Source organism: Cimex lectularius, unplaced genomic scaffold, assembly GCF_000648675.2.
Source record: "Cimex lectularius strain Harlan isolate CLEC.00 unplaced genomic scaffold, Clec_2.1 scaffold497, whole genome shotgun sequence".
In the NCBI taxonomy this organism is placed as follows: Eukaryota; Metazoa; Arthropoda; class Insecta; order Hemiptera; family Cimicidae; genus Cimex; species Cimex lectularius.
Window position 1 is genome coordinate 13828 of NW_019393007.1, and position 65978 is coordinate 79805.

General features: G+C 33.9%; 1 protein-coding gene across 5 annotated transcripts; it reads right to left on the bottom strand.

Annotated features, from left to right (window-relative positions):
- Positions 1–31533: 31533 nt before the first annotated feature.
- On the bottom strand, positions 31534–60704 carry LOC106673651. Of its 5 annotated transcripts, XM_014405832.2 has the most exons (8): positions 60418–60704; positions 55173–55323; positions 47938–48108; positions 44162–44214; positions 43827–44100; positions 31895–31958; positions 31712–31796; positions 31534–31609 (listed from the first exon to the last, which is right to left on the bottom strand). In XM_014405832.2, the coding sequence occupies exons 1-8, from the start codon at positions 60513–60515 to the stop codon at positions 31606–31608; spliced, it is 900 nt and encodes a 299-aa protein (XP_014261318.1). In that variant the 5' UTR covers positions 60516–60704; the 3' UTR covers positions 31534–31605. The 5 variants fall into 5 exon arrangements, with proteins under 5 accessions (XP_014261318.1, XP_014261319.1, XP_024085518.1 ...); XM_024229750.1 differs by lacking the exon at positions 31534–31609 and having other exon boundaries at positions 31714–31796; positions 31900–31958; XM_014405833.2 differs by lacking the exons at positions 31534–31609; positions 43827–44100; positions 44162–44214 and adding an exon at positions 47564–47816 and having other exon boundaries at positions 31663–31796; positions 47936–48108.
- Between the last annotated feature and the right edge of the window lie 5274 nt (positions 60705–65978).

The window sequence follows — 65978 nt, forward strand, 5'->3', positions numbered from 1 at the left end:
TTGACCAAATTATTTCTTTCAATTAATTAATCTTTTTATGGAAGGTTTTGGTTGAAATGAAAAACCTAGTGCCACGAGCGGGATTCGAATAAAATAGAACATACAAAACAAAAACAAAGAAATGTTAATCCTCATTTTTAATACCGCATTTACTTAAATATAGTAAGCATGAGCGCATTTTGATAGTGGCAAACAGGCAAGCAAATATGACTAAATCGTACATTAAATAGATTTAAAAAAACAAATATTTTGGTTGCACCAAAAAAATACCTTTTCTCCATTTTAATATAATTATTGTGAGAATGAGCCATCAAGGTCTCCTGCAAGTGGATATCGCAGGGGCAGTTGGCGTATCTCAAAGCGTCGTCTTCTTGGCATTAAGCCGATTCATACAGACGGAAGTGCAAAGGAAGTTGGTAGTGGATCTCTGCGAATTACGACTCTAAGTGAGGACCAGAAATATTGTCATTACTGCAAGACGGAACCCTTTCCATAGTGCCCGCCAGATCCTAAATAAGTACAAGATGTTTTGTCATCTTGCGCAATTGGGGGAAGTTGGCCAGACATCTTATGCTCCTTTGAGGCGACCTGCGGCAACTTTGTGGCCACAGGAGAATGTGGTGTAGCGAGCTGCTTGAATCGAACACCAATGCTGTTATGTTTACTGATGAGTCGCGTTTGAGTGTATAGTAATACAAGGCGCCGAAGGTCTACCGAGAACAAGGGATGCGTACAATACCTTTGTTCATGCCCCCTTCAGTGCAGTTTGGAGGAGGCGGTGTAATGGTCTGGGCCGGGATTTACACTGAAGGACGAACGATTACATATTTTTGAGGAGAACTTCATCGCAGTCGTTATGTCACTTAAATACATACCTCAAAGCTTGGATCTCATTGGGAGGGATTTTCGATTTCTGGATGTCAATGCTCGACCTACTAGAGGCAGGATTGTTCGTTAATGTTTAGAAAACCTGGGAATTTCCCATCTGCTCTACGCCCATTGTCTTCAGACCTTTACATGCAGGATGCGTTGTAGAGACGGTTTTTCGATCATCATCCGCAGCCAGTTGACCTGCAACAACTCAGTGCTGCGTTGCAGCATCTGTGGGAGTGAAATTCCTTTTGAAATTAGTGACAACCTTATTAACAGCATGCCTAACAGGTGCACAGAAGTTTTAGTTAACAGAGGGCATTATAAACTGTATTAATTTAAAAAAAATATTGTGTCCATAAACAAAATTATGGAATAAAAACCTTTTATTTTGTTAATTTTCAAAATCCCTTAGTAAAATTTTCCTTCAGTAAAAAACGTAGCATTTTCAAATAAATTTTAATGCAATTTATAATAAAAATAAAATAAAAAAGCTAGGGAAAGTAAATATTTCAAAATTGGCAATATCTCTATTCATTTTTGAGCAATTAACAAGCAATTAGCAACAAATTATTTAGATGGTCTACAGATGAGAAAAAATATTTAAATAGGTTATATATGAATGATGAATATGTTTTATATATGAAATACATAAATCTTTTCTAACATATATTCAGCAGATAAACATGTAATTTTTGTGAGAAAAAAAAACAAAAAAATACTACAATACATTCTAATTCATTTTAAATCAAAAAATTAATTACTATCAAACAATAAATTTAATTGAATTATTTATTTATTTCTAGAATAAGTAGGAAATCTTTTTATATAATGTATTTTTATAAGGATAAATAAAAATATTTTAACCTACATTCCTATGTTGCTCTGTATTATTGTATATTACAATATCTACGATACCCATGCAATTTTGCAATTTTGAAGTAGTGATCATTCAATGTAGCAATGTAGACTACCATACAAAGGTCGATATTCGTTTTTCAACCATTTAAAACCCCTGAATACCAATTTTGCGAAAATTAGATGAAATATTTTTTGGTGTTCAAAATTTTTGCCTCCGATTTCATTTTAAAAAATTAAAAAATAGTTGATAATTTGGAATCTACTGGCGACTTTACAGAGCTTAGAACCCTTGATACCACACGTAATGGAATAAATGTTGTTTTTGTATAATATCAGAAGTAGAGAAATTAATTAAAAAGTTTGAGACGTTTCTCATAGTTGTCCTTATTTTTTCTTACTTTTAATTATTTAAAATCTAAATGATGTAGACTGAAAGAAGAAACATTTTGCTTTCCAATGTATGCAATAACGTTGAATATGGAAATAATTCAGAGGAGTTATGCAGCTTTAAGTGGAACACAGGCAGATAAAAATTGCTGAGAATTCAGCCCAAACATGTACGCTTTTTATTACTATGAAAATAAGTTTTAATTGTGTTAAATGTTGCTTATAACCTAATTGATTTTTTTTTAAAGTTTCATCACTTACTCTACTTGAAATGAGTTTTAGTTTTAGAAACTTTTTATATATCCAATTTCATTTAATTTTATTATGCATATTAAATTCTCATACTAGGAAACAAAAATTAGTTGCTTAAAATAGCTAAATAACTTTGCCTTACATACACAACAAAGGCAAAAATAAATATGTCAGAAATGATTTAAATTAGCTAAAAAAAATCTTGTATCCGAAGGGACTTACTGGCAAGAATTCAGATTTTTATTATACTAAAAATGCGCTATCATCGTTTTTATTGAGCGTAATAACGCACGTCCTTTCGTGCTACAAGAAAATATTTTTTAGGCTTTAAAGGGTGTTTACAACAAATCCGATTCGTTTTTTCAAAATATTTTTTGTATAATTTATTGAAAGCGCCTTTTGATTTTCGTAATATGTTCTATACCAATAAATAAAATTAAATAAAAAAAAATATCCGATAAATTATTATTTATTCGTGAATACAATTATCATATTTTTCCATGCTTCTACACCCGGGCAGGTGACTATCTTTTTTGACAAAGTATCTCCCAAAAAAGTTACATTAAAATCGGTGATTCTCATAATTTTTCATATGTAAAATATAGAACCGACGCAATGCACCAATATCATCACGAACATCAAACCGATCACTTACAGAAAAAATATATCACTGTAATACATTTTTTGTGATTTTATTACAAGTTTATGTATAAAACATTGCATAAAAATGCATAAATTATAAAATAAATATTAGTTTTTATATTTTTCTACCTTAAAATTCGGCTAAGATCTTTTTAGGTAAGGACTCAGGTTGTTTACGAAATAGAAAAGATTGTCATTCCTCGGCCTAACATTCCAAATTCCCAGTCTCGTTTTTGAAGTCTATTTAATGCATTGGATGATTTTCTCTGAAGGAATTTCTGGAAAGGCCGAATGATATCTGCACAATAACTCCGGCAAAGAATAGTCTAGGGGAGTTTGATTTTTTTCAATTACCTTGTCTTAATTAAACATATTTTCAAATCGGCCTGACACGTTTAAATTCCAATACACAATCGACCCTAATAAAAACAAGAAAGCCCGGAAACAATCAACGAAAGTGTTATCTCTTTGTACATCAATAACAAAAACGAGACAGAAACAAGGCCGATAACTACAAAAATATATTAGGTCGAGATAAATGCAAAATGATGCCTTTGTTACAATTGTTTTTGCTTCCTCTTAAAGGACTCCGGACGGCCCGAAGGGCGAAGAGAATTCCCTAATTTAAGCCGTAAAATTCCGGAGTTATGAGCCTATATTTCACACGTAAGCCATCGCCTCTAAAGCCCCTTTTTTATTACGCAGTTAGTTGTCATTTGATAATAGCTAAGCTTTTGTTTTAAAATAAAATTACACGGCTTCTTCCGTACCTTTATTTTACCACAGAAGGAAAATGTTTATTCAACCGAATGAATTCACATATTTATGTATTTTTTCCTGGAATTGATATAATCCCAATATCTGATATATGCATTCACATGTAAAGAAAAGGAAAAATACTATATAAAAAACAAAAATGAATAAGAGAAATATTGAATTAAAAAACAGCCTTCTCTTCTTTTCTAAATTAGTAAATTATTAATTAATTATTAAAATCAAATTATTAATTCATAATTATTACAATCTAATCAAAATTTCTTATATCTCTTAAAGAAATTAATTACTTGGTTCTAGTTTTACAAAAAAATCCAGTGTATTTTGTTCTTCACTTTTGTACAATCGTCTGAATAGATTCAGAAAAAAACACTTCACATATTTATATCTTTTTCCTTACTAAAATATTATCTAAACAATTGTTACATTTTTCCTTCGCAAAATAAATAATGTAATACCTAAACAATTAATTAAGGTTTTCAGTTGAGATAAAAAAGTCAATGGCACGAGGGGATTCGAACCCACGATCTTCTGCTTGATACGCCGCTGCTCTACCACTTGAGCTATCGTGACCTCGATCCACTCGGACACCAACCTCCCATCTCAACCACACCTTTTGAATTTCCCCTCCTTTTTGCCATTTTTCAATGGCTTTCAATTTTATCTCAACTGAAAACCTTAATTAATTGTAAGATATCAATTGGTTAAGGACCACTTAACCACCACTTGGACCACGAAACTAGTGAATTTAATAAGTTTAAAATGAAGTATACTTCACTAAAGCTCTCCGTGGCCATTTCATTTGTCGCCGAGAATCAAATTGATTACACGACATTTGAAAAATTACGAGCTTTTTGTACGTTTTCTCTATATTACCAATGTTAAATTATAATTATCGTTTTTGACAATCCAAATTTTTCCAAATCCATCTATACTTCGATTATGCAGAAATAAAAATAAATGTATTCTATAAATAAAATTAGTTTCTTACTTACTCTACTTTACATTTTCCTCCTTAGAAGAACTTAACTCATTGCGACAGCTACTCGTGCAGTGAAATTTAATCATTTGAAAATTTAATAATTTACTTATTAACTTTGCGTTCAATTTAGCAAAAATAACGAGCTCTGAAGAGGGACCAGGGACGTGGCCCGAAATACATTAGCAACCGAAAACTAAATTAGTGCGTTTAGTTCAAAAAAGCAAACAACATTCAACATATAAAACAATTATATAATTCAAGAAATAAAACAACAAAGATCAGTGATGTGTATATCTTATTTCACAAATGAGTTCATAAAAAATGTTTATATGTATTTATTGTAATGTAAAAATTAATGATAGAAGTTTCTCATCATCGAGGTTTACTCATAAAAATTAAGTTTATGCTTAGGTTTTATTTCGCGACCCTGCAATCGAAGAGTTTATTCTACATGTTCCTAAATATATAGTTATGTAGAATATAATCAAATTAAAGGTTGAAAACTAGAATTACATTTTTTTATCGTCAAGGCTTAAAGAATGATATGATTATAAATAATATTTAATAATTAATATTTATCTCAACCAAAACCTTAATTAATTGAAAATAATTTATTTGGTCAAGCGGACCACGAAACCTAATAAAATGTAATAAGCAAAAGTATACTTCACTAAAGCTCTCCTTGGCCATTTCGTTTGTCGCCGAGAATCAAATAGATTACACGACATTTGAAAAATGGCAAAAAGGAGGGAAAATTCAAAGGGTTGAGGTGGGAAGTTAGTGTCCGAGTGGATCGAAGTCACGATCGCTCAAGTGGTAGAGGAGCGGCGTATCTAGCCGAAGGTTGTGAGTTCGAATCCCGCTTGTGACAATGACTTTTTAATCTCAACCAAAACCTTAATTAATTGAAAAGAATTTTTTGGTCAAGCGGACCACGAAACCTAATAAAATTATAAATAATGTAAAAATTGGCAACTAAAGGCAGAGTTATTGTTCAAGAAACTGTTGCTTTAATTAAAAAAAAAAGAAATGAAATTCTCTTTGATAATGGATTACAATAGTTTATGTTGTCAAACTGTTGGTCTATTTTATTTGTTCAAAAGGAAAAAAATGTATGCCCGATGGTGATCGGTGCAGATGGGGAGTGTGTTAAAGTTAGAGGCTTTCATCTGAAAAAAGAAAGAACGTTCTGAGTCTCTTTCGTACGAAAGTGGGCGAAATACTTAAAGCTTTTAAGGAAAATAATCTAACGTATCCACACGAAAAGGATAAGGTAGAGGCGATGTAATTTTTGTCCATTTGTTTTTTGGTCACGCTGCTAAAATTGTCGCACTTGAGCTGATACCTGCTATTTTATTCTTCCGGAAGAATCCTTTCCAATCCACCACATACGTTCATTGTCAAATTATTTAATCGAAATATTTTTAAAATTATTCACATATATTACAACAACCTTCAACTGGGTAATAATTAACGATGAGTGTATAAAATAAAATAAACGAACAAGATTGGATAAACTACCCATCAGCAGTACTCCAACAGTCCTAGGTGTTCTCCACTTAATTAAAGTTAGTTTCACTATCACTGGAAAGGAGACCCCGCGGCCATCGACTCTTTAGTCGGCAAAAAGGATTTGAAGGAATTCGGTTGGGATTAGAGCCTTTTGTATTTGAGGATTTATGGTGGTTGGGAGGCATAAAATTGTCGATAAGGGAGCGGATAACATTAGGAACCAAGGATTATGGATTGGGCTCTGGATACGGAGGATACGGAATGTTTGGCCGAATACGACACTGTACGTCCTATCGGCTTAACTCTAGTGTTTTAAAGAAGCCTTTTGTTTAAGAGAGGTAACTTAGATCGTTTATCAAGAAGTCGTGTCATAAATTCTTGTTCTTTAAGTCGTGTGTGAGGTTGTACGTCAGAATAGGCCTATATCCGCAGTTGGGAGGAGTATTTGATTGAAGTAAACTGGATGAGGGATCTTTTTGAGGAGATTGAAGGTGATGTGACTGGATTGTTCTGGAATAATTTTTTTTCGCACCAAGACTCCGGTAGCTGGAAGTGTTCCTGAAGGTTTCGAACGTAAATTTTCCCTCAGAGATAATTGAGAGGCTTCCCGTATTTACTCAGAGCCCTTAAAAGAACATGAAGATATTTAACGTCCGTACCTAGCCTTTTCGGCCATACCGGACGTTTTGATTCTCACGATGAGAGAAGAAGCACCTCCGCTCGCGATTGGATGGGTGTTACAACCGCAAGCGTTGGTGTAGAAGCCGCCCCGGTCTCTCGTGGCGACGGACCTCACTCTCCGCTTGTACATTCCGAGTGGATGGGGCTGTATTAAGCATCAGACCGTGTGCCGCACGGCAACGGGTAGTCTCAGGTGGCTGAAATGCATCAGCCCGAATCATCCCGCCGGCTCCCTAGATGGCGACTTTATCTCTCAGAGTATTGGGGCTCCTCCAGCGTAAGAACTTCCGGATCCGCTCCGGCCACTGTTTTGTTTACAGTGGAATTCCTAACCACGCCCCTAGAGGAACACTGCTCTCGGAAGGAAACCGCGAATTGTACACCCGAGCAACAGGTTCACACTCAATTCTCGCCAGGAGCATCGTCACTAAGCCACTACGAATCCATTCCCATGTAGCAGGGTTGGACTTGGAACATTTTTTGCTACCCAGTCTTTACTCATGAGACCGATGAGTATCTTTAACGTCCGGACTTCCCCTTCGGGGACATCTCAAACGCCCAATGTTCTCCAAGATAACACCAGGAGGATTTTACATGCATGGACTTGTCACAACCCTTGGCAAGCGAGGCAGTGCAATGCTAACCAAGTTCAGAAATGCCCTACAAAAGTGCACATCCATATATGTGCCTTGAAAAAGGCAGTTTTGTGGTTTCCGGCACGGCCTTTCAGCCATGCCTTTCACCACCTCCGGTGAGATAGAGAAGGCACTAAATCTCCGGCTCCGATTGGCCGGTACTCTCCAGCTAAGGTACAATTTGTTTGCAAACCACGACCACCACGAGTCCAACCTGAATTAGTAGAGCCGCTTGGATGCTCTACTCCCGTGGTTCAGTATTATTTTTAAGGTGGGACAGATCGCCCACCCGGGAGTTCATACAAACCCCCTACTGATGCACCCTGCCTTGCCAAGTTGCCAATTTGCCTGAGGGGTGCGGGTTCAGTAACCCATAAAGCCTCTGCCAAAGCAGTGAGGGGTAAGGAAAGAAAAGGAAAATTAGGAAAGGAAGGGTAATGGGGGAAATTTGCCTCCATCATTGGTTACCCCCAGGGTTGATGGTCGGACTTTGCCTGAGCCCAAAAATAAGGTGTCCCTGTGGGTAGGAAGTTTAGTTAGTTTCTGCTACCCCTTAGTTCAGATGGTTATGCACCCCCTCCGTCTATGCAGACTGGATCTGGTAACCTCACCGTATGAAACTTGAGAGGATGTCTTTATCATCTGCAAAGGTTAGGTGGTAGTTTGGGGATAGTCAGCTGTGTACCTGATACAGTGTGGTGGCCAGAACAGAGTTCGCAGGTACACTAGGAAGGATTAGGTATTTTGGGAAAAACGCAGCCCCTTCAATGTCTCCGAAAACCTAAAGATAAAAACAATATTTGGGTCGGGAAAAAATAAATTCAGTATTGATCTGAAATAAATAATTTGACAAAATAAATATGTAATAAATGTCTATTTGATGAGCGTTTTTATTTTTTTTTTTAAATTGTGGATAAACATAACCCGGAAGTTTTTTAATATCCCAACTGTTTAAGCGGGAGACGCTACCCTGAAAGTGATTTAGTGTTAAAAACGAGTTCCAACGAGACTATTGGCAACTGAATGTTTCCACCTGCACAAAATCCATGGGGTTGTGAAAAGATAAGATTTTATGGGCCCTATTATTTTCTTTTATTCCGAGCCTAATATTATAGCCGCGGAAAAGGGGGAAAATGTGGGTCAGCGGAATTATACCGTTGATAGTACGGATGATCCCAATAGAACACGAAAGGGCCCTTTGATCTCGACAAGAAAGCTCGTTATGGTTAAATTTGAGTAAATCGGTTTATCGAAGAGATTAATATCATCAACAATTACACGAACCGGAAAATATCCCGTTTTCAGTATTATTTGGAAGAGATCATTTTTAAAATGACAAAGTTGACAGTTCGAGAATAAAGTTTTATTTTGCCTATTTGATTTACGCATTTTAATTAAGAGGGAGATGTCAGGAAAAAAAGGTTTTCCATTTTGCAAAAAGAGAATCTCTGAAAAATCGTTTTCGAGGAAACCAACGATCTACTAGAGATTAGAGAAACTTGGGAGAGAAAGAGTGAGAGGCGGCGAGAGAAAAAAAATTGCAGCCCTTTGGCCATTTCGCCCTCGTCAACCCCCGACTCAATCCAAGGGCCTCACCACAGCCCAAGTGTTTTCTTGAATAGTGTCTGAAAGTTGGGTAGAGTATATACACTTTACAAGAGTTGAAGCCCGGGATGGAATTGAAATGTACTCTTAGCGTTTGTTGAATGGCCCTTGCGAAGTGCCAGGGGTAAAACGAAGGGGTTGAGGGCCGCAAAATCAATATCGGATCCCACCCCCCCGTCTCCGTACACCATTTCCAACGTCGACCAGGGGGAATTTATCTCGTGTGCTCCCGTGTTGGCAGCCCTTCTTCCCTATTCAGTCCCTGTCATACGATACTGTAACATCCCAACCTCTTCCCTTTATAATATTTCCCCGTCCGTATAGGTGAAGCCGGCCGAGTGCCAACGTTACCCTTCCCACCGAGGAAAGATGATCTTCCTCTCAGAACCCCTTACGACCGAACTTTTATTCAAATATAAATGATCCGGGGAGGAAAAAACAGTGGTGTTCAATGCAAATGTTACAAAATTGTTGCCATCCTTCTTCGAGTATCGGTTAGAAACACAACTGGAATATTTTAGTTCAAAAGGCTTCACTAAAGTAAAATTATATTTCAAGGGCAAATTCTCTATCTTATTTACACTAAGTATTGACGATCTAAACCAAAAAGTATTGACGAAGGTCATCATTTATTTATTTTTTATTTTAAAGGTACAAATAGGGTTTTAAGCCCCCTTACGTACATATTTTAGAAATAAATTTAGCTTTATAAACTAATAAAATAATAATGTTAGCAATGATAGTAATAATAATAAAATAAACAAAACAATAATGACAATAATATATTAGGGGCGTCGGTGGCCGCAACGGTTTAGGCGTTGACATGGCGCTCATCATTGTAAGGTAAAGGTCCGGGGTTCGAATGCAGGGCCGCTGGATTGGAACCCGACATTCTAACCAATGGGCTTTTTTTTAAAAAAAACCGATACCCTGAGGGTTTATATGACCTCTGCTGTTGCGAACCCCCGTTAAATATANTATATATATATACATTCTTTAAAATTTTAATAATTTATAATCGAATGATAAAACAACATTACGAAATAAAAGCAGAAAGAGACAAAAGTTAAAAGGAAACGGGGAAAAGAAAAGGAAGAGGAGGGAAAAGGAGATGATTATGTCGTTTTTAAAAACACAGATGCCGAGGACGTGAAACAAGCCAGCGTGGAAGTATAACGTGCTTACCGGAAAAGCAAATTCCATAGTCTTAACGCTGCAATTCTGAAGTATAAGACTAAAGTTTTAGAGCAATTTTGTAGGCTTGGGATATGATTGGTGCGTTTGGATAAGGATTGCGTGGAAAAATGTTGATAGATATTGAGCACATTTATTTGATTTTAATATGTACATTAAAATTATATGTGTGTCACTCTAATAACTACTTAGGATGTTAAGGTTGCTAAAGACGTTAATATAGGAAGAAATAAGATCCCTTGGTTTAAGACCATACCTGTATCTAATGCTGAAATGATAAGCAATGAACAAGCAAATGAGCAGTGATGGTGAAAGAAGAGGGAAAAACATAGTTCTACATTAAGAGAATAAATGAAGTATTAGGGATTTAATAAGGAAAACTCTAGTTTTGAAGAGAAAGGAGCCTTGACAATTAATTACTTGACATGGGGCAGGGTATTAGCTCCAGAGATGTTGCATGTAGGGAATTACATGTAGAGTTGAGTGTCATCAGCATATAGATGAAATTGGAAGAAATTAAGAACTAATTGAAGTTCATTTAGAAACATGGAAAAGAGTAAGGGCCCAAGGATAAAGCCTTAGGTACACCATCTGAAATTTAGAGAAAAGAGGAGATAGAATTTGAAGCTTTAACTCCCTGAGTTCTGTCAGACAGATAGGAGGAGATAACATTATTAGCAGTAGAAGAGAAACCAAAAAGATGCGTCAGTTTTCACGTATTGGAAAAATCAAAAAGAAAAATAATAGTACACTTATAGGCGAACGCCATCTGGGATTTTGAGAAGGGCTGTCTCACAGCTATGAAATTTTCGGATACTAGATTGAAAATGGGATAGAAGGCCACGGGAGGCAATATATAAGGATATTTGTTTAAATAAAATTTTCACAAATGATAGTGATAGTAATTAGTAAGGGTGGGGTAAAGCAGCTATTTGGTTTTCTAGGATCTTCAGGCTGAAGGAAAACAGGTGAGAGAAGTTCAACATGTGGATTATGTATTTTAAAATAGGCGAAAGGGAAAAATTATGAGTTTAATGGGAATAACTTCGGAACCTGTAGCATTAGATTTAATTGAAAGGATGGCTTCTAAAACTTTTTCATGAGTAATTTGAAAAACTAAACGACAATTTTCTTTGATCTAGATGAGCAGGAAATGGAGTTTTAGTTTGGAGGGAGGAGGACACGGAAGAAAAAAAACGCGTTTAAGTCCTTATCATTGCGGAATTAGTGAGAATTGTCTTCTTTTTATTCAAGACAAAGTTTAATATAATATAGGCTGTGTTTGATATAGAATATGCATAAATAGAACTCAGATATTTCTTCAATCTTTTGTAGGTTGGAATTTATTCTTCGAATTACTTATTGTGCAAACAAATTAGGATAATTAATTATTATTTTAACTACAACTGCTACTACAACAAACGCCTGACGTGGAATCCTCATACAAAACGTCATGAGGTTAAATTATAGCGATCTTGCACGACTTCTTGACAAACGTTCTAATTTACCTCTCAAAAATAAAAGGCTGCTTTACAACACCATAGTTAAGCCGGTATGGACTTGAGGACTGGAAGTGTGGGGTTCAGCCAAACATTCCAACATCCAGCGCATTCAAACTGCCCGTCCTTTATACTACGAAAAATGCTAGATGGTCCATTTTATGCATCGAACTACACATACAGGCATACACACATCTTTCGTTCAAGATGAAATCCGTTCCCGTTACCGTAAATTTCACAAAATCCTCCCAAAATCAGCACATTAGAAACCTGGCATACCGACAAATCCTCTCAAACCCTACCCGCCGACTGAAGAGACAGTGGCCGCGAGATCTCGGAAGTGAAGGTGATGATAGTGAAAGTGATAATGACACAAGTTTCAATTAAACAGACAATATTTTAGTAACATTGGAGTAATACCATTGGGTCTCCACTCTCGTTTTTAATTTTCTACATATTACCTTGCTCATTGTTACTTTTTACCTACTTGGAGGTAGTTGTAATGTACAACAAATTAAAAAAAACTGTAATAATTTTTATTAAGCATTATGGCATTCAATCACAGAAGATTGTCATGTGAAGTCATATTTAGCCAATGAATAAAAACAATGTTTCAATTAAAAAAAAAATGTTTACGTAGTGAATATTGTACGTGTCGGACAAAAGCGTTTATCTGTTTTCCTGGCTGGCCGAGGCTAGGGAGAGGTCATTGCGCCTCGTGTGAGAATTCAATCGAACATGTGAGATTTGGGCCCGGACAACCCCTCGAAAATCTAATAAACACCTAGAGAGAAGTTTATTACAATAGAATACTACCTAATTCTAGGCCAATTCCCATTTCCAGTGGATTCCTCTGGAAGCCGACGGTTTAATCGTTCCACTGTGCGAATGAAAGATAAATTTTTTTCCAAACGGTCAGATTGTATTTATGAGATCTTTATCAACCAGGCCCTACAAAGTACAATATCTATAATATAAAAACATTCGAAATCTTCTGTACTTGTACAGTGACATAACATGGGCAACACCCGATAGAATTTTAATAATATAAAATTGATAACTTGTTACTTTTCTCCATTCAATACATCTGTACAGACCTTTAAAGATATCTAAGAGAAAAATAACAAGATAAACAGAATACAACGTTGCAAAACCCTTCGGCATGAAAGCATAATTAAATGTTTTTATTACATCCATTATATTTAGTGGTCTATTGACCAAATTACTTCTTTCAATTAATTAATCTTTTTATGCAAGTTTTTGGTCGAAAGGTAAAAGTTAGTGTCATGAGCGGGATTCGAACCCACGACCTTCGGCTAAATACGCCGCTGCTCTACCACTTGAGCTATCGTGACTTCGATCCATTCGGACACCAACTCCCCATCTCAACCTACAACCTTTTTGAATTTTCATTCTTTTTTGCCATTTTTCAAATGTCGTGTAATCAGGAGTCGATTCTCGGCGATATATGGAGGTGCCACGGAGAGCTTTAGTGAAGATAAACTGCATTTTCCTTATTAAATCCATTATATTTGGTGGTCCGATTGACCAAATAACCTCTTTCAATTAATTAATCTTTATGTAAGGCATTGTTGAAATGAATTGAAATCTGAACATTGGTTCGAAAAGATTAATTGGACTTTTCGATATGTTAAAAACAGACAAAATAGGAACAATTAAGCAAGTAAAAATATAAAAATTTGTTAGTGAAATTATACTTCGTTTTACTTATTAAATCCATTATATTTAGTGGTCTATTGACCAATTACTTCTTTCCATTAATTAACCTTTTTATGAAAGGTTTTGATTGAATGATATCATGATGTTTTTATTGCATTATCTATCAATGCCACAACAGACTACAAGGGCTTAAAAAAACGTAGGTGGAAGAAATCATTTGTGCAAGACAGTGTACCTGTAACATTGTACGCGTTGTCACGTCTTGCCCCGCTCGGCTTATACCTTTGACTTTTGTTTCCAAATAGCTTTACACTGTAATAATATCATTAAAAAACTATTTCAATATAAAATTATAAGATCTGTTTCTCTCTTTATCTTTTACACTCCTACAACTCACACCCTCAAACACTATTGAAGGAGGGGTGAGTGAGAGAGGAGAATAATATATTATTTTATCAGTTCTACCTCCGGCTGACGTAATGGAATGATTCCAAGCTGTAAATATTGATTTTTATTTTTTTATTGCATCTATATTTAGAAAATGAAGTATTATTATTATTTAAATTTATAGTACATATCTTGTGTGTGTTAAGAGCCTAAATAGTGTCAAATGGATCAATTGCCGTTACCTGCTTATATCCTCGATGTATCTGTCCAAGATTTTTTCCGTTCACTCGTTCGTATTTTGAAAGGATGGCTGTTATTGTACCATTGTTTATTATATTTACATACATTTTCAAAGAATGTTTTTCTTTCTCATACGTAAGAATGTTCATTTTTTAATTTGATAAGATCAACTGATGCGTTTCGACTTCCCACCCTCGTCAGTGAGAATCGTTTGTTGTGTACATATTTACAATACCCTTACACCAAACCTTGTCATTGTATTTTTTTTTTAAATTCATCCTTGACTATGGTCGTTTCCGGTCAGCGGTATACTGTTCATGTTGAAAGCTAAGCTCGAAGATATCTTGTCCAGTCAATGGCTTACGGTTTTAAATAAGCACACTGAAAATTAAAAGAATTATGATAGGCGATAACTGAAATTAATCCTCACTGACGATTGAGTGGAGTTGTAATCACGAGTGTCGTCAGATTCTTTCAGACAGGAGCGCTTAACGTTTAACTATTTATTCTCAATTTAAATTCCTTGGCCATTTGGACCTAGACTGCTTGCGTGGCAAATACGACTCCAGAGCCGTAATATCAGTTTTTCAATGAGTGGTGTTTATTGATTTGCAAAGGGATGAACGATGTCGAGTTCACTTTATTGGGTCCGTCTATGCTCGCTGGTTTCGGTTTCACGCATAAGCGTTTCGACTTCATGCTATCATCACTGAGATATTTTTGTCAATTTTGTTCTGTACATATTGATAAAACGGTAACATTAAACAACCCGAGTGACTTTTCCTCTGAGTTTCTAATTTTTATTTTGTTAAATTTCTTTATTTTTTTAAATGAACATTCGTTGAGTTTTTTTTTTTAAACCTAAATAGTGTTGATTGGACCAGTGTCTTTGCCTCTCCCAGCTTATAACCTAGACTATCATATTATCCGATCAGTGGCACGTTGAAAACTAAGAAATGAGAAACTTATGATTTGAATTGAGGACGTCTGTTGTCTTGAAACTCGCCCTGCGTATAACCCTAGTCGCAGAACCAGTCTTAATTATTTTCTCACAAAAACCTTGAACGAAATTCAAATTGAATGCTGATTAGTACGATTCTAGGCCACTTTTAAATGGACATAAAATTATAGTCTCACTACCGAGAATTTTTTAATTTATATAGATTTTTAAATGAAACCTCTAGGCTGTAAGCAATTATTTTTAAAGCATTTTAAACGATAATTTAATATAAATTTTAAACGTGTTATATTGTCCATTTTTGGTTATTCCCTTCCGAATGGAAGTTTTGCACATGTTATATTAATTATGATATTTTATACTTTCAACACACATTGTACATATTATGTAATCTTAAGAAAATAATTCTCCGCGTTACAAGACAGCCAGAATGTTATACAATAGGAGATAAACAGTATTTATGAGTATATCGTGTTACATCGAGTCGCGTCTTGTTGTTTACGTTCGTTATTAATATCGTAATAAATAAAAGAAAAAGTAAAAGTATTGTTTAAATGTTTAAGTTAATTGACATTGAATAAAGTTTTAATCGAATGCAGTGAAGTTAAATTGTGCAATATGCGTACTGTCGGTTGATAGTGGTGATTGTACCCTACAGGGTATCCATTTTAAGCGGGATCAAACGGCCATTATTTGCAAACGGTGTACGTTAAACTGCACGACAAATTAAATAAAACCTCTAATGATTTAATTTTAAGCGATGTAAATTTCCTAATGTTTTTGTTATTGAGTTAAATTTTCCACTAAAAATCTCAATTATAGTGCGTCTTTTCTAAGTACTAAAAAGAAAATCATAAAACATCCATTCTAAAAGAGTAAGATATAATCTCCTCCCAAGAAACTAGGATATAATCCTTGACCAAAGGCTCAGGGAAAGATGTCATGCCACTAAGCATTCGCCAGAGATGATGCAGCAAAAACTGGGGAATAAGCACCAGGGTGGAATATAGGTTACACCACAACTGTCAGAGACACCTGGTCACGTATGGAGAGTCAGTATGGTGGCCAAAAACACAGCACATGGAGAAGAACACCAAACAAAACAAACTGCAAAGTATACAAAAAATAGGCTATCTTAACATAACATGAGCAATGCATACTTCTCCCGCAACAGGATGAAAACCGCACTCGACCTCCCCACCCTTACCATGTACTAAAGGTAACTTTTGATAGTGCCAACAGACTCCTGAGATACAAAAAATAAAAATCAGATCTAAGGAGAAGAAAATCTTTCTACCAGATCCCCTTCGCCGTTTTTGCGAAATAAAAGAAGAAACGGCAAGGCATTACCTCGCTGAGTGTGATAGGTACGCTAGGTCTAGATTTGAAACTTTTGAAGGAGAAGACATCACCAAATCACTCCCCGAGATTAAATGGTCCAAAATCTTGGGGTTTCTGAACAGGTCCAAGAGGTTTATGAGGACACTTGAGCCGACCAAGTCCCGGACCTTTTAGGGATGGGGTACGAGTCTACCCAGGCATTTAACCCCTCGGGTCTTGGTCGCCCACCCTGCATAATATATAAGGAGAAGCTATCACAAAATTTCAGAATTAAAATAAATGTGTTGGCTGTAACGGTAAAATGAGAGGAAAACTCAACTTTGACTGACCTTTACACGTGGTCATAGCTAATACAGAATTTTGGAAGGAGGCAACCGCAAGTAAAACTAATATGGGCACTGATAGATAAAAGATGAAATAGGGGCTAGATTTGTGGGTAACGGGCCCGAATTACACGCTAGCAAAACCCTTTGGACTGCTTCCAATTATCTTCCAAGCTGAGGCCCATGCAATCCAACTCTATGGATTTGATGAAAAGAAAAATGAAGATTGGACGGATCTACATACTTGCGAACATATATTCTTTCAGGCCCAAACCAGTTTGATTTTGCTAAAATTGCCAATGGCACAAGGAAAACACAATAAAAATAGTTTTCCAGTTCGATGCATAAAAGTATAGGAGGAAACGAACAGGTTGACCAACTAGCCAAAGAGAGAGTAGCCCTCTCATTCATGGGACCGTCGTAAAAAGTGAGGAAGGGATTCCATAGTTTGGAGATCTGTAAGAAAAGACTGAAAGCAATTCTGTTTATAGGGGGAAAGAGATCAGATGGACGAGCGAATTTGACAGGAATGTATAGTCTAAAAATACCACCCCATAGAGAGTGAAGCCAAGAAAGTCAAGAAAGAATCAAGGAAGATTAAGACAACACACCCGTAATTAAAATGTGGTAAAAACCTACCTGTTAGCTTTCTTACTCATAATAAAAATAATAAAAGAGAAAAAAGTGACACGACATGATGTTGGGTGAAAAAACAGCAGTCAGAAATCTCGGACATGGTCAGGTCAAGGACGATCTCCAGGTTCTTGATGGTCAGACAGGAGGAAATAAGGTGATTGATAATTATAAACAAAGGGATGAGCTAAGTAACTGCATCTTAACACAAGAGGCTGAATATTGTCTACGTTCGAGTTAAACCTATACTCCAGGAGCTAATTCTTACTGAATTTTTACAATTACAGCTTGCAGGAGATTGGGCGGAACGGACAAATTTGGAAGTCATACGCACACTTAAAAGAGGTCAACTGAAAACTGGTCTGAAAGCCTTAATGCCACAAAAAACTGTGATATACTAGTAGTGTAATTCTAAAGTGGGTTATGAAGACCAGAGGGAGTTACAGATGCTGGAAACATTCTAGCGTAAAAGAGAGTTTCTGAAAAGCACATAAACCCAAAACCGTATTTGTGGCATAAATAATAACATGTAATTCATTGAAATCTTGGGTTACTTAAGAAGACAAAAACAGGGAACGTTTTCCAGGCATGAGGCAAGCAAAAAGACTACTCTATAAAAAAACCAATAGTAGAAAAGAAACTAATTTTCAACAGAAATGGATTCAAAATCCTAACAGGTGTAATTACAAAATCCAGTAAATGACTAATTGAAAAAAGAGACTCTCAACAGATCACCAATGTCGATTATTGTTAGAAGAGACAGAAACCACAGATCATATCCTAAGCAACTGCTCTGCAAAAACTAGGAAAAGGATATCGGTACCTAGGAAAGACATTCTCGTCCAATGAGACCTTGATACCACACCATAGAAGAATTATGTACTTTGTAACAAAACCGAAAATCCATCGACACAATTTAAGTACTATAGAGACAAATCTTACGACTCCAAATGGGAAGAAACAAACTAAACAAAAATTTATGGCGGAGTCTCTTTTATACATCGAATGGAAAAGTCAATTATCAAATGCAAACGGAATTTGTGGAATAAGGCAACATTATTTGCACATTTATCTGCCGAAAACTTCTCTCTAAGTCCTGAGAATAATTATATACCTTATTAAAATAGGGAAATCTTTCTGGAAAATCAGCAGTAGATTTTGAACACAAGAGACAAAAGTTTAAGTGTTAAAGGTAAACCCATCTACTCGATTACAAATCTTTCTTCGCAACTCACAACTGTACTTTTATTAATGTGTAAAGGAAAAAAGCCATTAAAATTATTAGAATCGATTTGGCGAATAATACATTAAGGGGAATAATTTTATAGCCAGCTGTTGTCAAATGCGAATGGTGCAAATTGAACTAATGGTTGAACGATTAGTCCCAGTGTTCTCCATCATTGTAAAATAATGGGCAAATAATAAAAGTTGAACAAATCAACACCATTTCAAATGTTGTGATGTAATATCTGTCAATTAACTAAGTTTGAAGATTAATGATTATTCAACTCAAACGTACATACATTTGTAGAGAGACCATGAACAGAGCTGAGTATGTCACTTCTCGCAGTCCACTGGAAATTCCGGCTTTTGTCATTTACAATAAATTACCGTCAGGCCTCGAGAATCACCCACCTCGTCCAGTCACTGAGGTTGTGCTCCGGCGCTACCAACAGCTAGATCATTTAAGCCCCCTACGTAATCAGCTCCTAAAACCAACCACATTCACTCCCTAAGTAACTCTTAATATCATTCTTTCTTATTTAAATGCCATTCAATCTGGGAAGTACTCAATATTCCTCCATTATTCTTTTCATCTATTATACAGCTAACCTAATTGAGGGTTGATGGAGTTCTCAATATATCGCATCAACTCTCTCACACTACACATTCACGCTGATAAATAAATTCACTCTCAACACACACTAGAGAACACAATAATTCTCTAAGTTTAAAGAATTTTTATCTTTTGTATTGCTTGCCGGGGACCGCGGTAGCCGAGTGGTTAGCATGAGAGACTCTCACGCCGCGGTCGTGGGTTCGATTCCCACCGTCGCCTCTGGCCCTTTTTTCCCGATAACCCCCAATTTGAACACACAAGAATTCGTACCATGGCTAATATGCAAGATCATAAGGCCAATAAAAAAAAAAAAAATGTATTGCTTGCTTTATTATGCCCATTCTTGAGATTATAAAGTTGGTATATAAACGCAATTTTGATACAAGTAGTACTATAATTTATTGTTGATGATTTTTATAGCATGAAAATAATTAAATACATCAACAAGATCATGAAGAAAAAAGAATTTGTTGAGTGAGATATTGTTATCCGAATAGGAAAGTGTGAAAATTTTTAAGTTTTGCTATGGCAGGATTTTGTACTTGACACGTGGTGGTCAATGCAATAATCAGCGAAGTATTGGCGACTCAGCAATAGGTCATGATTTACTGCTATGTACCAAGGTAGGTGCTATGCTAGGTACCGAATACAGCCCGAAGGCGATAATATGGCTTAGGTATAAGCAAAACCCCGTGTAAACCGGGCGTCTAAATAAAAGCTATATTCCAATATCGCATTGGGGTGTAGTTTATGCAAAAGCAATACTGGCCGAATAACGGTCCTGGAAAATACAATTTTGACCCTCTGACCCGGCAGAACTTTTCGAAATGGCTATTGACCTAATGAACCATTAACCTAACCCGAATGAATTATATTGTCGTTAAACAGTTGAAAAACTCACAAATAGTTTACATTTATATTTAATTGACATAAATATACATAAAAATAAAATAGTAATAAAATATATTTACCGAAAAAACCTGAATAGCGAGAAAATAATCAACAACAATAGAAACAATGACGGGAGGAAAACTAACGCAATAAACAGTAAGATAAAAACAAAATACAAAAGGCTCAGAGTTTATCTCATTTTCTAAAACCAACAAAGACCCATTCAAATTTACAGTTTAAATTTAAACCTACTTAACTGCAACTGTGCTACGCTGTAAACATGTATCACGATAACGGCCAAGATAAATATTTATAAATATCAGTATGCTTGACAATTGGTAATTTATCTTCGTAATATATTAATATGCATTTGTTTTATCAAATAATATTTTAAAAATAAAATTGCACTATGCGTAGAATGTTTTGTGTACAAATGACATTTTTGGTTAACACATTATGTTGTACCATTTTGAATTGTCACTGTTGTTATTCTGTGTTCTGCCGCAAAGAAATTTAGAAAAGGTTTCCAATAGCGAGGTTAAAATTAAAATAATCGACCTAAGCCTCGAATTCGAGTCGATTTTCGTTTAAGTTGATCACCAATGATCAGCCGAACTTTATTTAGCTGGATTTAAGAGGCTTCATAGTCCATAAATTTCCCTTTATGGTCAACAGCAAAAAGGTTTTCCTTCGTCGTGACTTCGCAGGGCCACACGTGTTCCGTCAGAAGATATCAAAAATTAACGAACTGGAATTTGAACGTATCCCTTCGTCCGGCATACAACCCCGACCTTGCTTTTTCGGATTACCAATTATTCTGGTCCATGGTTTACTATTTGCGTGGGCCTGGCATTCAAGGAGGAACATCCGTCATGCTTTTCCCCTCCAAAAAGTCTTGATGACGAGAAGGGTTGAATCGATAGCGTGAAATTCAGCGATTAAAAATAATGGTTGTTGTATTGTTATTTTATCAACGGTTTAAATAAATACCTAGAAAGTTTAATTAAATAAAGAGCTTAAAAAAAAGGTAGCTTCAAAATGAGTTAAAAAAACAGTAACAGAAGCATAGCCTTGTTACTCGTGTGTGACTAATCTTCCTTCTCTGATAGTTATTTTTCCTACTTAAGGTTATCAGTTAGTTTTGTAAATGGAGTTTCAAACCAAAACTTATCCATGTTACCAGTCATGTTAGTACAATATTTCGGAAACCCAAAAATAAGCGAGATAATCGCATAAATTCGAGAAAGAATGTCTATAACTAGTTTCCTTTAAAATCGACCCTTCAAGATAGTTTTGTATAAGAATTTTAAGTATAACTAAAGATTTTAGAATCACTGGTAAAATAAAACCACCTATCCTTTCAAGACAGGATATCGACTGATCTCTAACTTGCTTCAACTTAGGTTTGAAAGCACTACTCGGGCTTTGGTGAAAATTCAGTGGTTTCAAAACCCTACAAGGTATTATAATCTTAACATTATTACAAAATTAGCATTAAGCTTTATGTACTACGTATTAGTTACATGTATAATCCACACACTAACAACACTCACAGATATTTTATGTTCCATATAAGGGAAGTACTTTTATTAAGTTTTAAAGCCTGAATCCATTCTGAGCTACATAATATTTCTTTTTAAAAATTGTATGTAATTCTTTCCAAGCCATCTGGTAGAATTTTTTCTAATATATGAATTGGTGAAAAACCACATGAAAATCCAAAACCGAATTTGTCCTTTAGTATATTCTCATAAAAATAGTATTTTTATTATATTAATTAGCATACTACTGCATTCCAAAACAAAACAAGCATTCCTTTTTTTATAAAAAAAATCGTCGATAGTTGTGCTTAATAACGTTTATAGACGTTGCCTTATTAGACGGAATTCACGTATCACTTGAATTTAGGTACATCCCAATGGAAGTTGTAACGTACTAATGCTGACAAATTTATATAATATTATGTGATATGGTACATACATTAATTTTAATATTTATGTGGTAATAGACACCATACTAAGAATAGATATAATTTAAGTAATAAATGAATACATATAGAAAATTAACATAACTTAAATTTTAAATTTTGATAACTAGCGTTGTCACTATTAGTGTATTATCTTTTACATAATTTTTACGTTGCTGTAGTAGATCCTCGCGTCTTTTCCTTTTTAGTTTGTGACCCTCTCTCGCATGTGAAACTTGGTTCACAACTTCGACTACTGTGGGATTACTATGTTCCTTTATCTAAAGTGCAACTTTTAGCAGCATAACTGCAAGGATGTTCAGATCTTTGTGCAGCACACCGTTATCCGTAAGGTCCGATTATGGGTCACATAGATTGTTTTGGTATGGGCGTTTGCACCCTCCACCATAGGCCACACAAGTGGTACGAAATCGGTTTTATGGGGCTGAGGTATAACTATATTTTAGATCGTATTCTTCTAAGAATTTGAAATAGACATTCCAGTTTAAGTTAGAGTCTGGTTGTAACTATTCTACGTATTTTACAACCACCCACTTCTGAAAGTCTAACACGGCTAACCGTTACTTTTGGTCGATTTATAGACTTTCTATAGGTAAATATAACCAGAAATCGTCTTTGTTAGTTTCATTTCCATCTTCCAGCGTGAGTACCAATCGATAGGGCTGTCCATCCGTTTTGCATCTGCTCTTGTGCATTCTGCATTCTCAGTTGTTGAGGATTACATCAACAATTCTACACCTGAATAAAAATTTCTTATGCTTTATAGGATATTGGGTATTTTAAAGGAGGGACAGAATATACTTCATTAATTCTTCTTTGTGTCCCCTATCGTTAGCGGATGTTGGTCTTCATGATCGCAATGTGCAGTCTGTCAGCAGCAGCTGTAAAGATGGATCAGTGCTTTCGTTGAACCTTGGCCTAAGGTTTTTCAGCCACGAAATTGTTCTCCTTGTATCGTCTCCCTTCAATTTTTCCTTCAAGAATAATCTTAAGCAGTCCATATTTATCCGGGTGGCATAGAACATGATTGAAATACCAAAGTTTCCTTGTTTTTACAGTTGTGTTAATTTCTGTTGTTTTATTCTTCTGAGTACCTACACGTTAGTGATGCGTTGTGTCAAGCTTATTTTTAGCATGCTTCCAGAGCAGAGAATGCCTCAAGCTTTTTCATAGTGTCTTCTGTTAGTATCCAAACTTCGACACCATAAAGAGAGTTGAAAGGACGTAATATTTCAATAATATTATCGTTAATTCCAGATCATCGCGCCTTCACATTCTCCTTTTTGTTTTAGTGCTGTCTTTGTCTTTTTTGCCCTTGCTAATTTTTTTAGACTGGTCCCACAGGTCCTTCCACTGACAGCCCAGCAATGATAACTTTGGACCTCTAAGGTGATATCATCAATCTTGATTTCATGTCCGTGATAGGTGTTTTATTGATAACCAAAAATTTATTTTTTACCGCATTTAGTTATAAACATGTTCATTACTTTTTGTGAAACCTATCAACTATCAATTAACATTTTTATGTAAGGTTTTGGATGAAATGCAAAAACTAGTTTCACGAGCGGGATTCGAACGCGCGACCTTCGGCTCAATTCGCCACTGCTCTAACCACGTGTCTTCGATCCACTCGGACACCAACTCCCCATGTCTTATCAATAATGCTTTTTAGTTCTTCTTGGCTGTTTGAAATTAAAAAGGTATAGTCCACATATCGGATAAATAATAATTATGGCAGAACCGTTCACTTTTAGACTGTCCTTCATATTCATATATTAAATAGTAGTGCCGATAGGATGCACCCCTATGTCACACCTCTCTTGATTTTTCGGTCATTCGATGTGCAGCCTTCTGTCCTACCATTTGCTTTTTTCCGTTAACACCATTAACAGTATATTACAAAAAATTAATAGCACACTTGCAGGACACTGGCGGAATCATAATTCTTTTGGTTGATTTAAAATAAAATCAAAATTTTATTCTTATGTTTATACTTGTTTTGGTAGTGCGTTGTTTTGATTATTATGTTGTAGATGAATTTGACTATCCCCTTATGTCAAAGAGCTTTGAGAAATGGTTGTGTGACAAAAAACGGGGCTCGTGCCTTCTTGGTCGGTTTTATGGCGTCCCTTACTTCGCCAAGAGTGACAAAGGACTTTCACGGATCTATTAACCATAGCACTACTATTCCATTAAAACGACGAGGGTCGGTTAATCGGGGGTGAACAATTCTAACTCCAGTGATCGTAAGTAAAGGTACCAATATCACTATTTTGTAAACTAGTGGAATTCGTTTTTATTACATGTATGCAAATGCCCCTAAGAATTTCATTATTTTTAAAAAGCTAATGTTCCGATTTAGAAAACATGAACAATACTTCTATATAGAAAGGAATTGACTTTATGGCTTAAATTTTCAAGTACGTAATAATCTAAAAATTTCTCGCGAAACTCTGAAGCGTCCTTGTGTACCACGGTAATAGATTAATAACTGGAATACAAAGAATTTGTACAATATACAGTGACTTAATATGTATTTTATCATTGGCGTACGTGGTTTTTCTAATTTTCGTTATCAACTTTATTATTTAAAGAGCAGTAAAAGCTGGGGTAATTTTACGCCCTCCCGAGTATTATTTGAATTAATCCCCTTTAAATTGTAATATACTCTCCTTCAGAGAGCTATGAAATTCTGAAAACAAATTTAACGTAATTTCTCTTGCTTCCCCATAAACCCCTGTTTATTGTGTACCGTCAGACTAAATACCTTAAAATAATTAATACATTATGCATTTGGAAAATTAAAATTTTTGGGATTGAAATATAATGGTGTTATGGTACCTAGGTAGGTGATGGATATTACTTTCTCGGTTGGAAATTAATAGGGGGGAAGTTGAGTAATGTCGCTCTAAATCGCTTGGCATTGGACGAGATATCGTAACTTTTCTCATATTCTGTTGGAACTTGGAACCCTTTAAGTGGGTTTTCGGAAAGACAAAATAATTTACATTATTACCATCATTGGGTCAAACGAGTTTTCCTTTTTTTCGGTTTCCCGACTATCACAGGTTGTACCAATAAAAAGTTTAAAAAAACACCAAAACCTGATGTTATACTTTTATGAATATTTTATTTAGACTCAAGTGTAGTAAAGATCAAATCTACATGCTAAATTATGATAGTAGATAAAAGTTACTGGCCCCTGAGGAAGGAGAAAATATATCTCCGAAATCCGGCGAAAGTCTTGTCTGAAAGACCAGCACCTGATGTCTTTTATTATATTATTGTTTATATAAATACTTTTTTCAAGGAAGTTTTTTTTTCTCATACACAATAATTATTCCGAAATCGTGAGATGCGGTCTGGTGTGATGTAGGTTTCAGAAAAACATTATCTTCATCGTGCTAACGTTTCGATCTTTATTGAGATCATCTTCAGGGCTCAAAGTGTTTGTTTTCTGTGTAATTGTGCCATTCTTGCGTGTCGTGTTGAGAGTGCTCACAATAATATTCTCATAGGGTTGACATGTGCTGAAATGGTCGGTCTCTTTACTGGGTCCGTTTAGACTCGCTAGTTTACATTTCACTCATATGCGTTTTGGCTTCACTCAATCTTCAGTGATGAACTTTTCTCAATAATGTTCTTCATATATTGGCAATCACAACTTGACCATTGTCTTTTAATTTTAGTTTCCCTTTTCTATTTTATGTAATTAATTTTTGTTTTGAAAGAAAGATCTGAAAACTATCTGGATGAAAAAATAAGGTTCGTTGAGTTTGTTGCTACAAAACTTAAATAGTGTAGATTGGGCCAACATATTTGCCTCTCCCGGCGTATAACCGTGGTCTTTTCTAGTTAATGGCGTATTGATTTAAATAAGCACATTGAAAGCAGAAATGTGAGATCTGAGGTGAAGCATTTTGTTGTCTTGAAGGAGAAATAGTCTAAAATTAGCTAATTGCTTCAATCTTATATCCTTGGTGTATTGCATGACTATTGACCATGGTTGTTCAATGGTTCCTATTTTGAAAGGATTGCTTTATTGTCTCATTTGGTTGTGATTCTTGATCGAGGGGAAGAATACACATTAGAATTCACGCCATTTTCATTGATGAACTTTTGCCATTGTATGTATCGGCAGTTCCTTGACATCAAACCGCCTGACTATTGTCTTTTCCTCAGCTTCCCATTTATTGTACATTAAATACATATTTACAAGGTACATTAAAAAATATTTAGATGGAAAATTAAGATTCGTTTAGTTTGCTGCTACAATTTATAACCTAAATAGTGTGGATTATGGCAGTATATTTGCCTCTCCCAGGTAATACTCTAACTATGTCTTTTCCCATCACTGTTACAATGATTTACGAGCACATTGAAAACAAATATGTGTCATTTAATGCGAAGATGTTTGTTATCATGGAAAAGTAATAGTATAACATGAAGCCACATTATTACCGCCCTGAGGACATACGAGTTTTTCCGTTTCCTTTCGGATTTTAATGTTGGTTTTTTTTATTATTATTATTATTTTTATTTTTTTTATTTTTTTTTAATCCGACCAGAAAAAAATACCAATTTATTGTTAAAGAGAGGTGTAACAAACGTTATACTGTTAAAAAAATTAATTAAATAAACACTAATGGTTTAACAATTCGTAAAGGACGATAGAATTGTTTTTTCTTTTGTTTTGAAAACATTAACCAGTCAATTTTGTTAATTGTTTAACCCTCTTGACCGCGAAGGCCTAATTTGTAATAAAGTGTAAACAAGGGCTCAAGTTTAAAATTGGATTTGGTTATGTTCAACCTCTATGGTCCGGCTGGAAAAAAAAACGAGCGCCAATGGAACATGCCTGTGTAAATTCTAAACAAGTGTGTGCGCGTGTGCGGATAACACGATGGAATCCAGGAAAAACCATATTCGGAGTAGGTTTTTCAACCCTATCGGATCTCCCTTTATGCAGATAAAAATTTATCTCAATCTTTTGCGAATAACAGTTTTTTTAAACACATAACTTTCCTAAGTCAAATTCTGAATAAAAACACTCGAATTCGTCTATTTATTATTTACTGATAATTAATCCATTGTAGGCTACAAATTGGCTAATGATTTCTATTATTAACGCATATGTCAAAGAGATAAAGAGTTTTATTCCAACAAAAATATTTATACCTTTGGGCCACAAATTGAAGGGCAACTTCGTTGATAACCATATGAATATACAGCATGTACCATGAACAAATGTCAAAACATCAGGAGGTTATTTTACAGTCAAATTTGTCTAAAAAATCCTTATTGCCTTATGATGCTTAATTTTATTCGACATATTTGACTTTCAATTACGATTACTTGAACCTTTCATACTATATTCCATAAAGTTTACCATTTCTCATAAAATCTGGTTACACCAATGGCTTTATGAGATTTATTTAATTTACTTTTTATTGTAACCTAAACCAAACAAAATACAAAATCACCAAGAAGATAAAATTTTATGAATTTGCAAAGTACTTGTTGAAATTTTAAATTTTATTGGTTCTTTAAGTACTTACTGAAATGGCGCTTACAGAAATGATACCCTTGGTAAAGCCCTGTAAACAAATGCACTTACTTTTTCAAAGGTCAATTATCACCAATACAAAATGAACGCTTAATTGGTAAAACTTTGGTTGTTTTTATTACAATCGGTTCAAAAAAGTAGTCATGAAGATAGTCAAAATTCCATTAAATATAGTGAAAGTACCATGCAAGTAGAAAAAACTTGGTGCCAAATTTGATTATATGAAAATATAAAAAGCTTTTAAATATTAAATTAAATGTTGAAAATCTCTACATTTTTTAAGCATGCAAAGCTGACAGCTTTCTGACAAAATTTACTGCTCTCGAGAGTTCATCCTGCTTTCTTCTTCTTAATAGCTTAGGATTCTTGATTCCATTCTATGAGGTCGTCCTTGGTTGCGGCAAGAACAAAACAGTCTTCATTTTTTATTGTTCCCCTTGGGCTAAATCAAGTGATAAGTAGGCCATCGAACAGGACCATTTAATTTAACTATCCGGATTTGCCACTTATAGGTTCTGGGTTCGAATCTCGTCACTGTCCATGGAATTTTGTTTTCTAATGATACGTAAAACGTATTGTAAGACATTCTGGATGATAGGAATTACTTTTATAAAGAAAATCTCGACGTGGTCAAATTAAATTTGACTATTTTACTTTTCCAAGCCCTCGGCGTGTATATTTTTCCACCCTCAAAGCTCTACCAATAATACCAACAAAAATATTTACTAAATTCGGAATAGGTGCTTACTTTAACTTCAGCGCTTTTTACATCCTTTATTTTGCTCTGGGAAGTATTTTCGACCGCTTCTGAGCGCTTCTTCAACCAATTTATCTGGATTTTTGTTTATAGGGAGACATTTGCTTCAATTATTTAAACTTTAATGTACAACATGGTACACACTTGTTACCATAAATACCAACTGTTGACGGCAATCGTTCAGGTTTTAGGACGCCATAACGCCGTCTGTCTACAGGTAAACAAGTTTAAGAGCATTACGTTTGTTAATTAATTTGTTAAACAGTGGATCGTTGAGGGTGTGGTTTATCACGTGGTCACTCATCCCTTCCGTTTGCAAATGCGTATTTAATGAACTGGCCGAAAACAGTTTCGACGAAGAGAAGTTAATGTTACACCCATCGGTCTCGCCACGTGCTATGTCACGACGTGATTTCATCCACTTGGAGATTGAATCAATTATTCCCGCCCCTTCGGAGATGTGGGTCAGGTTGAAAAGGAAGATTAGACGGCGGTCGGAACCCCTGACGACATCCGAAGAAACCCATACCGATTCATAGCGGGGCCGTCCTGGCCTCCCTGTCTTGTATTCTGAATAAAATCACCATATTCGGGGTTCTATTCTGTTTTCCGCGTCATTTTAGGCATTTGGCGCTATCCCATCGGTAAATTTAACCCACAAAAGACGTTCTTCCATGATAACGAAGGTATTCCGATCTACTTACTGTAGAATGAATATCAATAAGGACTAGACTTACCATAAAAGTCGATCGGCAGCTAGCTTAAAAAATTTTAAAGCTGACTAACACATCGCCGAATATTCTTTATCAAAAGCTAATAACAATAACATCTCGATGAGTAACTGAATGTTACAGTCTTCTAATATTTGGCGGTGGTCGTTGGTATGAGAATCGATGAACTACCAACGTCTTGCCTCGCCCTGCTTATAAGGTAAACTCCACAAGTAGACTTAGCAAGTACAAGGATCAAGTTCAAGTGGTTCCAATAGGAATTTTTTGTTCACTTCATGTATTTAATTTACAACTCTTTAAATATACACTGACAGGCAAAAAATTCCGCCCACTTTTACCATAACTTGATTCGTATATATCTTTATATATTAATCAAAGTTTCACGTTTTTTAACGTTTAGTCATTTAGTTTTCGTCTAAAAAAGCAAAAAAAAATGTAAATTGCTAAGGAAAATGAAAAAAAAGACAGACAGATAAAAAATTTTAAATTTTGTTTTAAAATTGTAATTAACATTTCAATATCTCATATTTCCTCCTCTTGCCTTAATTACATCTCAATGACGCCTCGGTATATGTTCTACAAGTCTAAAAATGTCTGTTTGCTGGAGGTTAGCCAATTCTTCACGAAGAGACCTTTCAAAATCGTGGAGTGTATCAGGAAGTTATGGACGTGCTCTTATTCATCTTTTAAGGTTATCCCATAAATGATCGATGGGGTTCAAGTCTGGAGAACTGGCTGGCCAGGCTAAGACACTGATGTTATGCTGTTGAAGGCACATTTTTACTAAGCGAGCGACATGTGGACGGGCATTATCGTGCACTAGAATAGGATTGTAGCTGATTTCATTTAGGCAAAGCGTGATGTTGCAAAATTTTATCCACCTAGCGAGTGGCCGTCAAAGACCCTCCACGAACAATAACCAGCTCTGTGCGACTCTCCATTGAAATTCAAGCCACACCATTACTGAGCTACGTTAAAAAGGTTGGCTCTGGAAAAAATTACAGGCTTCGTACCTTTCATTTAGCCTTTTCCACACTCTCTCACGCCCATCTGGAGATCGTAGAGTAAATCTACGCTTATCTCTAAAAAGTACAGCAGAACAATCGTCCAAAGACCAATGGCTGTGTTCTCGAGCAAATGCGATTCGTGCAACTGTGTGTCAATTCTGGTCCTCTTACGGGGCAAAAAGCCATCAGTCCTGAACTGATTTAATCTTTTTCGAGCAGTGCGTTCAGAAATTTGGACATCCGGAACTTCCTGAAGCTGATGAATCGCTTGAACAACAGTAAGGTGCCGGTTTCGCAACATTCTCATAGTCAGAAAACGGTCATCCTGTGGTTCTGTTACCCTCGGGCATCCAGAACCGGACCTTCTATGGTAGGACCCAGTTTCATGGGTATTCATCATCAATAAGAGCCACACCACGCGCGACATCCTCAGCATTAAGCGGCATTTTCAAGTTTAAAAATTGAAATTAATAAAACAAAGATGAAAACTAAACAGTTTATTGCTTCAGAATTTAAATGAGACTGAATAAACATTTCAAATTCAGTAAAAAGTAATCATTGAAAAATCCTTCGATTAATTAATCTTTATGTAAGGTATTGGTTGAGATAAAAAAAGTCAGTGTCACGAGCGGGATTCGAACCCACGACCTTCGGCTAAATACGTCGCAGCTCTACTACTTGAGCTAACGTGACTTCGATCCACTCGGACACCAACTTCCTATCTCAACCCCACCTTATGAGTATTCCCTCCTTTTTGCCATTTTTGACGCTCGTGCCATTAGCTTTTTATCGTCTCAACTAAAAACCTTAATTAATTGTCATGTATTAATTGGTCAAGCGGACCACGAAATTAGTGAATTTAATTATTAAAATGAAGTACACTTCACTAAAGTTCTCCGTGGCCATTTCATTTGTCGTCGAGAATCCAATCCGATTACACGACATTTGAAAATGGCAAAAAGGAGGGAAAATTCAAAAGGTGCGGTTGAGATGGGGAGGAGAACCCAACTTTTTGAATTTTCCCTCCTTTTTGCCATTTTTTTTTTTTTTTTTTTTTAAATCTCAACCAATACCTTACATAAAGATAAATTAATTGAAAGATGTTATTTGGTTAATCGGACCACGAAATTTAATGGATTGAAAAATCCTTTATCCTTGTTTTGTATTAAGGATTAAGTGTGTTCCCAATTTATAACATAGCTTAAACAAATATTTATTGGTAAAAACAATGACAACAAATTAAGGGCAGAATTTTCTTTTATCGAGAAAATGAAAAATATCATTTGGGTGGAATTTTTTCCCTTTCAGTGTATATAAATAACATTGAGGTTACTCACCCATAGGCAGTATTTTCTGATCATTTAAGAGGATCATCTGAACCATATTCATTAAATATAAATATACATTAAAAAAATAGATTTTTGATACTATTTAATTGAAATATACAAACGTAGAAATTTTTATGGGAAATCTCACCTCTGCTGGCGTGCAATATATGTATGTAACATACATACAATGAAAAGGCCGAGCATTTGGTATATCTTCCTGCCGGCGGCGTTATCTAGAACAAGGAAAGGGATAAAATTTTAATTCTTCCCCCATTCGGCGGAAATCTGTGTTTTATTGAAGTACAAAGAATCATATAACAAGAAGGCTTACTAAACTCCATCCAAGCAGAATTTCCAAGAGACTTAGTTTCTTCATAAACTCCCATAATAGTGATCTTGAGAGAGAAGGAAATTAAACAAGATAATTAAAAATTATACAAAGTTCAATATTATATAACTGTAACTTTCCCACTGATAGAAAAAATGAAATGTAATGAATAAATTTGATTATATCTTTCGGACAAGCATTTATTATATAAAACACATTTATACTAATGAAATATCGTATTAGCCAAATTCATTTTGCATTATGAATACTATAAATTTTAAAATATCTATACAATGCAGGATAACTAAAATTGCTATAGTGTAAGTAATTCGTATAAATTATAATAAAAAATTTGGATGGTTAGCGCCAATTGCTTGTTTCCCTTTAAAATTGTGTGGTTGGCTCTTTCTCACGAAGTTCCCAGAAAACGTTAAGCTTGAAAATTAGAGATGTTATTTCTAGTTTAAACACGAAAACAATAAAATAATATAATTTTTAAATTTTGTAGTTTGTCATAAATGTTTACAGTTTGAAGTTATATGTATAGTTATATGTAATTACAATTAATTAAGGTTTTTAGTTGAGATGAAAAAAAGCTAATGGCACGAGCGGGATATGAACGCACGATCTTCGGCTAGATACGCCGCTGCTCTACCACATGAGTTATCGTGACCTCGATCCACTCGGACATCAACTCCAGATCTCAACCGCACCTTTTGAATTTTCCCTCCTTTTTGCCTTTTTTCAAATGTCGTGTAATCGGTTTGGATTCTCGACGACAATTGAAACCGCTCGTGCCATTAGCTTTTTTTCATCTCAACTAAAAACCTTAATTAATTTTAATATATTAATTGGTCAAGCGGACCACGAAATTAGTGAATTTAGTTATATGTAATATGGTTTTATCACATTTTCTATCTTTGCTTCAAGTTTACTAGCATATTCAATTTTTCTATATGTGATTCATGTAGTTTAGAATTATTAGTTTTGGTTGTATGCTTGATAATACGTTTCCTTTTGGAGTTATGTGGTCCGCCAAGTTTATCCAAACGTGATAACTAAAATTTCCGTAAGTTTCGTTGTTCGTTAGATGGTTGCATGGTTATCGTCAACAGCATGTTTCATTTTTAAGGTTATCTCATGAAGTTGCCAGGAAAAGACTGTCTACAAATTCATATGTACTTTCATGTTTAAACATAAGAAACAAAACAAAACTACAATTTTTTTAAATTTTTTAATTTGGTGAGAGTGGGATGTAGTTGATAGTAACAGTGTGAGGTTAGGTAAACCTCAGAGTTTCGAATTTCTACCAATTTAAAATAAGATAAAATAATTTTTCATATCGTCATTTATTGTAACTGACAGATAAGTTTGAAAATTCTTGTTTCATAATACATAATTAATTAAAGGCATTTAGGACAGATAGAAATTGATATGTAGATAGATAGATAGATAGATACGATACATAGGAAAAGATAAAAAGAGAAACAGAAAGAGAGAGAGAGAATGAGTAAGAGAGAGAGAAAGAAAGGGAGAGAGGGAGAGAGAGTGAGATTCTACAGCCTCCTCTTTAGCTGCATTTATATGAGCCTAAACAGACTTGGAAGAGACCTCCAATAACAACAAAAAAACCCGCAAAAAATCTTTAAATATTCTACCAAAGGTTGCTCATTATAAGTCAGAAATATTCAACAATGAGAATACCATAATAGTTGAATCGTTTTATTCATGTGCGTTTTACAACACTGGCAATGATTTCTTTTACATATTTACTTCTGAATCGAAAGGCAAAATCAAATAAGTGTAAATAAATAATACATAATGAATAGAAAACGAGCATTAATCGTTCCAATAGGGTAAGGACGTTTCGACATTCTGACTTTCGACGTTTCGATCTTTCTCCTTCCAGTGACAAAAATTATGAGAAATCGTTTGGAAAAAGGATAGATCGTATTCTTTTGTGAGGGCTCAATGTGAAAACAAGCTTTTTAACATGCGTCGAAAAGTAGATGACATTCCCTTGTATAACCCTGAACAGAGAACAAAGCTTGATTAGCTACGAATGATTCACAAACACTGATTGCGAGTATTCACTTTATCTTCATAAAGTACATGGCTTATTTACCTTCAAAAATTAAGTTTGAAGTAGAAAAGAAAAATTTAAATATGTAATCGTTAAGGGATGTATTTGTTGTTAAGTTATGATCAATTTTGATAATTACATCGTTTTTGTTTGTTTTTTTGGTTTAAGATTAGCCTTTATCACAAATGAAATAGTTCATTTCAAAAACTACTAGGACAATGATACACCATTCGACATCCATTGAAAGTCTATTGTACTTCATCAAACATCATGTTATATTTACTCGAAGTTTAGTGAAATAACTGATGAACGCATCGACGGTCAATAACGGGATGAAATATTGCATATCACAATAGTTTTCCAGGCTTTGTTCCGCCTTTGGCTAACAGATACTGGGTTCGCATTCTCCTGGAAAACAGAATCAATGAACGAGGGAAGAGGGAAAATGATTTATTTAACCCGCATAATGAAGAGTTTGAAGGTTTTCCTCGTGAAAAATCGTCGTGGATTATGCATACCCCCATAGAAAACCTGGTGGAAGTATTATGTTTAATCGGAAAATAATGACGTATTTACTTTAAACCTATATTAGAATGATCGGAGTATTCTGTACAGATAGTTATGTGTGTAAAGGTAAAATAAATGAAAATCAAAATTTTGATGCAACAAGTTAATTTTCGAAAACAAAATTTATAATTTCACTAGAAGGTACACAATGCGCTTAGCAAATCAGAAAACGATTAACTTTAGGGTTTGATTTTCGTCAAGTCAAATTCAAAAATTTATCATAAAATTGATAAATGAAGAAGTTGGTGATGTGGCGGCATTGTTGCACTACTGTTTGGCATGTGTTACCTTACTACCATTTACCATGTTGTCCATTAAATAAAAATAACACTTTCATTTTTTTTAAACACCTTTGTGTGCTTCTTTCGGAAGAATGGTTCATCAATTTACCGTGTCATTTGTCATTATTATTTAAACAATCTCTTGGAAGTGTAGACTCAAATTACTCTGTGTAAATGGTTCAAAAGCTGTCAAAAAACTAAATTTAACTAATACTACCTGCATTTTTAAGATTACGTACTGGAATGGATGCAACCGGTTTTCTGAAATCGAAATTTTAAAAGTCACCGAATTCACTTACAAAATTCATTTCAAATAAGTAAATCATTAATGCCTTTTGTCTTTCTTCAAGTCAAACTCAACAAAAAAATTATTACAAAAAGAAAACATAAATTGTTTAAGTGTTTTTTGTAGATAAAGCGGCAAATATTGTTGCAACCTTGTTCGACATGTGCTACCTAACTAACCATCATTTATCATAATTACCGATAAACGAAAAAAAAAAAACATTAAAGAAAAATGCTTTGTGCCTGGCTTTAATGAGTAGCTCCAGAAATAATGAGTAATCTTACGATAAATTGATAGAAACCTTTTTTTTTTCAGATTGACATAATGATATTATTTTAAAGACGTCAAGTCAATGGTACTTTACTACTTTTAAAAAATGTTTTTAGTAAAATTGTTATTGTGAAATTTTTCTGTATGGTCTGTGGTGTAATGAACCTGTAATTTGGTCGTTCAAAATCATTTCCGGTCTGTCTACCCATGCTGGCTGGCTTGGTATTTCAGACGCGTTTCGTCATTCCGCCAACTTCAGTGTTGGGGCTGTGTTATTTTTGTGAAGTCAAGTCTCTTTGATAGGTCAAGACTCTCCTTAAGGCTCGACACTTTGTTCAAAAGGAAACCCTTACATTCTGTCCTTGTTTATTTTTTATTTTTATTCTGCTTATTAGTTTAATTCTTTTTATGTTCTGTTTAGTTTATTTATTGGTACTGACATTCTAGGTGTATGGGAAATGAAGAAATTTTTTGTTAAATATATCACAACCCCTTGACTATAGCAAGATAAACAAGCATTCCGTTATTAGTCAATGTTTTATGTCTGACCTGTAAAAAAAACTAAAACTATGAGGTGAAAGTTACTATATTTTAAACGGAAGGAGAAATGAATGTAAATTGATGTAGACGGTGGTTGTTCACCGACTAGCAGGCCAACACCAAGCATCAAATTTAGCTATACATTAACATACATTATTTCTTAAAAAGTAGGTACAAAAACTAACGAACTGTACAACACTCTTGCTAACATTTTTTTAACAAATAATATCTAATATCTAAGAGTGGTAATAGTCTTCGTTAAATCTACTCAAGACAAAACAGAAACATTACTAAATCAGCAAAAATTCAACACAATTCTTCAAGAGATTTAAGAATCTCACAAAACAGAAATCCGTCAATAACCAATACACAATGGAATACATAAATCTAACACAAACAAAACCAAGCACTAACGAAATAAAACGACTATAAAAAAAATAGCTAACTCGTAAACTGAAACAATAGGATAATGGCTTGTCCCACGGGCAATGATGTACAAGACACCTAGCAGCCACCATAAAAGACAAAAACATAACAGAATTCTCCAGTATATACGTAAACATCACTGGATCTACCATTGGGTACACACAAAGTGAAAGGTTTTCTCAGTTACTGACCACGAAACAAGACATTCCATCTACCAACAAACATCCTGTAATCCTATGCCAGAAGTAATATTAGAAAAACCATTCAACCATTCAATTTTCGAAATACATATAGTATTGTTTACACATTTCTGTAAGGTGGGTACTAGTTGAATTAGTAAAGTAATCTAAGTGTAAAGCCCTATGTTTCAACTGGTCTTTTTTCATTTACTAGTGCGCCAAAACGAGCTGTGCTGCGTGGAAATTGGTAACGACCTTATTTTTGTCGGTACTTTTGATGGATGGATTAAGTCTGGTTTTTATTGTTCCTTTTCTTTTTAATTGATCTAGGGTGTTTAATGGTGTAAAGGATGGAAATGAATTGTTGTTATTTTGTGTAATTATAATTCTTTAGTGGTAAATATATTGTTTATATTTTTTCAGTTTCCAAGAGGTTTTCATTCTTTTTATACTTCCACCTCGTGTGTTTTACGCTTGATTTTATTATTTAGAGTTTGTGTTAGTTTTTTTTTTTGAGATGGATCGATTTTCTATCACTTCTCTTAACGACCTTATATATTCTTTGTATCTGTCTTTTATTTTTCGTCATTTTTGACCGATATATTTGTCTCCGTATTCTCTTATTATGGCTTGTATGCCATTTTTGTCAGGTGATTTAGTTTTATCGCTGTTTATCCTAGTAATTTTTCCATTTTTTCTTTTTTAATTATTTTCCTATGGTTCCTATGTCCTTTTGGTGTTTGCTGTTTCGTTTTGTTTTATTATTTTGTTGATCGTGTTTGTGTTACGCCGGTAATGTGTGCTGTGGCTTTTATTGGTTTTAGTTCATTTTCGTATTCCTTTCTAGTCAGTGGACTTGTTTTTAGTCTGTCGGTCTTTTAATACTGAATTATATGTTGAATCGTAGTTTGTTGTTAAGTTTTAGTGATTGTTTAGTCCATGAAATTTATATTGTTATTGTTTTGCCAGTTCTGTTGTGAATTGTACGTGTATGTGTAAAGAGATCAGGTCTGTCACTATGTGGTTTTATGTGGCTTGTGTTGTAGTGATGGTCGACATATATTACGGCGACATGACAGTAAAATATGTATATGTGATGTGTTTGTCATAATTTTGGGGAAGTATTTTCCTTAAATGTTTTGTAAAAATATTTCTGCGAGGATGGCTAAAGTTGAATGCTGTCTTAATTTATGAAATATTTCCCTATTGATGTGGTCCATTCAGTGTATGTTTTTGAGGAGACGTGTTTTCTTTTCGTTCTTGCGTTTTGTTTAAATATTATTGTATGTTATGGTTTATTTGGTTTTAGTTCGTTTTCGAATTTCTCTTTAGTCAGGAGTATGGTTTTATTCTGTCGTGTATTTTTTTCTGATCTTAGTAATGACAATAGTCAGCATTTCATTGTTTCAATTTTTTTTATACATGGCTGGAATTTTCCAATAATATTTTCAATCAAAAAGCTACAGCATTAATCAATAAAGAGGAACAATTTATCCTATGACAAAGACCCATGCAATATATTCATTCAATTTTATTAACCATTATATATATGTTGTAATTTGGTCGGTAGCGATCATTTTTGGCCTTTTGGCCTGCCTGTCTTTACTGGCTTTGTCTGTCAAGTGAGTTTTGTCATTTCTTCCGTGTTGGGTCTGTGTACAGTTGTTTTTATGACGTTTTCTTTTTGTTTGTTAGTTTGTTGATCTTATTTGTGTAGTAACCTTTGTACTTTTTTTTTAGTTAGTTGTTTATTTTGTTTCCGTCTGACAGACCAACCCAGCAATGACAGGCGGATCAAAATCATCGGTCACGGCCTTATTACGGTATTGCTAATTGTATGTATGCCGATATAGCGTGTTACAAATTTCGAATAAGAAATAGTAATAAATTAAATTATTAAAAATATTCCCCTTAGAATAGAAAGGATTTTCAATCAAAAATTAATAAAATTAGTTATTAAAAGCCAACCAATTCTACATGTCCATGTCAATTTATTTTCGACGTTACCATTGAATTTCAATACAACGCACACGTATGCAATAACAAATTAGAATAAATGTTTACTACAGAATAAAATTAGAGTCCAAAAGTCCATTAGTAAAACTGACGGAGAAAAATTATGCAAAAGGGAAATGTTCCAATATCAAGAACGCTGATATAAAAGAAAGTTCTGAATTTTTGTTAATTACTGGAAAGTGGGATATTTTGTTTAATACACTTTCGCTTGAAAAACCGTCGTAAACAAGTAAAAGGGCCGTTGCGCCTTTCCCCGCCTTTACCCTGTCATGGAAAATGTAATTTGATAACATATTGATGCCTGTATCTCAGGTTGTTTAAGTTTTCGCCCTTCGACAAAGAAATTTGCAAGCAATTCGTCGGGGCTTCCGAGGGAGGGAAAACCTCTTAACTTGCTTATCACGCCGGGTTGAAAATGTTCTATCCACTGTACAACATTTTACGAAGAATTAATTAAGAAACTCCATTTTTCTTTTATCGCAGTCTCTTGTTGTTCTGTAAGTGAGATTTAATAAGGATTGGATCTCGGGAACTTTTTAAAACCGTTCTTTCCACACAAAAAAAAAAAACATACTGGCTTCATCAGTATGCAGAACCATTCAGCCAACAATATTTATTCGGGCCTTTTTCAAATGTTTGTCTTTTCATTTTTTTCTCATTTTCCTTGCGGAGTACATCCAGTACTCTGTACAGTACTTATTACTTTATTAGTTTCGTCTATTGCTTGCCTATGTCCTAGGAAACTGAATGTTATACTATGTTTAATTTTGAAACCCCTTTAACCTTTTCTTTTAATTAGGCTTGTTTTCTTATAAAATTCTTTAAACACAATACATTAATGTGTGGTGATTAGTGACCGTTAGTCGCTGATTATTCGGAATCGTGAGATGCGTTCTGATGTGATGTACGTTTCAGAAAACCATTTTCTTTATCGTGCCAACGTTTCTATCTTTATTGCGATCATCTTCAGGGCCTGGATTTACAAACATTGTTTAAATTTAACAAATACATGTAGGATGTGGAAATAAATGAATTTATACAATGCAAAAAAAATATTTTTTTTAATTATTCAGAAATCGTGAGATGAGGTCTGGTGTGATGTAGGTTTCAGAAAAACATTTTCTTTATCGTGCCAACGTTTCGATCTTTATTGAGATCATCTTCAGGGCCTTGGATTTACAAACATTGTTTAAATTTAACAAATACATGTAGATGTGGAAAAAAGTGAATTTATATAATGCAGAAAAATATTTTTTATATTCAATCAAAGTATTTCTACTCACTCAAACTATTTGAGTAAATCGCTTTTTTCAAAAGAAACACGTTTTGATGTCACACATTTTATCATTGTCAACAGCCAAACTCAATAAGTTGATTCTTGTATTAATATTATAAAAAAGTAGATTTATTGATTTGTGGAATATATTTATGGGTTTTAGAAGGGGATTTTAGTTTTTTTTTTTTTTTGTCATGCTCTTTTAAATTGTTGTAATTAACATTAAATTTTGCTCTGGTATTGCTAGGACGGCTTCAAGATGACTTCGATGAAAGGTAATGAGGAGGGTTGTGTTACTCCAGTAAAATATATTTTTTCTCGTTTAATCTCTTCTAACGTGACAGTATCAATAAATAGTAAAATATAGATAATAAATAGTAAACGAAATAAGAACCAGATTTGAAAATTAGACAATAAAAATTGCTATGGGAAGTAAAGTGTTGTGAAAAATTGTAAAATAACATTAAGCTTTAAACGATAAGAGAGAACGATTCAATTGAGCGCACTACTCCTCGATGTCATTACGGGCCTTTATCAATACAGATAAGTTTGAACCATTTGGACTTAACACGGGGAAAAAGGTTAACAAAATCGAAAAGTACAGAATAAGTCTAATCGCCGGTTATTTCTGATTTTGACTCAAAAGCTGTAAAAGAAAAAAATGGGTACAAAAAAGTATCAAAAGGTAAAACTAAGACATGATTATTTCTAAAAATAAAGGACCAAATTTTTCTTACATGTTTAACTTACAGCTAGTCGTTTATATTGAACTATATTAGCTTTTTAGCTCAGTTTTAAAAACAAAGTATCTGATTCTGTGTAAATAAAGTTGATATAAATTTTAACTATAGCCAGTGGACTTTCATCATAATGTTTTTTTCTTTTCAAATATAAAGACTAATTAAAAATGTATTGCATTTTTTAAATATAACAATTTTTAAAGTATTTTAATATTAATTTTCAATTATTTTCTACATTAGAGTTAATTAATTAACATGAAGCTTACTCAGGGAAATGTTTCAGTTGAACAACACCCACCCAGTGAAATACCTTTTGCAATAAATGTTATCTACTCTGGCCTGGTTAGCTCGAAAAAATGTTTGCTATATTTTAAGAAACAAAGAGTACAGTGAAAATCTAAAAAAAATTAATTGATCAATATAACAAAAATAACCCTTAAGCCCTCTCATTGTTCATTACGTTGCTTTATTAATGAATTTCAAACGTAGAGATTAACATTTTTTCTAAAGACGAAGTATTATTTCCCAAAATAAAAGCTTTTTATATTGTTTGCCAATGGATTTGAACGTATATCATATTATTTAGCAAAGTTTAATTAAAAGCTGTACAATAATGAGATTTTTTTTCTATTCCTCCAATTTTTTCCGGATACAACAGAAAGAGCGAAACCGAGACAGGACAATGCCAAAAAGAAAAAAGATTGTTTTTCATGATTTAAACGAATGATGAAAAATTAGGGTGAGTAAAAATGCCCGTTGAGAAGAACGGAGAATGAAAGAGTCGAAATTAAAGATTTTCCATTTATTTTGTACCTAAGACTTTTCTGTCAAATAGAGTTCATTAGCTTAATTCCAGGGCAATTTACAAAAAAAAAATAAATAAATAAATAAATAAAAAATAGAACTTTCTCCTTATTTTTTAAGTTTTCAAATATATAAAACCATTATATTTCGTGGTTCGATTGACCAAATAACTTCTTTCAATTAATTAATTTTTTGATAGAAGGTATTGGTTGAAATGAAAAAGCCAGTGTTACGGGCGGGATTCGAAGGCGAAGGTCGTGGGTTCGAATCCCGCTCGTGACACTAGCTGTTTTCATTTCAACCAATCAATACCTTTCATTAAAAGAGTTATTAATTGAAATATATAAAACGTTTTTTGTCGGAATAAATGGTAGTCGGAAGGAGCAAGGTCGGACATGTAACGGTATTGTATAGAAGATCTTTTCTGTTCATTGTGACAAGTTTTTTCTTTTCTCTCGATAAATATATACCTTGTCGAAACAAAAATTCCGTCCTATTCACCAAATTCGGGTGCCGAATCTCCGAAATCTTTTATGTAGTTAACAGATATTTTTTACGAAATTTCAAGTTGAGCCCTATATTTCCTATGATTCGAGACCTCATAGCCTTGCTGTAGCATTGAGATATATTCAGTAATAAACTTGTAGGTTGTTTTACAGTCGCCATTTTATACGTTTATACGTTTATTTGTGTATGTTATACGTTTATTTTAAATTTTTATATAATAAACGTTTATTGAATTGAATTATGAACCTATTTTTTTTTTTTTTTTTTTTTTTAAACGAGGGTTCGCAACAGCAGAGCTTATATCAACCCTCGGGGTGCCAGTGTTTTTGAAAAAAGCCCATTTGAAAGTATGTCTGGTTCGAATGCAGGGCCGCTGGATTCGAACCCGGGAACTTTATCTTACAGTGATGAGCACCGTGACAACGTCTAAACCGTTGCGGCCACCGACGCCCCCAAACTTATTTTTATATAATAAACATAATACGTTCGTGAAATGTGAAAGGGTTTTCTCTATGCTATCTTTGTCCCCTCGTCGTCTTTGATTGATAAAGACGCTGGTATTTTGTTTGTTCCGAACGGATATTGCAATCGTCGGTTTGATTTTCTTTTTATCTGATACAGTGTTTAAAATTTAGTAAAAAATGTGGTGAACGTTTATTATTGTTTTGCGTGTTCAATCGTTTCTCTCGGTTTTACCTTGTTAAATGTTAGTTTCAGGATTAGATATTCGAGTTATCGTTTAAGTTTCGTAGCTGTTCGTCTCTACACAATATTCTATGTGTCTTTTATTTTTACCAATATTTTTTCTGTTTCGTAAATGACAGGGTTCTTGTTTAAAGGTTGAGTTAAATTTCAGCTGTCTACACGTGTTTAAGTGTGGGGCAGGACCACGAAAAACAGTGGCGAAGATAAGGTAGGTTGGTAAATCGCTGACTGCAATGACTCGGAACTATCGTAGTGAGGTAGCTGCACAAGACAAGTGAGATTAAGAAAAAACAGCAATTCCGGGTGCCAAACGAAATCTAAGCCTGGGTCACATCAAAAAAGACCCCAACACTTCCTCAGCTCAAGAAAAGTAGATGATGATGCAAAACACTAGGAAGAAGGGGGTGTATTCCCCAAATACTGCAGCCATCTGGATTAATGTACTTTTCCTTCAGTTCAATTTACTCGATCCTTTTTTTTATAAATAGTAGTAAACTACATTTTTCCCCGGTTGTTGGAATCCTAAGTTATACGTATCTCAATTGATCCGGAGCTTTGCATTCGAAGGTAATATAACACCTATAAAAATTGGGATCGTCATGGAATGTTGCGTAGATGTATTCTCAGATGCTTAGTGTTCTGTACATAGCAATACAGCTCTAGCAGTAGAAATGCGTATCCCAGTTTTGGAGAGTTCTTTGATGACAAGTTTACTGTGTCTGGCACCTCTGGAGTTCATCCACCTCTTCTTTTGCTTTTTATGGACCTGTTAAAAGAGGGAGGATTTTGTATTTGTCCTCGTTATCCTAATTATGAGTTCAGAGCCTATATAAGGACGGAAGAAGAAAGGCTTATTATTGTTAAGTAATACATACGAAAACTAAAATTTATCCTTCAAGTTAGTAAAATAGCGATAACAACGAAAGCCCGAGTGAGAAGCAAAATAAATAAGTTTTTAAAAAGTTGAAAACGTTCTATTTGTGTACAGTAATAAATGATTGAAGCAAAGTTTTTTTTAAACCAATTAAGAGCTCTTAGCACTTTTGATTTTGATTTTAAGTACTTTATGTTTGATATGTTTAATTTGATTTAAGTTACATTTCATTTGGAAAAGATATAGTTTATGATAATTAGCCATAATTAGTTTCAGTTAATTAAGAGCTGTCGAAATTTAGGTCTTTTTAATACGGCCAACGAACCTCATAAAGAAATAGACCGACGGGACGGAGACAGCATTAATTAACATTTTATTTACCTCGTCCACTACCGGCAGGTTTGGAATACGTTGTCGTAACCAGTAGACGTATTCTCCGAGTCCGAAATACAATTCCATCGTCGAAATACGTTCCTCTGTCACGAAAACCGACCTGTATTTGAGACCGAAGAGCTTGTCCATGCAGTACAACGCTGCCCCTTTCGGCGTGCGGTCTGTATCGTCATGTGGTGTCACGCAGACCACGTTTTCAAAAAGTGCGAATTTATATTCCGACCTGCATGTTATATGATGGATAACTGTCACGTTGTACATCCTGCACAAATGTCATACCTTTTATGTCAAAATAGGGTTTGCATTTTAAAATTCCGCCTTACCGAATCGTGGGGACGTGCCTTGGTAGACGTTCGTAGTAATAATCGTCAAATTCCTGGGGCAACAAATTCAAAGTTTTAAAAAAAATATATATAGTTGCATTTCTTTTACTTAAAAAGAATGTTAATTTAAGTCAATATCTGGAGTCATCGTAGAAAATATCAATTCAATAAATTGTACCAATAATAAACGGAAAAAACAACCTTCGGTCATATTTCAAAATTAAATTTTTCCTCCATATACATTAAGGCATTGTAACAGCGTTACCTGTCAATTGTTTGAAATAGAATTCGATCAATATTGACCGTTCAGCAAATAAATACTGTATGAATTCGTTCTGTCAATTTCGCATTGAAAGTGAAGGCTGTCCTTATAAGAATTTTGTTCAAACAAGCAAATTTATAATTGTTACCATTTAAGGATCAATGTTCGTTTTTATAAATTTGATTTGTCATTGAAAAGTGTTATTCAATTTTAACTGGGAAAAGATGGTGTCATGGCACCCTTGAATGCACCATAAACATCAAGACACACAGTCACAGTTCGCGGTCCTTTAAAGAAATTTGAAACCGGTTACTAAAAACTAAATTATGTCAATCTGTAAACACCTTTATGATTGTTTTATCCTGACGATGATTTTAAAGTAGGTGGAAAGCTTGGCAGGTAGCAATTGAATTTGTTTTTTCACCAAGACCATACTGAGATCCAGATTTTTCATGTGGAAATCCATTGTATTGGAGGGGAGGAAAATCTTATTCAGGTGGTAAAAAAATATAAGTACTTAGACCCCTCAACTCCCTTTAGTAAACATTTTAAATAGAAAGTAGCGTTATGTTTATTAGTTAATTATGTTAGCAAAAAAGCTTCTTACCCTGAAGATGACCGCAATAAAGGTCGTAATGTCGGCAAAATATGAAAAGGATTTTTCTAAAATACGTCATTCCTGACCGCTCCTCACTACTTTCACAAAGTACTTATTACCTCAAAATTCGCCTGATTATATTTTTATTTAGAAACAGGCACGAACCTTAGTTTGACAAACATTGTACATAAATGATAATTAAAATACAGGGTTTACTATATATCTGACCTTTAAATTAAGACCCAAACCAATGAATTAAAGTAGAGATCGAGAAATTGTAATTAAATTAATCAACCTAGTGAATAAAGCTCATAAAGCAAGGTATTTAGAACATAAAAAACAATGAAAGTTTCATTTCAGTTAAAATGACATTTATATAAATTTAGATAGTGCATTCCAATATAAGTGATACAAATGGATTGTTATTTATGTTAGTAATTTTAAAATCAAGAGATGAAGTTTTGGGACTTATTAACAATGTAAATAGAGAGTAAAGAAGGGGACCTTGTGCTTTATGCAACACAGGGGAGGTGGAAAATACATATTACTTTATGCGGATACGCCCAGAACTGTGGTTTATTAAATACAAACTAAATTACTTGGAATATTTGGGATACCAAAATGAGAAAATTGCTTTAGTCTGTTTTATCTTGCAAAAAAAGAAATATTAAAATTAAAAAGAAAATTTAAAAAAAGAAATATTTATTTTAAATATAGAAAATATTTTAATAATAGTTTTTAATTATTGATTGTTTGTTGTGTATTGTAAATTTTTTGAACACATTATTAATTATAATATGAAAGCAAAATCGGAAAAATTTATTATTGTAATGGATATTNTTTTCAATATTCAGCACTAATTATACATATATTTACTATTTTACAATGTATCAGGATTGTGGCCTGTGAGATAATTATCACTTGCAAGATTTGGACCCATAACTGACTTTCCTCAGCAATTAAATGTCATTTTGATACATAAATTACAAATGAAACTAACATTAGTCATTGAATGTACATATTGTCATTGAAAGTATACCTACAAATACACTTATCCATTGACAGCGATTGTTTCAGTTGTAATTTACATATCAAAATTATATTTCAACCCTTAAAAAGGTCAAATATAGGCCGAAATCTTGATAATTGATAAATATTTCGCAGATCACAACTCTGAACACTACCAATTCCAAAATAATAAATATATGGCTAGAGGTGGTTTTTCTAATATAAACCAACAATATGAAATATATGCACAATATGTAATATTACTGAAAATCATTTAATTTGAATATATTTAATATATGTACGTAAATGAATAATTTATTTAACCTGCGGACTGACTCATCTCAATATTGTTGTCCTTTAAGGCGTTTGTAATTACTTATTTCATGGAATATGTATTATTTACTACTATTATTACTTATGTGTAGTTGATAAGTATGGCCATTAGTGCAAACTATCGTAACTGATAGGTAAGCCCCTCGTTTACAAATTTTAAAAGTTAAATCTCCCTGAAGCGAAAATGTGATACTAGTCGAACGTTTAAAATTGGCTGAAAGGTCGACTGGGTGAAAAATCGATCCGGCTCCACCTTTCAAACTGCACAATTTATTTGCTGAAAAATCGAACTTTTTTTATTAAAATTTATTTTAGCAACTATTCTCTGGACTATATTTAAGCCGGCAATTTTTCTCAATTAAAGAAAAAGATTCCGTCAGGGGGATAGCTATAATTTTATGGATTAAACATTTACAGTTTAAATAATTTCTCATAACTCGATAAAAAGTATTAAAGGTTTTAAGTTTCTCCATGAATACATTACTTAAAGCTTGTCTAAAAATGACGCATAGACTACTAGTGCAAATATTCTGTAGCAGTTAAATTAGCATATCAACCCCCGAGTTTCCGGGGTTTTTTCAACTAAAATGTAATAATATTTATGCTTTTTATTTACTTTTACATTGATTAAATCTCATGTGTCAATCATCGTTCCTTAATGAAAGTATGATATGAGCATTAGTCCATTTTTCCAAAGACACGAAATGAAAACATGCGACTTGTTATGAACATGAACTGGGTCATTCCGCCGTTCTTGCGGTCAGAAAGAGCTTTCTTTTTTTACATGAGAAACTTGGATGACTCTGCACGGTCACGGATCTCCTTCTGGGAAATTCTTCAAAACTGGGCATAAAGCTCATAAGACATACGAGTGTTCTGGTCGAAACGAACCCACTTTGGTAAAGTTGGGACAACAGTAGACGTAAGCCCTTCAACAGTTCCCTAGTCATATCAAGAAACGAGGCAAGTAGTAAACTTCGTACATCAATGAACTTTCCGAAAACTGAGCCATTGTATAGAACCATCTTGAAAGTCGGTAAAATTTGAGGAAAAAAATAAAAAATAAAATACTTTGATGATCAATCTGTTAAGACAAAAAGACGTAAGGAAGCTTTAGTTATCAAATATCAAATATTTTGTTCCAAGTTAGAAAAAATTGTAAACCTTTCTATCAGTGGGAATGTTCCCGTTTTAAACTTACTACAGGCAGTTTAGAAATTCTGATCGCAAGCCATGTTTCCATAGCCCGAGTCCTGCTGAATATGTTAACGACAATTTTATTGGCCACTGTCACGGATTTCACTTGTAAAGCTGTGAGTGAATTGTTGCAATACATCGCTGAGAAATAAGGTATGCGGACACCTCTGTTGACGGTGCAGATATGATTGTAGCTCTCAACGGCGTCGAATTTCTTGGAACACTCCATGAATGGCATCGGGTCGACGACTTCTTCCCTGTCATAAAGACCTTTGGTTTGGGTTTTTCGACAGATTGTCAGGAATTACATCACTGCCGCATTTTGTGTGTGATAATAAAATTAATACTACTAGTGTTCTTACTCTAACACACTCACACCCGTTCCGTATAGTTGCCAGTTTTGGGATAGTACACGATGACGCATTTGGCGCAGAGGAGACCGACGTTCAGCGGTGCTGGTTGTCCCACCAAGTTGAATTCCCTGTCTGCCTTTATAATCTTTAAGTCAGGAAACAGCGGATCGCTTTCGCTTACCAAGCCTGTATATTCCTAGAAAAAAATGTTTATAAGCAAAGTTGAAGTCTAATTTCCTAAGTAAAAATAAAACATAATAAAACGAAACGAGTCTCTAAAAGAGGATAACATTGTCTTTCTGAGGTTATCAGCATTCATACTAATAAGTGAACCTAAAAATAAATGAGACGAAAAGAAAGGGATCTCATTTTCGTAAGACTCTGGATTCGAAGGTGTACACGAGAAGGGATATTACGCCGGCAACCCTTCCAACAACAACCCTTTGCCATCTACTCAATTACCCTCTCCTCTCCGCCTGCCTAACATTGATTAATTACTTGAAAATTCAAGTGGATTATGTGCCTTTTTCCTTGACGAGTGAAACGGGAAGTTGGAAAAGGAAAGAAAACGGGAAAAGGGCGATGGAAGGGCGGGATGGAGTGAAAGAGAGATTGCCTCCTATAAGTGAGTCTGCCATATTCTCCCTTCAATTAAACCTCCCTACTAGTTCCCCCGAAAAGCAACCCACTTTTAAAAGGTTTTCCTCTTCACTTTTTCAATTAAAGCATAAAAACAATTAGAAGTAACTGAACAAATTTACTTCATAAAACTTTTAAATCAGATTGGTAATCGTAATGGGTAAATAAATTACCACTATAACAATAATAATAATGTGGGAAGTTTAGAGGCCGACAAATAACTGAGGTAGTCGCCGGCCTTCTGCGTATTTTTAGTTCTTTTTTGGTCTTTCATGAGTATATTTCAACCCACAACCATACTTCTATACAAGTTAGTAACACAGTTTTTTAACATCTTTTTATGTGTTTTTCAGGAATTTACAACCATGTCAAAATATCCTTTTATTATATCGATATCGGGGACACCAACCTCCCCTCTTCAGTTTACATAGTAAAATGAATAAAATTACATATTACGAACAATTTTTTCCATATAATCTTAAATAAAACATGGTTAAAACGGTTCTTATGTGTTATACCATTATACTGGTTACTATTATTATTTGATTTATGACATATTCTTTCAATTCCAACATTTTTTTAGATTCCCAAGAAAACCTGACAGGTTTTAGCAAATAAAACAACAATATAATTTCCAATAATTAGTTTGGTTTTCTTCCTACTAAATCCACCCTATTTGAAATTGTTAATCTGATTGCTCAAGAATTGGAGCTGAAAAAAGACATATTTTGGTCTTTAAGGAGGCATTTAACTCTGACATAAAGTAGAATATATAAAGTTATACAAAATTGGTATAAATAAAACAGCTCTTAATCTTTTTAAATATCTTTCTACATAGGGATATCTTATTTCTTATATCTAACTAATTTATCTATACAGGGATATCTTTCTGGTAGGGCTCAGAAAACTAGAATCAAAATTTTCTTCGTTCACTATTATCAATTAAATATGGGGTGCCACAGGGTACAGTTTTAGGGCCTATCGCTTTCCTTATTTACATTAATGATTTATTAAAATTGACCATTTCTGGAAATATCTTTAGTAACGCTGGTGACACTACCATTATTTTGTTCAAAAACTTCGAAAGAATGTAATCTATTAATAAAGAATTTTTTTATATAAAAGATTTGCTTGATCAAAATTTGCTGCTATTAAATACAAAATAAAACCAACGTTATATCTATTCATTCAAAGATTTAAATAAACATAATATTATTTTACCTTCGAGAAGAAACATTTGAAATTGTTCCTGCAAACAACTTCCTTTTGTAACAAAAGTAAAATACTTCGGCGAGCTTACCAACATTTAACATTAATTTTCAGATCGGAACATTGGTAAAGAGAACCATAAAACGAAATTTCGAAGCATTTTACCTTCATCTATTCTAAAACCAGTTCATTTCACCTTAGAACAATCCGTATCGTATGTTATGGGATTACTGGGATAGGGGAGGAACTATGTATAACTATGTAAAATATATTACGCGCCATAAAAGTCACTCAAAATTATCTAATAAAATTGTTTTAAAAAACCATGAATATATAACAAAAAGTATAAAAGGAATTTAACGTTTTAAATTTAAAACAATTTATAATACATATACAAAATCTTTATGTCTTTATATGTTTAAATATAAATTATTTCATAAATCATTAAACGTAAATCATTTTTTCTTATAACAGGGTACTCAACGTATGATAATAGAATTAATATCAGTAATTTCAGAACTTTAGCCATTTACAAAAAATTAAACATTTATACATTCTTGACTAAAGAGATTAAGTTTGTCTATTTTTTTTCTTAACACATCATTTCTTAACCTTTTTTAATTGTTGATTATAAAAAAAATTGTTGATTTTACAAACGATGGAACAAGTATTTATACTTATGGAAGTAGGCTGTAATGAAAGAATAACAAATCACTTTTATAATTACATTATTTTATATAAAATAGAATTAATATCAGTAACTTCGGAATTTTAGTCAGTTACAAAAAATTATACATCCATACATTCTTGACTCAACAAGGAAAGTTTCTCTAAAGTACTAAATTTTTAATTATTTTATCAGCTTCAACTTAATTATATAAATATTCAATTTATTATACCCAATTTTTTCGAAATGAAAAATTTGTGTCACAGGTGGGATTCGAACTCACGACTTTCGACTAATACGCCGCTGCTTGAGCTACCGTGACTTCGATCGCCCATGCCCACAAACATCTCATTTCGACTCCCCGATTTTATTCCAATTGTAAGCAAATCCCGGCTTTGTATAGAAACACTTTTTATTAATGATTGTACTACATTAGCGGGACTGTGTACGATTCACAGGTGTGATTCTAGATTAATACTAAATTTTTAAATTCACTTGTTTTCGTGGTCCGCTTGACCAAATAACATAGTTCAATTAATTCATCTGTATTTAAGGTATTGGTTGAGATAAAAAAGTCATTGTTACAAGCGGGATTCGAACCCACGACCTTCAGCTTGATACGCCGCTGCTCTACCACTTGAGCTATCGTGACTTCGATCCACTCGGAAAATTCAAAAGGTGAGGTTGAGATGGGAGGTTGGTGTCCGAGTGGATCGAAGTCACGATAGCTCAAGTGGTGGAGCAGTGGCGTATTTAGCCGAACATCGTGGGTTCGAATCCCGCTTATGACACCGACTTTTTTATCTCAACCAATACCTTAAATGCAGATTAATTATTTAAAGATGTTATTTGAACAAGCGGACCACGAAAACTAGTGAATTTAATAAGTTAAAATGAAGAATACCTTCACTAAAGCTCTCCGTGGCCATTTCCTTTGTCGCCGAGAATCAAATAGATTACACGACATTTGAAAAAGGCAAAAAGAAGGGAAAATTTAAAAGGTGAGGTTGAGATGGGATATTAGTGTCCGAGTAGGTCGAAGTCAAGATAGCTCAAGTGGTAGAGTAGCGGCGTATTTAGCCGAAGGTCGTTGGTTCGAATCCCGCTTGTGACACTGACTTTTTGATCTCAACCAATACCTTAAATACTAAATTTTTATTTATTTTATCAGCTTCTACGTAATTATAGCCAAAAGTCTTGGGTTCGAATCCCGCCTGTGACAAAAAAATTTCATTTCGAAAAAATTGTGTATAATTAATCGAGTATTTCTCTACAGTTTTTTTAATGCTAAATTAATATTATTTTTTAATTGTTTTATTATAATAAAAAACATTGTTGATTTTACATTAAGGAACAAGTATTTATACTTATGGAAAGCAAGCTGTAATGGAAGAATAACAAATTACTTTAGTAATTATATTATTTTATATAAAAATAAAATTAATATCAGTAATTTTGGAAATGCCAGTTACGAAAATTTATACATCCGTACAATCTTGACTCAAGAGGTTAAGTTTCTCTAAAACTATTTTTTTCTAAATTAATATTATTTTTTACTTGTTTTATTGTTACACAATTTACAAATTTACAAACGATCCGGAACAAGTATTTATAATTATGGAAAGCAGGCAGTATTGGAAGAATAACAAATTCTTTTTAAAATTATATGCTATTTTTATTATTCGACTTCGAATCCAAAAAACTGTAGTAACTTTTGTATTTTCCATTTCGGCGAAAAAATAATTTATTATTATTATAACTACATTCAATATATAATATATCTACAAAATTCAATATACAATATGTACTATATAATATAGTTAATTAATAAAAACAATAAAATATGCCTAAATACATTACTATTTTAATAATTTAACCTCCCCTACGATTTGATTGGTATGGAGCTAAAAATGTATGTTATTTCTTAACCAAAATTAAGTAGGAGTAGTATTTATATAAGTTCAATAATTAAAAATTTATCAAACAATTAAAAACCAACGGGGTGGGAAATTCCGGTGAACACATGTGTTTTTGCTTTAATTTCTCTTGGACGGGGATTTCCTTAAGGTGTACTACGAGACGTGAAAAGGGCTTAATTTAATCAATGATCCGCCTCGAGCCTCATAACTAAGCGCTAATAAATCCAATTTGCCGTTCTGATGGATTAAGAGAAATGCGTTTTCACGCGGTGCGCATTAATAAACGTCGGGCCGATCCCGTTGAATTTCCTGGGGGTTTTATCCTGAAATATTTAGTACGGGCCGCGTTTAAACTTTGTTGAAGAGGCACACGAAATGGCGCACCGCGGTTAGGCGGTAGGGGAAAGCCAAACTACTCGGCGAAAGCGTTAGGGTGGATGTACGAGGGTTAAAGTTCCAAACAGAGGACAGCCCGCAGGAAATCTCACCGATGAAAATTGCGTGAGCCGGAAAGAATCGATTATGTCTTGAGATCCGTTTTCCCTTCGAAAATTTCTCAACTACATACCTTTCTTAATCTCTTTAAACGCCTGAAAATACCCTATTGTTTCGTGTTTTAGATGATGTTTAAAATCTAACTGGTCTATAAATTTTCAAAATCGTTGTTAACACGTCATTATTTAAATATTATTAATAGTGTCGTTTTGTTGTGTAGTAATTTTTCATTTGGTGAATTGCAATGTTAACTTTCATCGTTTAAAATCGTTTTCATAGCCATTTTGATGTTTGTATAGTCATATTTAGAGGTTAGTTTTACTTATATTGAAAGAAAGGCAGACCAACTGACCGGTAACGACCAACTAATTTGATTATAGCCTACATTTTACAAATATATCGGTTTTTCTCGGTGACAATACTGACTCTATGACCAGGAGTGCACCCAAGGGTGCATGTCAGTAGAAACCAGCCAACTCTGGCACTCAATACGAGGGATAAGGGTGAGAAAGTCTTGAGGGTCGTTTAAGGCGACATGGCGGGTTCTTCGGATGGAAAAAGGTACATTAAGCTTGGAAAATAAGGTTAGGTGTCTCGAGAGCCTGGGGTGGAACTTTTGGAAGCGGGACTGGTTGTTCGTCGACGAAAGAAATGTTGAGGTCGTTGTTGATTAATGACGTTGTAAGCATATTCGATTTGTCTGATTTCATTTGATCAAGGATATCCAAGACTTGGAAAAACCCTACAGTTCCATTCCGTATGTCCTAAGTGGTTAAAGTACTGTCTTGTATAGTATTATCTGAGGTTTGGTGAACAAAACCGTCGTAGGTCCTAAAAGTCTTCTGGTAAGTTGTCGTCTATTAAGTCTTGTGTGGGGACGTCAGTCTGCTAATTAGGTATAGTCCTAAGCACCTGACTTGATTGAAAGTCTGTAGCTTCTTGTTGTTGATGTACAATGGAAGACAATCTGTTTTTCAATGTAAATGTACACACATTTTTATCATTCTGTCTTGTCCTTTACCGTTTGCATCAGTCCCAGACAAGCTCAAGGTATTCTCGGATGATAGAGGCTACTTGCGGAGATGAGAAGTCACAATTGCTGTAATAAATCTGGGGGGGGGGATTTCACGTCTGTTGTCTAGTAATAAGTATCTGACTTGAGTGGAAGTCCTTGTTTATGTATCGTGGAGGGAACGACTCTTTTTTCAAAGAAGTACACTGGGTACATTTTCCTTATTCAGTCTTGTTTTCCATTTTTTGCGTCAGTCTTTGATAAGCTCAAATTTTTGGATGTTGGAGGTTGCTTTTATTCGGTATAACATACATAAAGTTGGGATGTACAGAAAATTCAGTAGTAAAAATGGTAGACAAGATAGGACCAAGAATGCTCCCTTGTGGGGGAACGCGTCTGACGGGGTAACACTGCGAGGGTAGGCATAAAGTGATATGTAACGACCAAATTACAAATTCATCACCACAACATTATGAAGAAATTTCATAATTATAGTTTCATTGTTCTGATTAAAGACTACCCCTGAAGGAACTAGGTTGTTTTCTTTCTAATTGGCCTCTTTCGCGCCTTTTCGTGAAATACTTTTTTTAAATAAAAACAAGTACTATATGCGATTTTCGGTTTAATTCTAGGAAAAATAATTATTATCAAATCTGTGAAATTAGCAATAAAAACCTATTCGAAAGAATTACTTAAAAATGTGTAACTTTTTCATCATTGGTCCGATATAAATTTTGAAAAAATGTAAATTTGTAGTAAAAAAACTATTTCAGTGATGTTAAAATTTTCAGGTTGTGTTATACAACTAACAGAAAATTTTCGGAAATTTTCAACAAATCTAATGCTGTTTTGATATTGCGAATTAGAAAATAAGAAAATACGTATTTTTGATCAATTCAAATGCAGTCTAGTTCCTTAAAAAATCATCTTTGAACGCGTTCAGATTGACGCTGTATTTTTTTAAGAAATACACATCCAAAATTTTGTTTTCTGGTAAAATTATAGAAATACCTTTCAAAGGATTTGGTATTAAATTATGACTAAAAGAGCCCTTTGGCGAGAGGGAAATTTCAACTCAGATGGTTTAGCTCAGTTATTTAGGGCACATTCCAGCTCCTGTATTTCCTTTGACTTAACCACTTTGACAATATTAGAACTCTTAAATTTCCGATAATGGAACTTTTAAAATTTTAAAATATGAATTAAGAATTCTAAGTTATAGTTAACTAAAAATACTATCTTTATTTATAATTAAAAGAGAAACTCTTAACTGTAAAAAATTAGTTTTATATCAAGAACTCTGTTAGAATCTATATTACCTCTATGTAAGATACACGTCGTATTTGGTCCAACATAATCAAATTTAGATCGGCGTAGTAGATCAAGTTTGTCCTATTTGAAAAGCAACTTCTCCAGTTGCCTGTGACAAGCCAGACCGGCGTGAGGAGGATACCGGTTGAACAGTAATGTCTGAAAAACAAAAATATCCAAATTCAAAATTTCCTTCAAAATTAGTCGTCCCAAGCTCTCAAGATCGAGTAGGAGACCCGGGGCCAATGACTCTTGGTGGGGAGTTGCCTAAGTCCGCGAACGGTGTGTCTTTCAGACTGGAGAGGGAACAGGTGAAAGTTGAGGTTACGGCTCAGTGCATTTTGTCAGGAATGGGCAGTGTCGGTTCACTAGTGAAAAACCGGACAATTTGAAAGATTGTGACCAGTGATTTTCCAGCGGAAGATAATGGAAGAAAAGCAAGATGTATTTTAAGTTTTTTTTATCCTCTACGTCGTTCCAATATTAAACATTTTATGCTCGCTATTAATCATCATCCTTAAAACTAACCTCACATTTATAACGTCTTATAAGGAATTATATGTTAAAAATTTACTTGTTGCAACAAATTTAAAAGAACACTATTAGACCTGCAATGACGGTACGTTTGAGGCCATATATTCGGCTGAAAATAATAATTGTACCAGGGATACACCCGACGTGACCTCACCTTGAGACTATGCGACATTTTATCTACTAAAACTTATTTGTAAACACTAACAATACAGTTTTCTAATTTTCTAGACTTAATTTTTTAATTTGACGATCCTATTTATTATTTTAATTCACTTGTTGAAAAGACGTTAACCATAAGAAGAAATAAATATAAGGCTTTTATTACTTGTTTTGCGTACTTATTAGATTTTTTATTGATGATACAAGACAAATTTTTTTGATAAATATTTATTGTTTTTTCTAAAAAAGCATATAACGTGAACCACCTTTATTTAAATAATACAATAACTAGCCATAATATTATACTCATTATACTTTAAATTGATATAATATAGAAAGCAAAATTACTAACAAGTTATCCATAAAATGACTAAAATACCTAAAAGAAACTAAAAGACCATGCTTTTACAATAATAAAAAAATATAACCAGTTTTAAAACATTCAATATGAAGATGCACGCTTAAGAAACTTCTATATTTTATTTATTTGAATTATGAAGACATATTCGTTTAATTTTTCAATGCTTTTGTAATAAAATTGAACTAGTACTTTTGATCGCCATGGCAAGGTATAGCAAACTTTCCATGTGTTTGTAAGTATATAAGAACTAGAAATAATTTTTTTAAAAATTTATTATACATTATAGTTATAAATGCTTGGATAGATTCTACTTGTTTGTATTAAATTAAGACTGTTTAGGTAATGATAAAAATGCATTTTTCCTAGGAAAATAATGCGTAAAAATAGTTACACGTGTTTTATTGATAAGTGAAATATAAAGAGCATTGAGAAACCAGGCGTTGTCTCAACATAAAATGGAATATGTTCAACTTTAGCCTAGATATTTTGATAATTAAGGAGATAACAAACTAATCTACAATTGTAAATTGTATTGATAATGAGTATTCCGTAATTTGCATTCTTCACAAATTACATTTCGATAATTAATAGAAAACCATTAAAAAACTATTAACCTTACTAATAAATTTATTTGGCTATTTCATCATTTTATTAGTTATACGTTTTAATATTTGCATTTGTACCGTTTCAATTAAACTAAAAGGTTTTTATGAGTTACTATAAAAAACATAATGCTCGTTTTATAACCAAACGATATATTTAATAGCTATTCAAGCTTAATTTATAAACAAATAAAGATTACGATATTTCTGTCTGGTCTGCAGAGTGATTATTGGGCATTTCGTCATATCTTATCTTCAGTGTATGGGCATATTTATGATGGCATGTTTATGATTTATTTTAGAATTGTTATACGTTACAAACGATTCTCACTACTGGACAGTCGATCCTAACTTCCACTAAACTACAAAAGTGATGTACACTATGATTACCAAATTTATGTGGACTTATAAATTTTGGGAATAGACCAAGCATTCCAACTCCCAACACATTCAATGAATCCAATCAAAAGTTGTAAGAAAATTGTTAACCCTCGTTTTACATATCAAAATCAAACCACACATTGCACCGAGACCTTAGCATTCCTTTTGATGAAGAAAATTTGAAAAAATTATTGATCACTTTTATTTTATTCTTTAGGAGGCTCACCACTGAGTGACTTCTCTTTATATGTTTATCATTTTTGTTTATTTTATTCTTCCCACGTTTTACCATTGTAATTGCTGAACCCAAAAAATTTCAATATAAAAAATTGTTTTTATATTTTTAAGTTTTGAATATGTTCTTTTTTTGGGGAGGGGTCTGTGACGTCGAATAGTTTGATTTCCCATCAATCTAAAGGATTTTATTTTCTTTTATCTTTCAACCAGTATTTTCGATTAATTTGTCTCCCCAATCGCATGATACAGAGGCCTTTTTGTAAGTGTGTTGTTTTTTTTCTATTGTTTTCGAGGTCTTCAGTGCTGAGTAACGTCATAGGTGTTCATTGTTTCAGTTCGTTTTAGTATTTCTCTTTTCTCATTGGTACTATATTTAGCCTGTCTGTCATGTAATTTAATGTTACCATTTGTGTAGGTGGGAGTTATTTCAATCGGTTTTTATGATGTCAGCCGCTGATTTTTAAATATTGGAAGTGTAGCTTATTGTAAGTGTTAGTGAATCATGTCTAGAAAATTTATACTGTTATTGTTTTCTAGTTTTGCTGTGAATTGTAATTTCTTCTCTATGGAGTTCAGATATGTCAGTGTGTTCCTATTGCCGTGTACTACGTCTCTACATTATAAAAAGAGACTAGGTTTTCCATAAATACCAAAGACCCAAAAATAAAGATGGCGATATGCCGAAACGCGGCTGATACGAACACAGCGAAAAAGGCAGATCTAAGTAATCCGTAACGACCAACATAAAGTTCATAATATACAAAATTACACTTCCTTATGTTCTCTTTTTAAAATATTTTTAGAGGATCCCAATTTAAATCGTTAATGGTTTTGTTGATAAGGTTTTAAAAGAAAGATGATTTTTGAACAGTTAAATCTTTGCTGAACGGCCATCGAGTTCCGGTTTCCCCACTAATGTTTTATTAATTTTCTCCCATGTTGGCCAACCGATATCTACCTAGCGAATATTCAACTTTTATGTCTGATTAATGGCATAATTAAAGCCCGATGTAATTCTAACTGATCTTTTATTGATCTTCGGCGGCCTTCTTTTTATGTTGTTTAATTAATTGAAAAAATCCTTCTTTTTTGGTTCAATTAAAAAACTATTATGTGTAAGGATTTAAACCGTTAATTCTGTGATTGACATAGGGTAAAAATCATAAACGATTATCATTATACGGACTTATTTTTCCTTAAACGGCACACGAAAAGGGCAAACACGAACTAGTTTATTTTCTTCCTTTTAACCCAATGCAATTTCAAATATGAAACATTTCCTTCGAATAAATAGTTTTCATATAGATTTTTTTACTGGAAAAATTTCACTTTTTGTTATGAAGATAGTTCTATATTTTCCAAAAACTGAATTGCCGTACTCACCCTACCTCAAAACTTTCTGTGGAAAGAGTGTGTTGTTGCTATAATTTTTAAACACAATAAATGCACCGCTTCTCAAGCATAAGTATGTACTGGAGATACCCGAGGGCTTAAAGTCCAACTACACGTTGGGTCTCGCGGACGAGAGGTCAGTCCACTTCACAATACTTTTTTCGTATTAATCTCAATTTTTAAAAAAATATGGGCTGAGCCGGAATTGGTACCCAGAACCCCATTGCGTTGGATTCTCTTGTCTCGAGCATAACTTCCTTAGCCGTTTTACTGATTTCTGATTTATATAAGCTCAAATCTGTACGTGTATGTGCATAAATACAAACATGTACAGAGTTAAGCCTATCACCTTTCACAGACCACCGGTAATTCCAGCTTTTGTAATTTACAATAAATCACCGATAGGACCGGAATCGCCCACCCCAGGTATTGACAGTTCGGGGTCGGACCTCAGCATACCATACACTCAGTTAGGGTGGTGGAGTACCACTATCCACTACACTTGTTATATAACTGTCCTAATTGAGGGTCATAGGTGCTCAATATTTTGTCATTGAACCTCTTACTCTACACATTTACTCTTAAATCGCCTGAACACAAAATTATCAGTACTATATACAATAAAGCAACCTTGTTTCCTCCAAAAATTGGATCAGTGGACCCAGATACTCGCTGCCGTGCTCTACGCGATTTTCATATCGGGTAGCATTCGTAAACACTCTTTGTGTGGAGCCAAGAAAGTGCATCTGAGACCTTTCTCTGTATGCCAGACACACATGCAGGCTTTAGCCCAGAAGTAACTGCCCGTCTTGCATGGTATATATCTTTAATCGAGTGTGAACGACTCTTTTTCTGCGAGTCGATCCTCCGAGGACTACTTATAATATAACTGTTTTAAATTTAAATTTAATTTAACTATATTAACTATTTAAGAATAATATAACCAATAATTTTCCTTATACTTCAGTATTTTTAGCATCATTCTGATACAGTTCTTTACTAAATGTTTATTCTATAAAAATTAATCCATGTTTGCTGATTTTTTTATTGACACTACTGTCATCTTTTACTTTCAATTTTATTTATATTTATATATTTATCACATTCTAACAAAATCTTTTTGGTATAATCAGTTTTGATAGTCTAAAGCCATTACTAAATTCAAAAGTTTTTGGATCGGTTTTTGTCATGTTTTTTTTTATCCTCCATACCCTTCCGGACTCCAACAACACCATACCGTCCGGCGCCACGAGGATGTTCTCGATATAACTACATTTGTACTTTTATTATAAACAATCTTCGGCCGATTTCATTGTTTTTTGTCATGTCAAGTTTCCGTTTTATAATAAATATTTCATTTCAATTAATTATGCAATGTAATTAATGTTAACATACTTGTTTTTGCACTCTGATCTAATATTTAACGCTGGGCAATTTACGAAATAGCTTGTGAGTAAATTAGATACCAGAATCGCATTATAATATCTGTTTATTGTTATAAAGTGAATTATCCACTCGAGCTTAAACATATGAAAGCATGACAATAAAATTAACAATCACAAGTTTAACCAATAAACAGAAACTTACCCTTGATGGACTATTGATACTGGCGTTTTTGGATCCAACGCGGCTTGAAGTGAGCTTGAAATAAAGCACAGAAAAATTGGAAATGTTGATTTTATCATTTTAATGACAGTGAAATTAACTATTTGGACTGGAACGAGATTAAACACAAAATTTCATGAAGCTTCATAAGTTGTTTCGCGAACAGCTGTTTTCTTTAGGAAAAAACCGTTTGAACTTCCGTACTAAATATTTGAATGATTTAACATTAAATGATTTGGTAACAGCTGATGTTCTCTAAAGAACTTCCCAAAAACCCTATCGTATTTCTGAATTTTTTATTTAATGAAATATTAAGGATTACTCACTTTCCCATACAATGGAAACTTTCTTATATAAAAATTATCTCAAAGCCAAATAAAAATTTAAACTCCTTTTCATCTTGCCGACCCATTATTTTGTTACCCGTTCCTTCGATATTATTCGAAAAATTAATTCACAAAAGAATTATCCATATTGTTATTTTCAACAACTACCACAACACAAATTTATCGATGGATTTCATCATTCCACTACTCATCAACTTCACAGTTTCAAATTATACGACTTCATATCTCGAAAAGAAATCTAACGCCGACTGGAGGGTTTTTAGATGTTTCTCAGACTTTCGGCAAAGAATGGCATGAAGGACTATTATACAAATTTAAACTATTTTTACCTTAGGCCTATTTTTCATTATACAATCATACCTCAAGAAAATAATTTTTGCAGTAAACCAGGGATCGAAGACTTCAGGGATAGAAGTGCTTGCAGGTGTGCTATGGGGTTAATACACTCTCACTCCGCTATTGGACACAATTTTTACTTCTGAAGTGGCCACAAAGAATGAACTTACCTCAGATGACACCGCCATATGAACCCTAAGTCATCCCTCTTCTAAATAAGCTTCTCTTAGGTTACAAAACCACATATCAACAATTAAAAAATAGAGCAATCTTTGTACAATAAAGTTTAACACCTCGAAGTCATAACACATCACCTATACACTTCACAGTGAGACTTGTCCTAGCATATACAATGAACCTATTCCTCAATAAGACAAACTATATGGATAATAGTTTCATGGATTAGGGTTGTGGTGAGAAAAACAAATAGTGCTATTGTACCAACGAGTAGTCTTCGGGGTCTTCAGAGAACAATTTTAATTAATTTTATATTCGTGTAGACATATCTCAGATTCTTGACAACTTAGAAGTACTTGGTCTAGTATCATGAAGAAGACAAAATTTATCATCGAAAGCTCGGCATTGGTACAATAGATTGTAGATTGTAGACTACAACTCAAATCCACTAGGCTATTACTGTAAAGCAAAGGCTGGTGTGTAGAAGATACAATTAACTATTTTTCCTTTCGTTTGATTTAAAATGCTTTTTTACCTATTAAGCCGACAATCAAAATTACCATCAAAATCAAAACCTAAGACAAATATATCTTAACGCAAACTTATATGGATGTAAGGTGCCCAAGATTACGATCAAATATACCAATACCACTTACAAAGTTTTCAGTCAAAGATTTTACGACTAAATTATTTCTGCCTCTTCTTATGAACAATAACTTTACAAGATCTTCAAATATAAACTGTATTTTCATTTAAAACCTATTCCAAACATTTTCACACACGCACATCCCACGAAAGATTGTTTATAATTATTTAGAAATCGTGAGATGCGGTCTGGTGTGACGTAGGTTTCAGAAAAACATTTTCTTTATCGTGCCAACGTTTCGATCTTTATTGAGATCATCTTCAGGGCCTGGGATTTACAAACATTGTTTACATATAACAATTACATTTTGGATGTGGAAAAGTGAATTTATACAATGCAAAATATATTTTTTTTATATATTCAATCAAAGTATTTCTACTCACTCAAAGTGCTTGTCTTCTGTGTAATTATGCCATTCTTGCGTGTCGTGTCGAGAGTGCCAGTGAGATTTTGCTATTTTGTGTTTATATACGTTGGATTTTGAAGGAGTGGGGAAGGAAGTCGGTATAGAAAAGACATTTATGTATAAGGCGTCGGCTTCTTTGAGGTGAAACGAGCCGACGAAGGGAAAAAATGTGTTGGTAATGGTTCGGTCAGATTATCCTTTCAGGATTATATAGAAAGGGATAAATTAGGAAAAGGAAAGCTAAATTGTTGGGAAATTAGACTATGTGAAAAATATTTGATGTGTGGAATGTAATGTAATGATATATGTATGTTATCTGTATTGAATTTGATTGATGATATTCGCGTAGCTGCGACTGAGTTTACATGTATCTGTTCTGTAATTGATGTAATGTCTGTGTTTATCTCTGTTGATATAAACCATTTCTAAGAAATTACGTTTATGTTTGTTTTGTTCTGTGTGTAATACTTTTGGATTTTTGAAGTCGAAATTGTGTTGGTGTTCAAGATGGTGGGTAGCGAGTGCTGTAGGGTTTTGTTTAGGTTTTTTGCAATCATAGATATGTTGCTTTACTCTCTTGTCCAGATATTGGGATGTAAGACCGATGTAAGTTGTCGGACCGTTTAAACAGTTGATCTTGCAGATTACGTCAGATTTATTTGTTATTGGTGTGGGATCTTTAATTTTGGAAAAAAGTGTTTGAATTGTTTTATAACTTTTGAAAGCTATTTTGAAGTTATCGGACAAGATAAATGTGTTTAATCACCACACATTGTTTATAATAAAAGTAAAATACAAATGTAGTTACATCGAGAGCATCTTCGTGTCGCCATACCTGGTTAGAGGAAGAACATGAAGGATAAAAAAATCAGTTGACTAATAGCGAAAGCTAAGGTAAAAAAAGTTTTCACAGTAAATTACAAGATCACACTAAAACACAAACACAAATGCTCCATTCCCCAGAATTACCCCGTCGACGGCTGGAAAGAATATGGACAGGATGATTAGTCCAGAGCGGCTGCCGATGGGTAGCTTTCTCTATAATGTCAATTATTGCCACATGTCAAAATTAAATCAAATCTGGTGGTTGTTTATAATATGTATTTATACAGTTTAAGATGTAATGAAGAAAAAAAATCTACGTAAATTAAATAATGAATGCATAAGTTCAATATTATTCTCGTGTAGAAATGTGTGGTGTTTAGTGACCGTTTGTTAATGATTATTTGGAGATCGTGAGATGTGGTCTGGTGTGATATAGGTTTAGAAAAACATGTTCTTTATCGTGCTAACGTTTCGATCTTTATTGAGATCATCTTCAGGGCCTGGGATTTATAACCACCGTTTAAATTGTACAAATACATCTAAAATTTGAAGATGATGATCAGATATCTCACTTACACTCTCAACACGACACTCAACCGTGTCACATTTACACAGAAAATACCCACTTTGAATGAGTACAAATACTTTGATTAAACCTAATATTCCTTGTGTACAAATGTTACGTGTTTAGTGATCGATAATTAATGATTATTTGGAGATTATTTTCTCACGATCTCCAAATAATATAAAATTTCCATATTGTGTACATTTTTGTATATATTCATTTTCACATCTTACATGTATTTGTATAATTTAAACAAAGTTTACAAATCATAGGCCCTGAAGATGATCTCAATAAAGATCGAAACGATAAAGAAAGTTTTTCTAAACCTACATCACACCAGACCGCATCTCACGATCTGTAAAGTCTATATTATTCTTTCGTTTAAAAATACAATTACTTATGACCAATAAGCAAATATGGATTAACACTATTAGTATTTAATTGGATGAATACATTTTTATTTAAATTTTAAAAAAATTAGATGTTCCATTAATCATACGAGAGGTTTTTTTCAAATTAAAGTATCAATCCATGCACATATTCAAACCAATGCGTTTTTAAACATCGCCTATTTTCAAATTTGTCAATCAACTTCTTTAATAAATAATTTTAATCATTAAAACTTCAGATTTATTCCGGCGTTTCCAGTTCGCCAGCGGGTTGAGAAACTTCTGCTTACTCTCGGACACGGGCAATAAGACAATTTATCTCTGTCTCCCAATTATCCCGGTGTACGATTTATTGCCAATAGGACAGAAAATAAATAAGACGACTTGAGGGGATCGTTAAGCGAAGAAACAAACTTTCCAGTTATTCGCATTGAATTTGTTCTACACTTATATTGGGCTTGCGGTCCGGCGGACATCCGCTAAACTAGCCGGACCGTCTTCCTGGTTCGACCGGAAATTAAAAAAGTCGGTCGAAACATCCATTTCTCGCAGGACCCAACCCAATCCTGGGTATCGAAGAAGTCCGTTATATTATAAACAGGCCAGTGAAATAACACGGGACAACGTTACAATTCTTATTTTATCACTATAAAACGTGTTTGGACGGATTAAATAATTTCCTTATGCATTTATATACCTTCTCGTTTGTGTGGAAAATTAATTTTTAAAAAAATCTAAACTTACCCCTTCATGCGTTCCAAATTTGCCCGATAAATATTGAATATTTGAATATATTCCTTGCTATTTACGCGTCACCACTAAACAGGCCTGACTTTCATGATTGCAAAGAATCTATTTCTATGTAATAATATTTTTTTAATCTCTTTTAATCTTTATAGTGTGTGCAGGGTGTTTATTAAAACTGTTTACTAAACTCTGGGGACCTTTTGCCCCACTCGACCGCTAAGATTTCGGTCACTTAAGGAAATGCTCTTTTAAAGAAGATCATAAACATTGAAACATTTTATTTTAGGTAATTCGTGTAATAATAATTAAGAGTATAAATTGGTAATAAAGGAAACACATTTGAGTCCCTGGGGGCCAAAATTCAGCTATTTCACTAAGGATGTCTTCGAAAATATCGTTGTCTAGTACGCAGCGTCATTTATGCTTCAACGAAAGCCTCTGGCTTAGGATAAATCAATCTAAATCCTGGCTTTAAGACGGCTTTTAAATAATTAAAAATGTTCCTCCTTTTTGGCAAAAGCGTGACTCGTGCTCTTACATCAGACTGGCGTGACCCATCCTTTTCTATATTTGTAATACGAAACTACCCTTCTACTCCAGCTGATTTATTCACCGCATACAACGCCGAGTTAGCCCCACTCGGATCTTCTTAACATCGATTCGTTAATGGATGGGTCTGTGTTAATATTTTATTACATAAGTTGAAAGGGAACTTGAAAAAAGAATAATCTTCACATCTTTCACGATCATATATATTGCATCTATAACGCAAATGTTTAGGAATAGTGAAATCTCTCCGTCTAGCAAAATCATTGCCTGGTATATACATGGTCCGATGGAATTTAAAATATATAGGCAGTCACATTATTTTAATATATAACACCGTCCGCAAATTGAATTGCCGATAATAAGGTAATTTGATCAATTACTTCGATTATTTCAACCTATTAAAAACTCAAACCTATGGAAGTATGATCTAATGTACTTATCTTGATGATGATGTTCCGCTAGTTGATGGTTTTACCTATTTCTCAAGTGCACGATAATAGTACGATTGCTGTAATGTGTGTGTGTGTGTGTGTGTGTGTGTGTGTGTGTGTGTGTG

Bases quoted from the DNA above. Each gene is read 5' to 3' on its own strand.
- LOC106673651 (XM_014405832.2), bottom strand. From the start codon at position 60,515: ATGATAAAATCAACATTTCCAATTTTTCTGTGCTTTATTTCAAGCTCA. The intron at 55,324-60,417 runs GTAAGTTTCTGT...TTTGTTTTTCAG, and splicing joins GTATCAATAGTCCATCAAGG to ACATTACTGTTCAACCGGTA. The intron at 44,215-47,937 runs GTGTGAGTGTGT...TTGTTGCCCCAG, and splicing joins CTGGCAACTATACGGAACGG to GAATTTGACGATTATTACTA.